General features: G+C 49.1%; 1 protein-coding gene across 1 annotated transcript; it reads left to right on the top strand.

Moving 5' to 3' along the window:
- The first annotated feature begins 23,379 nt into the window (after positions 1-23,379).
- On the top strand, positions 23,380-28,227 carry LOC126518553 (uncharacterized). The gene is made up of 2 exons (XM_072284142.1): positions 23,380-25,566; positions 28,069-28,227. The coding sequence occupies exons 1-2, from the start codon at positions 23,380-23,382 to the stop codon at positions 28,225-28,227; spliced, it is 2,346 nt and encodes a 781-aa protein (XP_072140243.1).
- Positions 28,228-72,089: the final 43,862 nt, after the last annotated feature.

Here is a 72,089-nt window from a genome sequence, read left to right as displayed (position 1 = left end):
ATGCGTAATGCGCTTCTTTGAAATTACAATTAATTTCACTCTCTTTCGATTGTTTACTTAATAATTCTTGGCATTTGGGAGTTCCATTTCTATGTGTTCTCGCATTTTGTACGTTTTCACATCCCCGCAAAATATTAGCACCTGGTATTTTAATCCGCAAAACTAAGCAATCTCGTGATGGAGAACTAAAAAAATACTTCTTTTCGACGCAATGAACTTGAATGTGAAACGGTACAAATAAAAAACTGCTAACAGTATATATCAGTGGGCCGTCTGCCATGAGCAATCACAACAGTAAATGAAATAAGCTTTTTATGTTTGACAACAACAATGACCGCAGAGGCATTGAAATTTTAAAGCTAATTATTTCGTCTCAGATTTTTCTGTTGTGAATGAATTCTGTGTGCCGATCTTGAATGTGATTCCAGCTAAAGCCTTCAATCAACCTAGGCGCAAACACTTCATTTTGCCGCTTTCATTCCTTCAGCCATATATTATGAGGACTCTGGCCCTAAGTATCCTGCTGCAAGGAGCCTTTAACTGGCATATATCCCAAGTGCCGCGTTCTATTTATTGCCACCGTCACCACCTGAGACTTTTCGACTGGAAGCCTATAGCAAATGTGCTTCCTGCAATAAATATTTGTTCCTGATTAGGCCCCTTCCGCGTGGTTACATACGGCTGTTCCCTTGGTGTTACGCTACGGCACACCACGTTCGAAGAAAGCTATGCTGGCAGAAAGCGTCAGGTAAGACAGGAAAAACACGTTAGTGGCGCGGCAACAGAGAAGAAATAATTCTAATAAGGCATTTCAGTGCTACGATCAGGGTCCTTTGACTTATGGCATGACCTTCCAACCAAATACATTGTTGTTCAGCCTTCTTAATGGTGCAAGTAAGGAAATCTTTCATTTCTAAAGTAAAATTCCAAGTAGGATCAAGCAATCTGCGGGCTCTTCCGCCCGAGGCTGATCATGGACCAAGAAGAGCAAGGCTGAACCCAACTCTGTGCACACAGTTTAGCAGCTCTTGCTGTAAAACAACTAATTCGAATTCGGAAGAACGCACAGAAAACAAAGCTGTGCTCCGTTACCTCACGCCGCCTGCAGAGTGCGGCCAAGTGCTGAGAATGTTTCGCTGCGCCAGCTCTGTGGGGAGCGCCTGACTTCAGAGCCGGGGGAACGAAGTTCGATCTCGGCCACTGCGAGGGTCGAAACGATCCAGATCCCTCTACTACGTCGACATCTCCCATAGCGTGAGTCGCTTTTGAGCATTTAACAGCATAAACTAATCCACACTAGAGCTGAGAAATTTGAAACAACGCCTGCATTTAACCGAGAACTCTGCACTGCAAACACACGCTGCTGAGTTGCCGTATGCGGAACCAACAACGCGCTGCAGTCAGTAAAACGCGACAATGCCATCTCAGCACGTCAGGGCGTTGCCAGCACACAGGTGCGCTTCCCAGCAAAGCAAGCATGGTGCGCTTCCGCGCTGTAGCAGACGACACGAAGCACCGCCTCCAGACTCCTGTGCGCCTGCGCCACTTTGTTTCGATGCGTGACCGCTCCGGATGCGCTGACGCTCCGCGGAGCGCGGCCACGCTTCGCCGTGTTCGCACATATTTTCAACGACCCTGTACATAGATATCATGTCGGACAGCGTGCGATGAAAGCGCTCTGTGAGACTATTAGTTTGAGGGTGGTAGCTGGAAGTCGTTTTATGAATGGTATTGGATGCACGGAAAACGTCGTCGAGAAGTTTAGAGAGAAAGGTCCTGCCGCGGTCACTCAAAAGGACACGTGGGGTTCCGTACCGTAAAAAGATGGCTTCCAAGAAAAAGGCTGCAACCTCCTCTGCGGATCCCGAAGATAGTGCGGCTGTTTCAGCGTACCGTGTCAAGTGGTCTACAGCTGTGACGATCCATCGTTTACCGCCAGTGGTCAAGGGTAGCCGTCCATAGAGGTCCATACCAACGACTGTGAAAAGAGCTTCAGGACACGGGACAGGTTGGAGCAGTCATGCCGGAGGTGAGGTCAGTCGTTTGCGGTGTTGGCAGAGCGAACAGGAAGCCACGTATTTCGCTACGCTGGTTGCAAGTCCAGGCCAAGAGAAGCGGCTGCGAATTCGCTCATAGGTTTTATGGAAACCAAAGTGACCGGCGATGTGATCGTCGTGAAAGGTCTCCAATATCTGGGCCCAAAGTGATCGGGGAACGACAGGAACCCAACGGTGTCTTTCGGGATGAAACACGTACCGGTATAATATCGAATTTTCGATCTTGAAGTTCTTCAACTGCCGACGGAGCCGAGCATTAGGTGGGCGAGATGATCCGCTAATACGTTCCATAACGGAGTGGCACTAGGAGTCATTACGTTGTCTAGGGGCAAACGTATGAGGATGGCTGGAAGGGAGCCGGTCGAGAGCTGCGAGCGAAGGGAATGCAGGCGACGCGCCCTGCGGTTTCCTTACGGAAGGTGGTAAGCAAGCAGCGTTTGAAGACGGGGGTAGGGGACAACGAGAGAGAGCATCGGCATCCTGGTGTTTCTTTCCAGACTTGTAGGTGACGTCGAATTCGTATTCTTTGTAAACGAACTATCCAACGGCCGAGACGTCCCGTTAAATTCTTTAGCGTCGCCAACCAGCACAAGGCGTGGTGGTCAGCAACACCGTAAAGTGGCGGCCGTGCAGATAAGGCCGAAATTTTTGGACGGACCAAACAACGGCGAATCACTCTTGCTCGGTAATCGTATAATTTTTCTCTGCAGCTGTTGGCGTGCGACTTGTGTTTGCAACCACACGTTCTTCAGAATTTTGCTGACGTTGCAGAAGAACAGCAACGGTACCGTGTCCGCTGGCGTCAGTATGTAGAAGAGTGGGTGCGGTGTTGTCGAAATGACAAAGCACAGGTTCGGACGTGAGGGCACTCTTGAGGGCGTCAAAAGCAGTTTGGCATTCGTCCGACCATACGTAGGGAGCTCCAGAAGGAAGGAGTTGATGGAGCTGCGCCGCAATGGTGGAAAAGTTACGTATGAAGCGCCGAAAATACGCAGCTAGGCCAAGGAAGCTACGGAAGTCTTTGGCGCGTTGAGGCCTGGGGAAGCGGAGGGCAGCGGTAATTTTGTCGGGGTCGGGTCGAAGGCCCTCTTTGCTGACAAGGTGTCCGAGCACTTTAATGGTTTTGCTGGCGAAGTGGCGCTTTCTTGTATTCAGCTGAAGGCCAGCAGCTGAGAGGCGTGTCAGGACTTCGTCGAGGCGCTGCAAGTGCTGATGGAAGGTCGGCGAAAATATGATGACGTCGTCAAGGTAGCATAACCAAGTCTTCCACTTTAGGCCCCGTAGTACGATGTCAATCATCCGCTCAAATGTGGCGAGAGCATTACACAGGCCGAAAGGCATTACGGCAAATTCGTAAAGTCCATCGGGTGTGGAAAAGGAGGTTTTCTCCTTGTCTGCTTCGTGCATGGAGATCTTCCAGTATCCGGAGCGTAGATCAAGGCTGGAGAAATACTCCGCGCCTTGTAATGATTCTAACGCATCATCGATTCGGGGCAGTGGATATACATCTTTGCGGGTTATTTTGTTCAAGGCACGGTAGTCTACGCAAAATCGCACGAGCCGTCTATCTTACGCACCAAAACGACAGGTGACGACCAAGGGCTTGAGGATGGGCGGATTATGCTACGTTTCAGCATGACGGCAACGTGGGTATCGATGATCTGGCGTTCAGCGGGAGAAATGCGATTTGGCCGCCGGGGCACGATGGAAGTTCCATCTGTGTGTATGCGATGAACCGTCGCAGATGTCTGTCCCAGAATAGGAGAGTGTACGTCGAAGGAGTCTTTATGCTTGGATAACAACGCCAGTAACTCCCCCTTCTGCTGTGGCGTTAAATCGGAACTGATGGTACTAGCCAGAACAGAAACATGGACCGGATTCATAGCTGTGGGTGGTTGTGAAACAGCAGTACTCGAGGTAAGCACAGAGACAGGCTGTGTGTCCAAAACGCACATGAGACCGGCGCCTTTAGAAAGCAGAACTGGCTCATTGGTTGTGTTGAGTACAGCCAACGTGGCCGTGCCGTTGGTAAAGCGAACAAGGCTGGATGTCAGAGCAATCCCTTTGGATATGCAACGGTCTGACGGTACAACTAAAACGTCACCATCGGCGATGTCAGAGTTAACTACAAGGAGTTGTTGGCGACCAGGGGGCACCATACAATCGTCAGCAGATCGTAAGCGAAGGCCTGGTTCGTGCACGTCGTCGGAATGGTCGGTCTCTGTCAAGTTAACGAGGCGTTGACGGCACGAAATGAAAGCAGACGCCGAAGAGAGAAAGTCCCACCCTAGTATAAGCATGTCAGCACAGGAAGTCAACATTGCGAACTGGATATGGTGGCGTATCCCGTCGATCGAAACTCTAACGGTGCATTGCGCCGATACCCGAATCACAACATTATTTGCACCACGAAGAAGAGCTCCACTGTAAAGTGTAATAACTTTGCGTAGACGAGCGCACAGGCCAGCGTGAATAATGGAAATAGCTGCTCCCGTATCAAGCAATGCTAGGACGGGTACAACTTTTACACACACGAATAAAGTATTGGCCGGGCACGCTGGAGGAATTGTAGTCTGTGCGAGCCATGCAGCTTTCCCTCCAAAAACTGCACCATCTAGTTTTCCGAAAGGTAGTCAGGAGTGCGGGTGGCCGGTTGCAGGGGTGATGTCGAGCGTCGGAGAGGGGAGGGCGAGCGGCGGCGACCTGGACGGTAGTTGCGAGGCGCCTCGGGAGGTGGAGAAAGTGAGCGCGGGGAGAGCCGGCGTTGGTAAGGACTCGGAGGAAGCAACGGTTCTCTTTCATAAATATCGTAGCCACGGCGTTTGTCCTGTTGTCGTCTTCGGCAAAAACACGATATGTGCCCCCGAATACCGTAATAATAACAAATGGGGCGGGGCGTAGGCCGGGTAGTATAAACTCTTTTGGCAGGCGGACGGGGTGGTTGAGTCGCCAGATGGTTGGGGCCAGTAGCAGGAGCAGAAGGCGCTGTCCGAACGAACGCAGGTTGCATAGCCGCAACCTGAGCATACTAGGTGGATGCCGAAGGAGGGCCACAGCTGGCAGTGCAGGTCATGGAGGACAGCTCCTCTTTGATGACGTCGCGCAGGCCACGATAACGAAGGCTGAGGCTGGAGAACGGGAGGACTGAGCAGGCCACACGCTTGGATCTCTTCGCGTATGAGAGTCCCAATCAGCAGACGCAGGTCGGTATCCGACGAAGGAGGTGCGTCACCGGCGACAGGTTGTAAACGGATGGCCTGCAGTTCGTCCAGGTGTTGGCAAGTCGCGATCACATCGTTTACGGTATTTGGATTCTTGATCGCCTGTGCGTTGAACGCGACATGGGCAATGCCCTTTAGGATGTGACGAACACGATCAGATTCCGTCATTGTGGTGTCAACACGGCGACAATGGGTGAGGACGTCCTCGATATAAGAGGTGTATGTTTCCCCGGGAAGTTGCGTGCGTCCATCAAGCTATTTCTTGGCGACCTCGGAGCTGACGTTGGAAGCGCCAAAAATCTGCCGAAGCTGGTGTTTGAATGCCGCCCAGTCAGGCAAGGTGCTCTCGTGGTTGAGAAACCAAGTCCTGGCAACGTCAGTGAGGTAGAATGCGACGTTGCGAAGCTTGTGCATGTCATCCCATCGGTTAGACTCACTCACGCGGTCATAATTGTCCAACCAGTCATCAACGTCGTCACTACGAAGGCCAGCAAACATGGTGGCATCGCGCTGCCGCGTGCTGACGGTCCATGAAGGAACGGCCGGTCGGGCAGAGACGGTGACGCCGGAGGCTCCTGGAGGATTTTCTTGGGGCATGCTGGCGGAAAGGCGGAGCAAGCGGCGGCCTGAACGAAGCTCCAGCGAAACTCGAAGGCGTAGAGGACCAAGAGGTCGAAAGCAGCCTCCACCACTTGCGAGACAGCTGTTAAGCCTCAACGGTTTATTTCGCAGCTCGCGCGCTGAAGTAGATTACGCTGGCCATGATGAATATATACAGATGAAGAAGATGAAGGGGTAATATAATGCTCACACGAGCTGTAAATTCAGTGCAGCAGATTCAGTTCTTCAACAACCGCCAAGCATGTTTGTTGAAATCATATACGGCGGCCGATTCCTTCAGTACTTCATGGGCGCAAGTCAAGCCAATAAAGTTTTATAAGGAAGCCTTTCATGCCTACTGGATTGTTAATTGTCACCACTGCATGACACCTGCTGCAGATGTGGGGTACCCGTTCATGTTCCAGATGCCCCCTACACGTTGTTCGAGCGTGTTGCCGTGTTCAACAACTGAGAACACTCCAAAAAAGTGAGCCACGTTTTTTTTTGTCACCCTGAAAAGCGTTGCAAGGATGTGGTTTGGATATGTGGTTTTCAGTCACATAACCAGCCCCCAAGCGAGACGGTACTTGCATTCATTGAAGAAATTCATTGAATAACACTGGGAACAACAATCACTGGGCAAGCAACATCGGTCATTACATACGCTGCTGCACCACGCAGTCCTGAGCCGTGTCGAAGTGCCCTAAGCCACCTCTAATGCCAACCTACTTCATTAGTATGCCCTCATAGCCCTCACCTCCTCTGCGTACAAGCAACGCTCTAGCTCCAGGAAGTGTGACATCTAGAGAAGCCATGACAATCTTCCGCTGCGTGTTCACTGCAGCAAACCTGGCCACATGCTGTGGCACTGCTCATACGTAAAAATGGGTCCGTGAGGTCCGTGAGCGGCCTCGTGAGGTAGAAGTTTGCCTGCATGACACCGAATACATGCCAAGCCACTCATGGAGCTCCTCGTTGCCATCTGCTGTGCACTTTGCTTCGCCACACTGCAGCTATGCAGCCGCTGTGCAAGTGAGAGCCCCTAGCTTTTCAGGTAAACTAAAGACAGTAATCTTTTGAGGTAAGGCTGCTCAGGAGTGGAATGCTGAAGATCCTCCATTGACCATACCACGTGAAGAATCCACACTCACTACAAAAACAAGTTGACCATGATGCGACCCGAGTTCAGGAGTTATGCCTTCACCCTGCAAAATTACGACGATATCCCAGCCACTATCGCAGTACCTTGAGAGGCTTTTATCAGGCCCCACGTCAACTTCCAAAGCAGCAACACGAACCACTGACCTTGAAGTAGCTGTTGACAGTCGCAGTTGACACAGGAGCAGGCCATTCTGTCATCACTGAACCGTTTGCAGCTCAGCTCAATTAGATGACCACTTCGGACGGCACACAAATCTCCACTACTGAAGGCCACTTCGTTTCACCGTCAGGACAATACATCGCAGAAGTAACGGTCAGCGGACGGACTTACCCTACGACTTTCATAGTCTTTCAGCAATGTTCCCAAGACGTGGTCTTATGCATACGTTTTGACCGAGCATCGAGTGATCATCGAGTTTCAATGTAAGTCCATCACTTTTTTGGCGAACGAAGACAAACCATAAAAGACAACACCGGAGCATTGCTTTGCTCTTAATGTGCTTGATGAAGAAGTGAGTATTCTACCCCGATCAAGCATCATTGTCCCTGTAGGTGCCAGCATTATACTTAGAACATTCGAGGGTACACCGGAGGAAATTGTGCAGTTGCTCTTCGGTCAAGGACTGGGCATCGCCAGAGTTCTTCAGTGCTTACTGGTTACGAAACTTTTATAGCACTATGGGAGAGCTTGCTCGAGGCTGCCACACTGCGGCACCAACGTCCGCAGAAGGGCATCGCCCGAGGCGCACGGCACTATCACTACTACAATGGCAAAGTATCTGGTCTCAGTAGTGTGCTTTATGAGAGAAATGTGATTTAGTAGCACTATGCGACTTGTTCAGCCTGTGCTTGGTCAGTAGATCATTTCGTGGCTGTGCTTTGTGTTTATTCCGCTGAAGGACTGCTCATTTCTGCTGTGAGAAGTTAACAATTTTTAGTGTGTGAGTGATATTGCTCTGAGGTTGATTCAAAAAATAGGATAGCAAGTACTATCATCGACAATCTATATCGTACAGGCAATTGTAATCACAGACAACAGTATGTCACAGGTACATTAGTTTCCAACATAGTCATTGTGATTCTCCACACACTTGTTTGAACACTATAAAGACTTCAGAGTTTTCCGTTGGGCGCGCTAATTGATATAGCCTACTAAATTTTGAAAACGCAGGTAAAGCCAACGGACGACCGAACTGATCGGGACAAGCGCTACGGGCAACTAGGTTCATTCGGAAGTTGCAGATGCAACCAGGAAGCAAACCAAAGCAGCTGTGTGGATACAGGTCATTTAGACGCCAGTCAAGTCATCTTACAAGGCCACGTCAAAAACACTTAATCCCCAGCCCGCGACTCAACAGCCAAGCAACTCTCCGAGCTGAAGAAAAGAAAGAGGGAGAATCAAACTGAGGAAATAAATGGGGAGTTTTTCTAACGCACACATGGATACGAGCTTCCAATCATAACTGCATGTCATGGAGTACACGAGTGAGAGCAAGCATTGACACAGGTGCAAACGTCTCCACAGTAGACGCGAAGTTCTTATGTCCTGATGGGGAGATCTACAGGATAAGTAGAATTCACAATAGTGAACATACATACGGTGCCTTCACCGAGGACAGACCCCAAACTCGAGCAGGAAATTACAGAAGCAGTAGCACTGATGACAACTGGCGCAACCCAATTTGATCTCCAGAAGCTGCGTAAAATTATGGCTGCTCACTATAGAGGATTTGCTGTTAAGCACAAGCTGGCAGTATCACCACCCACAGAGCACTTAACCGAATTGAGAGACTCCCTTCCCATGACCAAACGCCCATATCGATCATCATATGCGGACTGGAGTTCATGACGAGAATTGCTGAAGAATACATCACACAAGGAATTGCCAGACCAACTATGACATTACACTGGGTTACCACGGAGAAGTTTCTCGTGTACTGGAAAGGAAAACCACAGATCTTGGCTTGTATCACAGCGAACCTGTTACTGTGCGTGTTGTTTACATGTGATACCAGCTGATGGCGAAATCTCTCATGTGAAATGTGCTCACTGCTTCTTCGTCCATGTGTCGCTATTTCCTTTGTCTTTTTCTGCTCAGTGCATTGCCACAATGATGTATTGCACTGCCAATAAGTAATTATTGTTACAGATTTTGGCTTGTATCAGAGCACAAGCTGTTACTGTGCATGTTTACATGTGAAATCAGCTCATAGTGAAATCTGCTCTGTTGTAGAAGCCAGAAGCAATTTTGTAGTTTTTTTGGTAGCATGGAGAGGTACTTACGTTTAGTAACTTACTTTAACTATATACGCATGAACTTGAACGCATGAACTACACAAGAACTTTTTACCTGTTCTTTCCGGCACCTGTGAAATCACTGGCCTAGCCTACTGCTAAACGCATGTGTCCACGACAAGATTGTAATCCAAAGAACTGCTCATTCAATTCATCTAAGGAAAAAGAAGCAGAGAAGAAGAACTTCACGGCAATTTAATAAATTGCAGAAATCAGCCACTATGTTTAGTCCTGCTGTGTACCAGTGAATTATTTCACATGCCCATTACTCCTATCTTACCTTAGAAGTGTCCAGTTACAGTTCATGTGACACATTAGGTTTCAAGCAACTGTCAAGTCACAGAGCCCTCTCTTGTATAAAGAAACCAAAATTTAGTCGTTTAGCAAGGTGATTACAATTATGAGATAACTGCTTGACATGCCCGAAAAGCAGTGAGGGTGTGTGTCAGAACATTGATTATAACTAATACATGTACAATGCATCCTCACAGCAGTCATATAACTAGAACAGTGGTGAAGAGAAATTGAGGTCTTGGTTGGGTGCAGACGAGATTTACCGCTACGAGGCACAGGGTCCTGTGGGCACAGATGTTGGGTACACTTGGGAATTTTGTGCAGGAACTACTTTTTGTGAATGGTGAATACTCCTCAAACATGGGTGCATGGCGAGTGCTGCCAGAGGAATGACGAACAGGCAGTCAGCATCATCATTGCTCGTTTGCTTTCAAAAGCGTGGGGTGCCCTCTGTCTCAATGTCTGAACAATGTGGTGCTGATACAGTAATTGTTTCATCAGAAACCTGGAACTGTGAAGAAAGTGGACCACCTGTTTGGCTGCGGTCCTCTTCTGTTGCCACTTTCATAACCTCATCATCCAGCCCACATGCCAAACCAGAGTGGGTTGTGCAACAAAGGGACAGATTTCTCAAACTGGGCTTCTGGAGCCAAAGTTGGTGCCGTGTTCACTCACAGCAATATTCACAGTTCAATATTCAGTATTCACTCACAGCTTGGAATATTTGCGATTTGTTTCGGCTGCTGACAAGTACACATTGAAGTCAAATGGCAAACACCAAAAGAGCCACTTCCACACCTCCATTTATCTCGTCACCACTGCTCGAACTAAGACTGCTGTGAGGATGCAGCATGCATGTAATTACCCAGGGTATATTTCACCACTATCCAACCACTTTTTTTTGCATTTCTCTTTCTTTTTGTTCATGTTGGAGTGGAGTTCAGTTGTGACCATCATGAATGCAAACATGAAATAAAGTATTATTGAAGTGCTGGCATTTATTTGTGGCAAAACAGACCACTCGACTATTATTCAGGGTATCTGAATCCTGCAGAGCGTGCTGATGAAAAGCATTTCTTATGCCACTGACCACGCAGCTGGGCGATACTCTGCGATTACGACGGCCCAGCCAAATCCACATCCAGCGGACGAACTGCCTGTAGGCAGCGTAGCTGTATCTCCTATAACGAGAGACAGAAAAATAGAACAGATTAGCAAGCATCTCTGACTGAGCTAGCAAAATATCGCCACACGCAAACAGGTGTCCTCATCGCACAGTCCTTATTAAGTGCAACCTTTTGCAAATGCTGACAGCTGGTGCTGCTGGGCATAGTAGACTTTGTATAATGGCAGGATTTGTTGTGAACAGTAGGCAGCATAATATAAAGCACGTATGGCATCTCTAACACCCATTCCCAATGTATACGTATAAATTATCGGATTTGCGAATAAAAATTGTAAGGTAGATAGAAAGTAGGCTTGGAATGTGTGCATACTGGCAAGTTAAATTAACATGACTGCTAAGCGGCAAACCTTGCATCATTTTTACCGCTCACAACAACTGCAGTGGCAAACTACACAACTTTGGGTGGTCAGTCTTTGCTCTATAATTTGCCTCCCGATCACGCTGATCCCTGCCGAAATGTTCGCGTTCCAATATGTATCGGCTTTGTAACATGAAGCTCTACTGCTGTAGTGTGCACATATATAAAATGTAGTGCCACCTCTGGTGTTCTGCAGTGCATAAAACAAAAGGAAACTTGTAATTAACATACCAAGCCAAGCTGCTGCATCTTACAGCACGCACAAAACTCGCCATGCGTCCGTGATAGCTTCAGAGGCAAGTCGATTCGACACGCGCTCACGATCGTAAAAAAAGCGCATGCACTCGTACGCACGTGTGTATATCAGGTGCGTTGACAAGTGGAGGTCGGCCCTGACGTGCTTCAATGCAACGCAGGCGCGCGTTTCGGCGGTGCGTGGGGAGTACCGTAGACAGATTTTTGTGCTAGCAGTACTACGAATCGGGAGCTTAGTCTATAAATAATCGCGATTGCTATGTGCCGTCACCTCACGGCTCCGAATGGCCGTCGTTTCGTCGGTTCTGCGGTGAAATAGGGATTGGGAATTGCCGCATAGCGCCCCAAATCTTCGATTCAACCGGGTTGGCCTAGGCCACCAGTTCAAATTATCCGGTCAAATTTACGTAGGAAAATACGGAACCGCTGAAAATCTTTAACCGAGTTCGAATTAACGAGGTTTTACTGTACCTTACAGACCTCGATACAACGAAGCCGGTAAACTAAGGTAGTTTACTTCGTTATATTAAAACTGGATGTTTTGTGCAAATAAGAAGTCACCGATGGATTTTTCTTACACGAAGGGTCCACAAAATTTTGTTGATTATCGGGCGATGGATAAAGCTAACTTCAATGATGAAAAACGATTATTTTGTTGAATATAAGAGTGGGTGATGAACAATATGATTTTATGCCATGTCGATGATATCTTCACTCCAGCGGTTAGATGCAATGCTCACCTCTTCAATGCTCCCCTCTTGCATGCGTCGGACAGTGTCGGCCACGTTGGGAGAACACTACCATGAAAAACAAGAGTGAAGAGTAAATGCTTCATCTGACTCTCGCTTCAACGAATTTCCGAAACTCTAGATTGCGCAACCTGCAGCACTAAAAGAGCAAGAAGACGGGGCAGATGATGCCACATCACGGCCGCTCAATGGAAACGCACTTGGTGCGGCAGCGAGGCCAGCTGAAGCAATTGATCCGCAACGTTGATGATGGATGGCTAAGGTACCCAACAATGGAAGCAGTTTGCCTGTGTAAGCTTGTATGCACCTTCGTCACCAAGGTCATGAAGTGCTCAGACTTGAGACGAACCAGCAGACTATGCAAAACCTTGATGTCAACACTACTTCCTCATTTCACACGATGTCCGGCGCTGACTTGTGAACAAGAGGATCGCAACCACGCTGAGGACCTCTGCAGAGAATTTTTCAGCAAGCTCATAAGATCATTGTTGACGAACTGGGCTAGCAACCTGTATTCGACAGTGGAAAAATGTTTGCTTACACATGAACCTCTGTCGAGGAATGTTCTGCGCTTGTAAATCTTTGAGATTCTGTGTACATGAACATTGAAATGAAAAGAAAAACGGGACTCAACCTACTGACTTCTGGCTGTATTGTTTTCTTTCCGACCATTAATGTAGGCTAGTAGTGCCCATTTGCAAAATATTTCCCGCATGTAGCCTTGAACCGGCTGAACTATAATGCTGTACATTGCTGCACGTCCAGAAACGTAAAACAGCGTTAGTCATCGACTCTTATTGTGGACCAGACTGATCAGAGTTCGGACTTCTTAAAACGAGCATTTTTATGCTAACCAGCTAATTATACGCAACAAGTTAATATAGCGGATAACCGGCTACGTCTCTGTCGAACGCGAGTTACTGAATAGGCGAACGCTCGAAGAAGCGCACGTAACATAGGAGACTTCCGACACAAACTGTCGCTGACAACTACAGCGACGCTGACGTACTGCTATCAGTAGGAAATCCCCAGTTGGCATTACCATTCATATTTTGTGAAACGCCGCTACACAGCTCTTTATGGGAACAAATCAAGCGCTGACCGCGCGGCCACGGCGCGCGAAGAGCACAGCTCTCCCCCTCCCCCCCCCCCCCCCCCCCCGCAACTGGATGGATGGATGGATGTTATGAGCGTCCCCTTTGGAACGTGGCGGTGGGTTGCGCCGCCAAGCTCTTGCTGTCCCGGAGCAGTGGCGCTGCGGCGGTGGCGATGGGAACTAGGCGCGTCACGCCTCTCTCGGCCGACGCGACGGGCCGCACGAAGAAGTGCGTTCCATCGAGCGGCCGTGGCCAACCATTGCGCCTCACCCAGTTTTTCACACATTGCAGATTACCTCTAAACGTGGCGCGCAGCCACGGTCATAGCCATGCGCAGCCATGGCTGGGCTAGAAAAAGAGACGCGCACTAACTTTGCCCCACTCTCGCCTGCGCTTGATTGCGTTACCGCTTGCAAGTTCTCGTCCAGTAAATTTGCGCTTACTAATTTACAAGCATGGTGTTACGTGCACACGGGAAAATGTTAACGGATTTCGCTCGATGACAGTGAAGACTCGCTACCACAAAGCCGGCGAGATGAAGAGTGGAGGCACAGCAACGACCAGGTTTAAAGGAGAGCGCACTCACTCCCTTGCCCATCCTCTTCAGCCCGTGCCTGATCACATTACCACGTGCTCGAGCATCCGCCTTTCGGGTGCAGAATACGGCGCACACCGAGCTACCATCCTTCTCAACTCGCCCTCGCACGCATTCCCTCGCACCAACCGCACATGTCGCGCGATAGGATCTGTTGGACCTCGTGTGGAATGCGACGGCGAGAAAGTCTCGAGTTTACTATTAGTGCCACTACTCGTGTTTATTAGACGCTGCTCTGCTTCGGTGGTCGCTCTCTGCTGCGTTGCGCACAATAGGAGAGGCATGCGCACGAGCAGTCGCATGTAATTCAACCGTGTGACCACCTGCGCCTGCGACACTCCTCATATTATAGGGGCCGGACATATTGTCACGCGCTAAGGCAAGAATAAGCAGCAGTATCAGCAGCCAGACACGAAAATGTCAGACACAAGGAGGACGGTTCACCAGCTGGCGCAAGATCCTTGACTTCGTCGTCTTTAATCACCGTTTTTGCTGGGCACGCAACGCTGGCTCAAAACACCAGGTGGCATTATTCCCCCTCCCAATGGAGCATCAACTCGATGCTCAAACACAAAACGTACATGGAAACTAGACAAATTAGGTAAAACAAAAAAAAAGGGGGGGGGGGGGACGCGCTAGCACACATACGGAAATGCACACGGAAAAATGTGTTCTGTGGTCGGGAACAAAAAAAAAAGAACGCTTCAAAGTTCTTTGGAGGAAGACGCGACGACAGCAAAAAAAAAAAGAGAAGAAGGTTGTTTCACTAGTACACTTCACCGTGTAAAATACGGCTTGAGGCGGACCACATGTACGGTCTCTGCGCGTGGTAAACAGCGCTTGGGCGATGGCAGGTCTCCGTCTGGAATCACTTCATAGTTCACGTCGCTTACACGCCTTAGTACTGTGTATGGGCCGAAGTACTTGCTGAGGAGTTTCTCGCTGAGGCCTCGCCGTCTAATGGGTGTCCAAACCCAAACTTGGTCACCAGGCTCATAGGTCACTTGTCGATGGTGGAGATTGTACCTTATTGCATCGGTACACTGCTGCTGTCTTATGTGCACGCGGGCCAGTTGACGCGCTTCCTCGGCGCGCTGAATGTACTCCTCGACGTCAGGAGCTAACTGGTCGAGCTGGTCGGTATCTTCATATGGCATCATGGCGTGTAGCATAGTTTGGACACCTCGACCATAAACGAGGCGGAATGGCGGGAAGCGTGTAGTTTCCTGCGTGGCAGTGTTGTACGCAAACGTTACGTACGGCAGGATTTCGTCCCACGTTTTGTGCTGCACATCCACGTACATAGCGAGCATGTCTGCCAGTGTTTTGTTTAGTCTTTCTGTCAAGCCGTTAGTCTGAGGGTGGTATGCAGTGGCCTTTCGATGACTCGTGTAGCTCAGCTTGAAGATGTCATTCAGAAGCTTTGCCGTAAATGCCGTCCCTCGGTCAGTGATGATGAATGACGGTGCGCCATGCCGAAGCACAATGTGATGCATAAAAAACTGGGCAACTTCAGATGCTGTCCCGCGTGGTAGTGCCTTCGTCTCAGCGTAACGCGTCAAGTAGTCAGTTGCGACAATGATCCACTTATTGCCGGAGGAAGACAAGGGAAATGGTCCAAGAAGGTCCATTCCAACTTGATCAAACGGCGTACGCGGAGGGTCGATGGGTTGTAGAAGGCCTGCAGGCTTGAAGGGTGGTGACTTGCGGCGCTGGCATTCACGGCATCCTTTCACGTAGCGTTTGACGCAAGCAGTCAGTCTAGGCCAGTAGTACAGTTGCCGTACCCTGTCCAGAGTCCTTGAGTAGCCCAAGTGACCAGATGTTGGCTCGTCGTGGCAGGCTAATAGGATGTCGTCGCGAAGGGCTTGGGGTACTACTAGCAGATGTGGTTTGTCGCCGGAACCTGTGTTTCTTTTGTATAAGATGCCCCCTCGTAGGCAAAATGACGACAACTGTCGCGAAAGTGGGCGAGGAATGGACGCGATGCCGCCTTCTAAGTGATCGATGACGGGTCTTAACTCAGCGTCCGATCGCTGTTTAGCGAGCAGATCCGGCCCGCTGAGTGCTCCCAGAAAGGCGCTGTCGTCTTCCTCATCAGGATTCTGAGATTTAACAGGTGCCTTTGATAACGTGTCAGCATCTTCATGTTTCCTGCCTGACTTGTACACGATGGTGATGTTAAATTCCTGGAGTCGCAGACTCCAACGTGCCAATCGTCCAGAAGGGTCTCGGAGGTTGGTCAACCAGCACAAAGCGTGATGGTCGGTCACAACTTTAAATGGCCGCCCGTAGAGATACGGCCTAAACTTTGTGGTAGCCCAAATAACCGCGAGGCACTCCTTCTCTGTGGTGGAATAATTGGACTCTGCGCGTGACAGAGTGCGGCTCGCGTAGGCGATAACTCGTTCAGTCCCGTCTTGTCGTTGCACCAGGATAGCTCCGAGACCGATATTGCTGGCGTCAGTGCGTACTTCTGTGTCGGCATCCTCATCAAAATGACCGAGCACGGGAGGAGAAGACAAGCGACGTTGTAGCTCCGTAAAGGCGGTCTGTTGTGCATCAGTCCAGAGGAATGGCGTGTCGTCACGCGTAAGGCGAAATAGCGGATCTGCAATCTTTGAAAAATTTTCAATGAAGCGTCGATAATATGCACACAGGCCCAAAAATCGTCTCACACTTTTCTTGTCGGTTGGAGCGGGAAAAGCTGCCACGGCAGCAGTCTTCTCATGATCAGGCCGAACACCTGCCGCGCTTACGACGTGACCAAGGAACTTCAGTTCCTCGTAACCGAAATGGCATTTCTGTGGCTTGAGTGTAAGGTCAGCCGATCGAATGGCTTCGAGTACATTCCGAAGGCGTCGAAGGTGCTCGTCAAAAGTTTCCGAAAAGACAACGACATCATCGAGATAGACGAGGCAGCTTTTCCATTTGAGGTCAGCGAGAACGGTACCCATCATTCGCTGGAATGTGGCTGGAGCGGAACAGAGGCCGAAAGGGAGTACTCTAAATTCGTAAAGGCCGTCCGGAGTCACGAAAGCAGTTTTCTCGCGGTCACGCTCATCTACTTCAATTTGCCAGTAGCCACTTTTCAGATCGATAGAGGAGAAATACTTCGCGTGCCTCAGCCTGTCCAGAGAATCGTCGACACGAGGCAACGGGTACACGTCTTTCTTTGTGACGTTGTTTAGCTTCCGGTAGTCTACACAAAATCGAAGCGTGCCATCTTTCTTTTTAACAAGAACGACTGGCGATGACCAGGGACTGCATGAGGGCTGGATTACGCCGTCTTGAAGCATTTCCTTCACCTGCGTTTGAATAGCATGTCGTTCGGTCGGGGAAACACGGTAAGGCTGTTGCCGTATGGGGGGCACGTCGTCATAGGTGATGATACGGTGTTTCGTAATCGATGTTTGACGTACCTTCGACGACCGTGCAAAGCAAGAGTGGAACTCAAGCAACAGCTCGCGCAGGGGTTGTCTGTTCTCTTCAGGAAGCGTTGGACTAATGTCGACGTTGCGTAGAGGTGCTTCAGCAGTGCCGATTGCCTCGGAAACAAAACACTCAGTGACATCGGCGATCGGGTCGGCGTAGGCGATGACAGTACCGGGGAAAAGGTGCCGGTGTTCGTAGCTGAAGTTGGTGACAAGAACCTCACAGTGGCCATCGTGGAGATCGACAAGGCTTCTTGCTACGCAAACACCATGAGAAAGCAGGAGAGAGCGATTGCTTTCTACGACTGCTTCACCGTGTATGAGCTTGTCACATGCCACTTGAACCACGACACTTGCACGCGGTGGTAACGTGACAGCGTCGTCGATAACACGAAGAGGTGCTCGAGGGTGGATGGTGTTGGTCGTCGCTGTGGCGCTTTTCGTTGAGAAAGTGACGAGGCGTTGTCGAATGTTGATGATAGCGCCGTGCTCCCTGAGACATGCCGATGATTAGGTCTCGAGAACACTGGGGGAGAATGCTCAAACTGGCAACAAACGTAGAGCCGCGAATCTGTATTCGTGCCGTGCACATGCCGAGTGGTGTGACGATGTGCCCGCCAGCTGTACGAACTGGCGTTTGATTCCAAGGCGTGGTCACTTTCTTCAGAAGGGTGGCCAGTTTTTCGCTGATTATAGAATAATCCGCTCCAGTGTCCACTAAAGCAGTCAATTCACGACCGTCAAGCAGTACAGGAATGTCCAAGGAAATTCTTTTTCTGTAATCAGCAGGTACTGTCGTCGTCGATGTATCGTCGGTCCGCGTACGCGTCAGTAGGGGTCCTTGAGCACGTCCAGACTGAGCGGCCTCGCCCCCAAAGGTCGCTGTGGTTAGTTTTCCCGTCGTGGGCTGGGCGACCGACCCTGCACCACGCTTGAATACGTACGGCGAGTCGGAGAAAACCGCCGCGGCGAAGGGGAGCGTGACTGGTGTCGAGCTGATGGAGATCCGCGCTGCTGGGCAACGTATTCTTCAATTTCAGGAGGACGCTGGCCGAACCTAGGTCGCGGCGAGTTCGCTGAGAATCCGCGTAGTCCGAGCTCTCGATAGGAGCACTGTCGGTAGACATGCCCAGCTTCGCCACAGTGAAAGCAAAGGGGACGGCGATCAGGTGCCCGCCACACGTCTGATTTCCTCGGGGCCTGTCGGTGGTCCTGGTAATACGAGGCAGCCTGGACGGGCTCTAGCATGGCCGGGCGCGCGGCGCGAAGCGGGGAGGGAGGTGGGGCAGGTTGCCTCAAGGCTTGCGAATATGACATATGTGGGCTGTCATTTCTTAGCGGTCGAGCTTCTGTATTGAAGGGTGGTTCTTTTAGCGCATGCTGGACTTCGTCACGGAGAATGCTGGACAAGGAGCTGAGCGTCGGCTGTGAAGGTACCGACAGTTTCTGGAGTTCTTCGCGGATCATGGAACGAATGAGCTCTCGAAAGAAATCGACGTGACCCCCGAGAGCTCCGAAGAAGTCCGTAGGTGAGGCAGTGTTCACTTGACGTTCGTATGATGGTGTCCGCTGGCGAAGAGTCTGCTCCATGGTGATGGCCTCGGAAAGAAATTCTGACACAGTCTTGGGAGGACTGCGCACGAGACCACCGAACAGCTGCTCTTTTACTCCGCGCATCAGGTACCGCACCTTCTTTTCTTCCGACATGCTGGGGTCGGCTCGTCGAAAGAGACGCATCATGTCCTCGACGTACATTGCGACACCCTCGTTCGGCATTTGTATGCGGGACTGGAGATCACGCTCAGCTCGCTCTCGGCGATCAGGGCTCGCATACGTCTCAAGAATCCGCCGTTTGAATTCTGCCCATGAAGTTAAGGCATCTGCACGGTTCTCGTACCAAACACGTGCGCCATCGTTAAGGCTGAAATAGACATTTTTCAGCTTGTCTGCGTCATCCCACTTGTTGAACGCGGCGACACGTTCATAGTGCACCAGCCAATCTTCAACGTCCTCATGTATGGCACCGTGGAAGGGATTCGGCGTTCGCGGATTGAATAGCGTACAATGAATCGGCGTTGTGCCTTCCATACCGGTTGGGGTGGTCGGAGCTGCCATTTTCTCTGGGAGGAGTCCAAACTCAGGGGCTTGTCCACGGATCCTTCTGCTGGCGCGGTGTACAGGCGTAACCACCGGTACGGGGCTGGAGCTCCTGCTGCCCGGAGGGGTTTGGTGCATAGATTAGATTACCCCGCACCTCCACCAGTTTGTCACGCGCTAAGGCAAGAATAAGCAGCAGTATCAGCAGCCAGACACGAAAATGTCAGACACAAGGAGGACGGTTCACCAGCTGGCGCAAGGTCCTTGACTTCGTCGTCTTTAATAACCGTTTTTGCTGGGCACGCAACGCTGGCTCAAAACACCAGGTGGCAATATTATTGGGGCCTCTACGGACCATTGTTTTACCTGCGAGATTGAAAGAAACAACAGGTGATTTCATCGCTGGAGGATAGCTCCCCATGCATGTAACCTCAGGGTACTTTATCTTGATGTCTTCCTGGTGGAAAGTCAGCCTTGATACACTAGGTTGTTCACCAGCATCTTCTGTTCTTATGGTGTCTTCGGCCAGTAATTTGTCGTCCCAATGGAGGTTAAGCTTAGGTTCTTTCATGTCTGGGCGGGACAAAAGAAAATCATAGGCGACATTGGAAACTGGCGATATGTCACTGGTTGTAGAATTTCCTTGGAATTCAATTCACTACGCAATTCACTACCCATTCACTACGCATGGCCACTGACCCATCGTAGGCTTGGACGCGCAACATTCTACTAGGGTGCAGACGACCGGCATCCACTCGACTATTCTTGATAACTCATACAGAAGCCCCAATGTCAACGAGGGCCTTCACTTCAATGTCCTCTACCATATTGGGGCCACACAGCAGTAAGCTTGACGACACCAAATACACGGTCCCACTGTAGCTCTTCTTCTGGGCCTTGTGATCCGCAGTAGTCAGCTTATGCGGAACTAGCGTGTCGTGAACTGCGATAAGAGGTCCTTCACCATCACCGCACTCATGATCGACACTTCCCTGGGGTTTGTTTATGAAGCTATCTTCACACTCAGATGACGGCAGCGACTCTAGATGCTCACTCAACTTATGGGAATCAAGTTGTTCTGTTCTACCGTCTGGCTATCTTCCCAATGTAATTGTTGGCGCTAAGGTGTGTAGAAAGCTCAGAAAGTCATCAAACGTTCTTGGACTTTTGAGCTGGACTTGACTAGCGATCTTGATGCACAACCCTTGCGCTACCAGAGCTACAACTGCAGGAGAAAGCAGCCACAGCTCTGCAGAATACAACAGGTGACGCTTCTCAAGACAGTACTCAAGCAGAGTCATGTGCCTCTGCAGCTGTTCTATAACAGTCAAGACCAGGCTCGCCTTCCCGGCAGGCATTTCCTCGTTGAGGATGCCACGGCCCATGGGTTCCAGAACGAGTTCGCTCAGTTCTTGGAGCTGTAGATTCACTGTCATCGATCCCGTTTGCACTAGGCTTGGTGGCTGGTTGCAGCTTCTTGCAGCGCCATGTTGATTAACCCGGTGGAACTACCGTAAAAGCCCAAGTATAATACGAGGTTTTTTTCCTGTTATTAGCCTCCCAAATTTTCACCTCGTACTATATGCGGTTCCGAACGAAAATTTCAGTCAGAAATTTGGGCTAGCAGTTTTGGTTTTGTTATTGCTGCGTGGCTATGGCTTGACTTCGTTATTGCTGCGTGGTTACGGCTTGGCTTGCTTACTGCTGCGTGGCTACGGCGTGGTTTAGTTATTGCTGCGTGACTACAGCATCGTTTCTCTATTTTTTTAGTGCGCACCTTGGCAGCACACGTGCAAACAACGCTTCACAAAGTGCATCTTTTTATTCCGCATTGAACGACCAAGATGTCCGGACCACGAAAACAGTACTCGGCTGCTTTCAAGAGAAATGTTATTTTACCCACACAGGACATCGGCACCAGTGCGGCCGGGAGACGTTTGGCGTCAACGAGGGAAGCATTCGCGGATCATGTCGACAGAAGGAAGCGAAGACGCTTTTGCGGCCCGAAGAGTGGGACATTCCCATAAATCAAACTCGCCCTGACGGAGTTCGTATGCCAACAGCGAGCCACGCATCTAGCTGTGAGCATGGAGCTTATGCTGGAAAAAGCTTAAGAGCTTGCAAGAGAAAAAGGTCTACCGAGCTCCGCCTTCAAAGCGAGCAAGCACTAGACTTATCGCTACATGTGCCGTGCTGGTTTTTGCTTACGCCGCAGAACTTCGATTTCGCAAAAACTGCCCGAATCGTTCGAAGAGCTGCTTGTGAAATTGCAGCGCCACGTTGTCTCGCTGCGCAAGCCCAACAACTTTCAGCTAGGACAAATCAGCAATGCTGACCAAACGCCGGTTTATCTGGACATGTCATCGCCCCTCACCGTGCACGAAAAGGACTCTAAACAAGTTTATGTCCGATCCACTGACAACGAGAAAACGCGAGTTACCGTCATGTTCACGGCAGACGGGCGCAAGCTTCCGCCCTACATTGTCTTCAAGTTCAAGACAGTGCTTAAGGGTGAGGAGTTGCCAAAAAGTGTGGTTGTGAGATGCCATGGGAAAGGCAGGATGAACGAGAATCATGTGCTTGGCTGGATACAGTCCGTCTGGTGTAGGTGGCCCGGCGCACCTTGGTCATTCCCGACCATCCTCGTGCTGGACGCATTGTGTTGCCATTTGGCCGACTCACTGAAGAGGCTGTTGCGTGAATCCGGCCCTGAACTCTTCGTTATCCCGGGTGGGATGACGTCTCAGCTGATGCGCTTAGATCTTTGCGTGAACAAGCCGTTCAAGGACGCGGTCAAGCGGTGTTACGCAGATTGGATGCGCTTACGTGAGCCTGCAGTGACGCCGACCGGGCGGCTGAAGCGGGCTTCGCCAGCCGCGCTATGCACGTGGATTATGAAAACATGGGCCAGAATACCAGATTACCTTGTATGTCGCGCATTCAAGAAGTCCGGCATCACGAATGCGCTCGATGGCACAGAGGATGAGCACCTCTGGGAAGATATCTCCGACAATGAACTATCCCAAGAAAGCGCAGATGAGGAAGACAGTGATTGAATTGCGGAGGGCAATTTAAATAAATGATTTCCTAGAGTTTTCCAACTCGTATTATACAAAAATAAAATTTTTTTTTCCATTTCGCGTCCCGAAAATTTCACCTCCTACTATATGCTGGTTGGTATTATACGCGGTTTCTTACGGTAACTTCGCATTGAAGGTCCGCGCTGACGCACCGTGCACTTGGTATTGGGTGGAAACAACAGACTACGATGATGCCTGGTCGTCGAACGTCACCCACATGTCTGAGCTTTAAAACCTCTCGTCTGCACTAAAATGGAGCGTTCCTAACTAGAACGGCTGTAGAAAACGCATGAACTCGGTGACACGGGTGTCGTCCACCATTTAATCTAAATTCTTCACCTTCCCTTCTTCCCCTCGCCAACTTCTCTGTTGTTGAGAATTGGTAGCGACCGTCGCGCGTTTCGTGCAACCGTGGTTGGGGGCCCGGCGACGCACCAAGAGGGAGCCGGCGAACGGACGAGGCGGCGCCCCGCTGGGCTGGTGTCCCGACCGGCGCCTCGACCCGCAACCTGATCCGTGCCCCGTGTTTTCGGCGGACCGCCTGCTGGGCGCGAATGGCCGGCGCTTCCGAGAAGGACGAAGGCGTCGGTGCGGCCAACGGACAACTCGTATTTTGTATTTTCTTTTCTCTTCCTTTTCTAGTCACTGCGATGTCTTTTGTAAAATAAACGTTCAGTCTTGAAGCGAACCCCGACGAGTGAGAATCGTTCCTTCGAGGCTCCTGCGTGCGCGGCCGCTGTATACGCCGCCGCCCGAAAGAGTCTCACGCAGCAGCAGTTTTGTTGTAGTCGCACTCGCGAAGTGACCTCCACAGAGCGTTGGTCATAGCCTTTAATTATTCTACAATTTTCTGGTGCCGAAACCCGGGAGTGCTACATCTGGAATAACTTCGCCTGCATCATGGAGCGACTACAAAGGAAGCAAGCGGCCCTGCGACAAGCCATCGACACTACCATCGCAGCGGCCAGCACCTTACTTCAAGCGACAGAAGCACCAACCGGTGAGCTCGAAGAACATTTGGACATCCTTCTTGAGCAAGCTGAAGAGCTTAAAGCAGTCAACGACGCCATAGAAAAGAAAGTTGACCTACTGGAGCTCGACACCGTATTAACAGAGTGCGCTGCGTACAACTTGAGAATTTGCACCTTGAAAACAAGGATAAAAAGGGCACTGAGAGGTGGAGCCGCGAGCGAAACGAGGTCAAGTACACCATCAGAAACAGGAAATAACTCTGACCACGTCGCACAATCAGGTTCCGTCCAGCATGCAGTTACGACGACTCTTCAGCTACCGTCGACAACGACAAGACTTCCGAAGCTAGAGATCGCCAAATTCGACGGAAACCTGCGCTCATGGCACATATTCTGGAATCAGTTCGAGTCTACCATCCACAAGAATCCAGCTCTACATCCAATTGACAAGTTTCAGTACTTGACGAGCTATCTTACCGGCAAAGCAGCAGCCGCTATCGACGGGCTACCACTCAGTGACCGAAATTATGAAATTGCAGTGAAGACATTAGTCGAAAGATTCGGAAAGGACGACGTTATCATTGAAGAACATATGTCGAGGTTGCTCAACATCCGACCTGTCCATAACATCCTCGACACCGAGAGGCTGCAGACCCTTTATGACGAGGTACAAACGGGGGTTCGAAGTCTCGAGGCATTGGGTGTGGCGTCGAGCACTTATGGAGTGCTTTTATTGACAGTCCTACGGAAGAACATCCCGAATGAGCTTTGCCTCGGTTACTTCAGACAAAAGACAACATCTGCAGTGGCGCCAGGAGATGATCTTCAAAATTTCCTCAGTTTCCTCAAGACCGAAGTAGAAAGTCGCGAGAGAGCCGAATGTGGAACCCGTCAACAGCTGAGCACCGACAGGCTGAGTCGCCCGATCCGCAAGGATATTCCGGAACAGAAGGCGTCCGCGTCGGTTTTAACTGCCGTCATGAAAGCTGAAACACTGTGCAAATTTTGCGAAGCGAGCAGCCACTTAACCGCCGACTGTGATGTTGATTTGACTGCGGATCAGAAGAGGACAATTGTGCAGCGGGAAAGACTCTGCTTTAGGTGCGCCAAGGCAGGTCATCGAGCATACGAATGCCGCACCTCAAGATGGCTTAAATGTAAGAGATGTTCCGGCCGGCACGTTGCAGCCCTGTGTAACCTGAATCGACGACCAGTGACAGGAAAGTCGGAAGAGAAGACTGTACTCACTGAGACAATCGTACAGTCTTCGCTGCAAGTCGAAGGCACCAAGAAGAGAACCCGTGTCCTTCTGCAGACGGCTCAAGCGTGGTTTCAGGGTAGGGAGAAGCGAGCGATGGTCAGGCTGATGATTGACGGCGGAAGTCAGCGTACCTTTGTCAAGAAAGAGGTTTCACAGAAGATGGGACTGCCTGTGATGGGAGAGGAGACCCTGAAAATAATGACATTTGGAAACGACAAGCCGTCTTCAGGAATGAAGTGCCGCCGAGTGGAGTTATGGCTGTGCAGTCGACACAACGAAAGAAAGATCCGCGTTGAAGCGCTCGAGATCCCACAAATCTGCTGCGACATCGTGCCAGCACCTGAAGCGTCCACCGTCAACTACCTCGAAGAGCAAGGCCTCGAACTCGCCGACAGTACGCAAGATGGAGCAGAGATAGGGCTGCTGCTGGGATCCGATTTCTACTGGGAGGTCACAACCGGTAGTGTCAGGCGCCTGGACAGCGGTCTCGTAGCCGTGGAGACCATTTTTGGCTGGACCCTGCAGGGGACAACGCACACCACAGAATCAACAGCAACGTACGTGTCCACTGTGGGAGTGTTGCGCGTGGCTGTCATCGGCGAGGAAAACCAAGACGACACTGCTGCTCAACTGAAATCGTTTTGGCAGCTCGAGCACATTGGCATTGTCGACGAAGGAGAGGCGGACGTGGAAGACAACCAAGTTTTGCGGGAATTTAGGGAGAACGTCTCCAGGAACAACTGCCGATATCAAGTTTCCCTTCCCTGGAAAGAGAATGCTGGCGATTCGGCAGACAACAAAGCCACGGCTTTCAGTAGGTTCCGGTCGTTGACAACAAAATTTGTGAGCAACAGAGTACAGGAGATACAAGCACTAACTGATCCCGCTGTTTGGAAACATTGCCCGGGGAGAGAAAATCCAGCAGATCTGTTGACACGGGGCATGCTGCCCTCCCCTTTGGTTATCAGCGAGAGCTGGTGGACGGGACCGAAATGGCTAAAAGGTGTTCAAACGTACGACGCGATGCCTTCACACGTCCCTGAAGCTGAATGTAGCACCGAAGAGCTCCGTAAAGTTCACGTGCTGAACACCGTGACGCTGGTAGACAAAATGCCTCTCATGGATCTTGAACACAAGAGCTCAATGACACGGGTACTCCGTGTCACCGCATGGGTTGTGCGCTTTCTTCATAACACACGGAACGCGTCAGAGAAGCGAAGGGGAAGCCTGTCAGCGGAAGAGTTAGCACAGGCCGAGAGTTACTGGCTGAAAGTATCACAAAGAGAAACCTTTGGGAAAGACATCCATTCTGTAATCTCTACCGGGACACTTAATCGTAAGTCCACCATCGCGGGTCTGACTCCATTCATTGACAGCGACGGCCTATTGAGAGTTGGAGGCAGGCTACAGAATAGCGCGCATAAAGAAGAGACGCGGCACCCAGTCATTTTGTCCGCTGTGCATCCGTTTACACGCTTATTGGTGGCCTGGGAGCATAGGCGGCTTTTACACGCTGGAGTAAGGGACACTCTGACTCAACTTCGCGAAAGATATTGGATCCTGCAAGCAAGACAGGCCGTGAAGAAAATCATTCGTCGTTGTGTTCCGTGTCAAAGACAAAGCAGCCGCCCCGCGGATGAGCCGTTTGCACCGCTCCCATACGACCGTATCCGTGAATCAGAGCCATTTGAAATTACTGGAGTGGACTTCGCAGGGCCGATATTTTATACCGAGCTTGGAAATTCCTACAAGGCCTATATAGCCCTCTTCACATGTGCCACCACGCGAGCTGTGCATTTGGAACTCGTCAGGGACTTGACAACACAATCTTTCCTTATGTCTTTCAAGAGGTTCGCGGCCCGGCGGGGAATGCCCAAGAAAATTTATTCAGACAACGCTCTAACGTTCAAGCGAGCGTCGAGAGACTTGGAAAAGCTCTTCTACGCTATAAAGGGAGGCGAGATGCAGGCTTACTTGGGCGACAACCGCATAGCCTGGAAGTTCATCGTAGAAAGAGCACCGTGGTGGGGCGGTTTTGGGGAACGCATGGTGCGAACAGTTAAGACAGCGCTGCCAAAGGTCCTCGGAAGAAGTGCCTTACCTTATGACAGCTTGGCTATCGTCCTCACTCAGATCGAGGCGGTTGTGAACTCCCGCCCGCTCACGTTCCTTCACTCGGACGCGGGGGAGCTTCTGCCCCTAACGCCATCGCATTTCTTAATAGGGCACCGAATGACAAGTTTGCCTAGCACTAGAGAAACGGTCTCCAGCGAATCTACGAAGGCTGCGCTCACAAAACGTTGGCAACACCGTATGACACTTGTCGATTCATTCTGGAGACGATGGAGGCAGGAATACCTACTAGAGCTTCGCTCTGCTTATGTTACCGCTCAGCGCAAAGAGAGAAGCATAAAGGAAGGGGACATTGTCCTACTCGGGGAAGAGAAGGTCCCGCGACAGATGTGGAAGCTGTGCCGGGTTGTCGAGACGTTTCCTGGAAGGGACGGCCGAGTTCGAGCATGCAAGATTTCTCTGCCGGACCGAAAGCTGCTGAGACGACCGGTCCAAGCCCTCTACCCGCTTGAACTAGGGGAGGAATGAGCCGACGCTCATTGCGGGGGAGGTTGTTGAGAATTGGTAGCGACCGTCGCGCGTTTCGTGCAACCGTGGTTGGGGGCCCGGCGACGCACCAAGAGGGAGCCGGCGAACGGACGAGGCGGCGCCCCGCTGGGCTGGTGTCCCGACCGGCGCCTCGACCCGCAACCTGATCCGTGCCCCGTGTTTTCGGCGGACCGCCTGCTGGGCGCGAATGGCCGGCGCTTCCGAGAAGGACGAAGGCGTCGGTGCGGCCAACGGACAACTCGTATTTTGTATTTTCTTTTCTCTTCCTTTTCTAGTCACTGCGATGTCTTTTGTAAAATAAACGTTCAGTCTTGAAGCGAACCCCGACGAGTGAGAATCGTTCCTTCGAGGCTCCTGCGTGCGCGGCCGCTGTGTACGCCGCCGCCCGAAAGAGACTCACGCAGCAGTTTTGTTGTAGTCGCACTCGCGAAGTGACCTCCACAGAGCGTTGGTCGTAGCCTTTAATTATTCTACATCTGTCTTGTTTCATGCATCCAGCACAGCCCGTTTATATAGATATGTATGGTTTAACTAGCTACGGTCGCAACCTGTTCAAAAAGATGCAGAGTTCTCTAAGATTCCACGGTCCGTAAATTCCTGCAGTCGACCATACATGTTATGCAGCACCACTTACGCAGCAATCTAGCAGCGTAGGAAAGCAACATATTAATTTAGTTCGGGTAAGTAAAAGTAAGTTGATTTGCAAATCTAACTGAAGTATACCTTCTTTTCCAGCTCAAGGGACGCGTGGGGCACACCACGGAGCACATCACGGGCCAGAATACCCAGTCACAGGTGCTCCAGCCGGACAGTCTCCGGGAGGCCTTGGAGTGTCCCGCGCAGGCGCAAAAGTTAACTGCGACTGTGCTCTCCAACCCCCGGACGCCAACGTAGTGTTCAACATGGCAAGCAATGTCTGTCCTCTTCGTACAGTCTAGCCTCATTATAACGAAGTCCTATTAGACAAAAAAAAAAAAAACTTTGTTGTATCCGATATTCGTTATGAGAATATATTACTTACATGCTGAAAGCAGTGCGACATTTTAAATTTGCCTCGTTATACCTGGTAATTCGTTACATTCGTGTTTGGCATGTTGAGCTTCGGCTGTATCTAACTCTATATACACGACTTGTCCTATCATCTGGGCTGTTTGCCGAGCTCGTCGTAAACCGACTAGACCAGCTTATAACTCCTAGCATGGTGTATTTAATTCCTCTTATGTGTATGTGGGTGTGCGTGCATGTTTTCTTCTGTAGTATCTATGTTCTTCCTTGCCAGGCAGGCATTCTTATTTTTGCTAATTACCTTCTTTTAAGTGGGTACACCCAAGGTCTCGTATGTAACACGGTGTATTTAGATTTCCAGTATTCTTTCCTATAATTTTATTTAATCAAGGCAATCATCTTCTACTTCTTTACCGTGCCACACTACTTCAAGTGCATTCAGCAAGCACATATGCCTCTACGTTTGTGTACATGCATTGCCCAGCAATACTGCATTTTGTATTTGAAGCGGTAAGCACATGTGGTATTTTGCGTGTTTGACGAGTAGTTACGTCATTTTACCATTTTTATGCTTTGTTGATTTGAACGCAGTGTTTCAAGAGAGTACAGTCATACAATCTTGCTACGATATGATGTCAGGACAGGAGATCCTTATGTCAACCACAAACGTACGATTTGTGCCATTTCACTCTGCCTGAGCACAAATTCCTAACTTATTATTGCAGGTGTTTCCCCACAGGTTGTTGCTGTTCGTGTCATTGTACGGTTTCAGATATGGCTGTGCGCACAATTTTGTATGTGTAATAATGTCTGTCGTGATATTCCTTACGACTAGCCTTTTTTTAGGCAGGCACGCGAACCACAGTGCAAACTTTGTCGAGTGTCTTCTAGTCAGCAACATTTTTTCGTATGTAATATTTACTGGTGTTGAAATGTTTTAGGACTGCCTAAATTAAATGAATCTGAGCCATTGAAATTTACATACCGTATTTACTTGTGTAATGAACACACTTTTCTTTCACAAAATCCAGCTCGAAGTTTGGGGTGCGTTCATTACGAGGGGTAAAATTTTCGGCTCACATGCTGTCGCACTAAATTTGAACGTATGTCAAGAGTATGGCCACTCTGACATTTACCAATAAATGCAGTAGCAAAAATGGACCGACAATTACGATACTCCCTAATGCGAAATTTGAGAGCAGCGCTATACGTGTTTCCATTTCACAATATGTTGGATGGCAGGGACAGTCTGTCTCGTGCGGCAGGTTGCAAATGGAGTAAATTGTTTCAAATCAAGTAATACTCAGACACGACGATACCGGCGAGAAGAGTCGGCGATCGGCAAAAATCTGACGTGCGGGTCAAGCACGTCAGCTTTTCTATGACTTGTCGAAGGTTCCCGTGTAATTGTAATTGCGTGGCTTCCAGAAAGTACTACACAATTCGTATCACGCATGCAATCAGATATACAGATAGTATGACGCCATCACCTAGTCTTGTGTGGAACTGGGCTTTTCTCCTCACCCTTTCGCCATACTCTCCTCCTCCACTTTCTGCCTCATGCTTTCACTGCATCCTTCTCCTCCGCTTTCCTCCTTGCTCTCTCGTCTTTCATCTCCCGCTGCGCTCTGCGTTCACTTTGATCTCGCACTGTGCTCGTTCGCTCGGTTACGCCAAAGAACGATGCTGAGGCATGCCAACGCTCAATGCAGGAACGGGCTCCTAAGAGCTGTGCTCAAAAATAAAGCCAAAAGCTACCTACACACCTTTTTAATGAATGGGCGAAAAACATCAACTGTACACACATACACAAAAATTTATTGACAGAGATGCCGTGCACGCTCCTCTCTTCCCCCTATTTAGAATCAGTGAGCATGCACTCATTATCGCTGAGTGCGGAATAATTTCCTTTGTCTGAATTCCATAACATGTCATCTTCGCTTGCATCTGGTGCGTTAGATATTTCAGTCTTCTTGAAGCTTTTCCTGACGACGTCGACGGAAACCACTTGCTACGCTTCAGAAATCCAACCGCAATACATTCCTACCGTCGGCCTGTGGAGTGAGTGCATTCTGACCTACAGCCAAAAATAAGAAAGGGGCTGACGGATGGAATAGCACACTGTGGTATGAAGTTTGTAAGCAGGGATAAGGTGCCTCAGAAAGGCTGGCCAACGTTTCGATAGGAGGACCCATCTTCGTCAAAGGCGGCCTCGTATTCCTCGGCGTGTTAGGTTTAAAGGGTTAGTGCAGTGACTTCACGTGGGAGTGTTCTCGCTGGCGGCTGGTTTTAGAGAGACTTCAGAGGAAACGAGCGCTGTCGTCCGACGTCTGTGAGCTTTGTTCCCAAGACGAGGGCACAAGAGCGGGAGAGTGTGAAGGCGGGGAGAAAAGAAAAGAAAGAAAAGCAGAGAAAAGAAGGAAGAAAAAAAAAGGGGGGGGGGCAAGCCAGGGCGACACCAAGACAGAAAAAAAGGGGGGAGGGAGAAAGAACAAGAAAGATAAAAACAAAATTTTAAGAAAGACGGGGGGGCTTGGGAGCGTGTTGGGAATACGAGAGGTTAGGAAGCATTCAGGGGTGTCGTTGGCGGCATGTTTTTCTGGCATTAGAAGAGCCGGTGAGGTGGTCAGTGCGCGAGTAACACAAAAGACAAAAAAATAAAAAATAAAACACACAAAAAAAAACATGAGTTGAAAGAGTGACTTGAGTAGCATAGCAGCAATACGTCGATTAATCTTGAAATAGTTAAGATGGCGACGAGGATTCTGCGGTGCAATGTATGGGGTGACTGAAAGGCAGCAGCATGGTCTTTCAAGGGGCATTGCCCCAGTCGCTCAACGTAGCTGCCGTTACGGCGGAATCCAGAAATGGCGATACTCTGGGTTGAGGCGCCGAAAAAGGCATATTGACTTCGGAATGTGTTGATGAGGGGGCTTCAAAAAAATATATACATAAAAAAAGGAAGGGAAAAAGAAGGGAAGGGGGGACCGAAACCGGAATACCATAGAGGAGGGTGACTTGCGCAGAGGCGGGCGGGGGCAAGTGTACATGGAAGGGGGTCGTACAGTTGATATAGACGTAAAAACCTGAAAGAGTATATTAAATTGAGTAGTAGGCAGGAAACAATTTTTCCAAATGGAAGAGTAGGTGAGGTTAAGAATTAAGGTTAGCTGGTGGCATAATGTGTTTTGTGTCTTGGTTGATGATATGAGAATTTCAGATTTAAGTTACCGCTTTTAAATATTCTAAGTTGCCGCGTGCCAAATTAATTCCTGTCGGGTGTAGGCAATTAAACTTGTGTATGAGGTATGATTCCGTATACTTCCTTTCGCGAGGAGAACGGAAATTTGTTTGTAGTATATAGACCCTTGCTTTGGCAAATATATGACCATGTTCATTAAAGTGGCTGGCTGCTGCTTTGGGTAAATTGTGTTTTGTGTCCGCTCGGTGACCGTTGAGTCTTGTATGAATTTGTTTTCCAGTCTCACCTATGTATTGTTTGCTACAAGCGGCGCATTCTAGACAGTAGACTACATTGCTTGACGTGCAGGTGAAAGCCGAAGTTACGTTGTGTGCGTACTTAGACGCTGTACGTTTTACTGTAGTAGTAGATTGAATATGTTTGCATGTAGAGAACCGGGGGCGGCCACAGGGTTTGGTTCCCAACTTCCTCTTTGTCTGTAGTTTGGCGTGCACAAGAACATCTTTAAAATTAGTGTTGCGTCTGGTGGGCTAATCTGGGAGGGTCGGGAAAAATCTTATTCAGTTTCTGGTTGCTGGTGAGAATTGGGCAGTATTTGGATGTTAGTCCAAAGGATGTTATTCACGTTTGGGAGTGCGTTTGAGAATTTAGTAGTAAGAAGAGGCGTTGTTATTTTTGTGATCCTCGGGCGGGGCTTTAGGACCTCGGCTCGATCAAGTTTGGTTGCAGCGATGTAGGCTGTTTGAAGGTCACTGTTTGGGTGGTTCCTGTTTGATAGGGTTTTTTTAAGGTGATCGACTCTATCTATGTAGTCTTGGTTTTCAACGCAAATGCGACGTAGTCGTGTGGCTTGGCCTTTAAAGATGCCTTTTTTGCAATGTCTGGGATGGTGGCTGGTATATTCTAGGTACTGTTGTTTGTCGAAAGGTTTCCTATACAGCGTTGTCTTTAGCTCACCATTGTCAATGTATATTGTGTCCAGAAAGTTTATGCGCTCAGTTGAGGATTCTGATGTGAATTTGATTGTTGGGTGAACAGAGTTTAGAAATGCTACATATTTATCTAGACTGTCTTGACCATGTCCCCATATTATGAGTATGTCGTCTATGTACCGTAGGTATGTGTGGGGCTTGGTAGTGCAGTGCGATAGGAAATCTGTTTCTGGAATCCCCATTAATGTGTTCGCGTAGGTTGGTGCGAAAGGCGTACCCATGCTTGTACCATGTATCTGTAGGTAGTAACTCTCCTCAAATTCGAAGTAGTTATGTGTTAGAACTAATTCAATTAGAGACAAGTAGACTTCAGTAGTGTTGTGCATTGTGTTTAGACAGCGTTTGTTTTATCGAAGATGAACCATCAGGGATCGGAATGTTGGTGTACAGCGCCGTGACGCCTAGTGTTGCGAGAATTGTGTTGTGGGGTAGTGTGCCATTAGTATTAATGTACTTTATAATTCTCAGCAGGTGAGGCGTATCTTGTACAAATGACGGAAGTGCTTTTGGCAAGTCACCAAGACAGTGGATAAGGAATATGGAGATGATCTCTGTCGGGGTGTTGTTTGATACTATCGGACGGCCTGGGATAATAGCAGTGTATAGTTCAGCGGATGGAATTTTATGAAGTTTTGGAAGGAGGTAAAAACGCCCGGCAGTTTTGTTGCTTGGCTTAAGAAATTTGTATTCTGACGGTGTTATCAATTCATCAGCCAAAAGTGATTTCAGCCTGTTCGTAATTGTCACTGTGTAGGACAATGTCGGATCGTTATCTAGTTTGCGGTAATGTTCTGGGTTGTTTAGTTGTCTGTAAGCCTCGTGCTTGTATTTTTCTACTGGCCAAATAACTATACTTCCACCCTTATCTGCTTCCTTAATAACAATGTCATTCCGGCAACTAAGATTTGAAATGATATGACCCGCCCGACGCAGTTAAGTTTTTAGGTCGCTTAGATGTCTTGAATTGGCTTATAATTTCTATAGTGACAGTTTTAAGGTACATGTCAAGTTCTATGGCTTGTTCTGGTTCGGGAGTCCAAATGGATTGGACTCTAAGTGGTGTCGTCCCGGCGTGTGGTGTGTCTGCGAAAAAGTGTTGGATACGCATTCGTCGGGAGAATTCTGAGAGGTCCTTGTGAAGCTCGAATTCATTTATTGTGTTGTTCGTGGGACAAAAGTTTGGGCCCTTGCTGAGTACGTCTATTTCTTTTTTACTTAATGTTTTTGAAATGTCTATAACATTGGAGCGGTTTAGTTCTGTGGAAGTTTCCTTCACGTCTGGTACTTCCAAACTCGAGGTCCATCTTGTCGGCGTGTGGTGGCTGTTTGGCTGGAAGGTTGTTTTTTTATTAAAGTTTGCTTTTTCCCGTTGTTTTTGAACCAATTTTCTAGACTGTTTTTCGTCGTAATGTTCTAAATCCTTTTTCTCATCTGGTGTCAGGGTTATGTTCCGAAGTCTGTGGCTAAAAGTTTCGATTTGTTCTTCGCAGTGTTCCTTGAGGATATTCAAAAGTGAAAGTGAGGCATTGTGCAATGTTGTTTGCCAGTTTGGTTTATGGTGTGGTGGGAGTGTTCCTAGAGCTGGTACAGCCTTCAATGTTAGACCTTTAGGAATTATATTTTTCTCTGTGCAGATTGTGTAGGTTTTGAGATGGGAGGTGTAGCTCACATGTTTTTTGGTAAGTTTTCTAGCCTTTAGGAATTCGGTGCTTCGTGGCAGTGAAGAGTTATTGATTTGCGATGTCTGTCATTTACTTGTCTTTTTGCGGGTAGATTTGCGTGGGGTGTTTTTCTGTTCGGCCGGTTTATTAACGTAGGCCTGGCTTAATTCGATCTCGGTTTCTGTTTGAGAAACCAAGATCCAATGTCCCTTAAAGATAGCTGGAGCTATTAAGGAATTTTCGGGCTTGCCCTGCTCAGATACGACTTCGCGCACCGATCGCTTTTCATGGAACAAGTAATTGCGGACATGGTTTGCCAGTCTCCTAGAGGATCACAGCTGATGGTTCTGGAGGCGTTCCCTAATATATCAGTATTCTTGATTTGTCTCTTAGTCTGTCCCTTCAGACTTGATGATTACACTCGTATAAAAAATGACTTCGAAAGTTGCAGCGGCCACTAATTACAGCAGCATAAGATCGAACTTATTCCGCTATGCGAGTCTCCAAACATGTTTGTAGTGCAAATATTATATCACAAACCACAGCTACAAACTAATGCTTATCATGTCTGCGACCATCTCATAGAAGTGAATTCGAGTCACTTAGAAGAAATTTCACTGCACGGTGACTTTCATTCCATGCTGAATTCCAACAGTGAACATGGAATAGGGTCAAAAGAGACAAAACAAATTTATTCAAAACTAAGTCAGCTTTCTTCCCTGTCCTTGTTTCTTCCTTCTTTTTTCGCACTGCATATACCTTTATATCAAGCCCATTGACTCATCTCACAGTCTCGAGACTTCTTGATAGTTGTTTTTGAACCAGCTTTAAAAGCCCATTGCAGAGCAAAGGTCAGAGTGAGTTCCTCAAAAGTATCTCGGGAAGTTTCTTGGAATGCTCTGGCTCGTTCGTTTCGCACATTAACGCGGGACATAGGGTGAAGTGCGCCAGCAGTGCTGAGAGGGGCAACGTGCATGGCTTTCCACTCCTTATGACATCCACCGACTCCATTACTCTGTTGAAATTGCATGTCAGTTTGCAGATGCTGACTTGTTCTGGTGTCCGGTATTTCAGGTGCCCGCTGTCCAGGTTCTTCATCAACCCGTAAACTCCCTCTGTCGGGTTCGATACTCGCAGCAGCATCACGCATTGCTGGCATAGCAGCTGTCAAATTCAAGGAAATTAAGATTAATCAAAACAGCAATGTGTGGCACTAGCTACGTTTGCAAAACTGAGCCATGAGGCATGGATCTGCTTTTTTCTAGAACCGCAAATAATGTTTCTGTTTTGCCTAACGAATGTGTCTAACGATAAAAATAAAAGCTAGGGAGGCTGAATGCAGCTCACGTAATTGAACAAACCAGTTCTTTCACATTACGTGACCTTTAAAACATTCGAGTTCATACCGTTTCATCACAGGCATGGGCGAAGTAGCCGGCAGAAAAAGTGATTGGAACAATTTCAAGCTCATCTTGCATCTGTGAGCAGTAATTCACGTACTCAAGCTCGCTTGAAAGCTGCCTGGTGGCAGATTCGACTGCAACTGGACAATCGGGAACATCATTGTCTTTGACTGGCAGGCTGACAACAGCATTGGACTCGTATCTGGACGGTGCTATGCCTGTCCTAGCCGCATGCAGGATCCGGACCTACAAAAAGAGGTGCAAACAAAATTATGCTTTGCTAATATTTAGAACATTTCGCACCTTTAAAGCTTCTCCTCGGAGAAGACAGCTGCCCGAGCATCGACTTTGTCATTGCCACCATTAAATTGCCTGAGACATCAGAAGAACGACTCCACGAGGTCGCTGTTGAATCCCCAAGTCAGAACATACCGGAATCTGGGAAGAGTCGGCCCGGCAGAAGTATCAAATCATAACTGCACCATGAAAAATTTGAATGCCGATGCGGGGAGAATTTACTTCGCATGATCCAGGAGGTACTCTATTACTGCCACTGTGGACATAGTTGTCAGCAACGTCGCCTCGTAAGTCTCATTTCTGATCTTCTGGTTTGATCGGCTACCAGAAAGGTGTAAATCCTCAATATAGGTGATAAACTGCACTTCCATCCATGACATCCTTTTTTTGTTTATAACGTAGAAGGGCTCCTCCTCTTCGCTGCGCAGCTTTCAACCTCCAATGTCGTGGATGACGTACCATTTAGCTACCGCTTATATAAAAAAATGGTTGCGAGGCAGTTCTAAAGTTCTCCAGCGTCAGGATGGGACTTTGGGTTTTCTTGGAGGAATTTTAACGTGGCTATAACAACTTCCGAGAAGACTTGCTTCACACTTAGCACTTTCTATTTTTCAAGTTATTTGGCTCAACATGTGCACGGGTGAGGAATCTTACTGGCTTCACCAGCAGCTGAGACTATATTTAAAACACATTTTCATGTAGATGGCGCCTTCGATCAGCTGACTCCCGTCTAACAGCACTCTTTCCAAAAAATTGTTGCAGGGATTCTTGATCAGATGGTTCTGATCAAAAGAAAAGAAAGGCGGATCACCTACATGCACCGGGTGAGGTACCACGTGGGAAAGCGTGCTGTCGTTAGAAAGGCTATTAAATAGCGAGACATTTGTTCGGTGGTTGTTCGTCACAACCTGGAAACCCACTTCCTCGATGAATTTCATCACCTCTGCAGTCATGCTAGTGAGTTTATTTATTTATTTATTTATTTATTTATTTATTTATTTATTTATTTATTTATTTATGTCACATACTTTCAAGGCTCGAAGGCGTGAAAGGAGTGGAGTCAAAAGAAGTAATGCAGTAAAAGTACAAGAAAAAGTATTAACAAAAATATTAACAAAAGGCATTCTGAACAGTGGTCTTCAAGTTGGTAGAGTCGGTGATGAGTGCGATTGATGCGGCAAGGCGATTCCAGTCCGTGCTTGTCCTAGGGATGAATGAGTCACTGTACCGGTTTGTACGGGCACAATGGCACCCCGATTTTAAGGCTGTGGTCAGTGCGGGCCGAAATATAAGACGGAGGGGCAAGGTGGGTTTCTTTTAAAAGGGGGTTCAAGTGAAATACTTTGTTAAAAAGGGAGAGACAGGAATATTTGCGGCGTGAAGAAAGATCAGGTAAGTTAAGAGTTCGTTTCATTGAAGAGATACTTGCATAGCGAGAATAATTATATAAGACAAAGCGTGCACAGCGGTTTTGAATACTTTCAAGAGTGGAAACTAATGAAGAATGAGTCGGATCCCAAATGGCTGAAGCATACTCCAATTTGGAGCGAACTAAAGTTTCGTAAAGAGTTAGCTTCAGGGAAGAAAGGGCAGAGCTAAAATTACGGCGCAAGTAACCAAGCATGCGGTTAGCGTTTTTAGTAACATAGTCAATATGCGAGTGCCAAGAAAGGTTATTTGATATGTGAAGGCCGAGATACTTGTAAGAGGTAACTGACGTCACAGGTGCACCGTTAATAAAATACGTGTGCGTGGCAGTGTTACGAGATATACGCATGGCCTTGCATTTATTTGAATTTAGTTGCATGCGCCAATTAGAACACCACTCAGTTACGGGGTTAAGGTCGTCCTGCAGCTCTTGGGAATCTGAAGGATTAGTAATTTTACGGTAAAGAACACAGTCATCCGCGAAAAGCTTTATGGAAGAGGAAAGAACGCAGTTCGGAAGATCGTTAATATAGATTAGAAAGAAAAGTGTACCCAGGACTGAGCCTTGAGGAACACCTGCTGGTACATTAGAAAACAGAGAATTACAGTTATTAGCGTTTACAAACTGCGTCCTGTTAGAAATAATTTTTTTATCCACTCGAGTACACTTACGTCCAAGTTAAGTTCAGTCAGCTTAAGCAGAAGTAAATCATGGGTCACAGAGTCAAAGGTGTCGGCAAAGTCAAGCAATACGCAGTCAATGCCGGTACCTAGATCAGAAATTGCAAAGAGATCGTTAGTAAATGATAAGTGCTGTGTTTCACAGGAAACCATGTTGACAGGAGTTGCAAAAGGAGTTTGATTCTAAAAACTCAGACAAATGTGAATATATTATATGCTCGAGAATTTTGCATGAAATGCCTGTTAGTGAGATAGGCCTGTAATTGCTGCGTGTTACCTGATTTGTGAACTGGAATCACCTTTCCCACGCACCAGTTGTGTGGAAGAACAGACTGCTGTAATGACCGAGTGAAAATGTGCGACATAATAACAGCAGAAAATAGATTAGTGCACTTCAAAATTTTTGAATTCAGGCAGTCTGGGCCGGCAGAGCAGGACGTTTTTTTATTGTTAATTAGGCAGCTAACACCAACACAGTCAATGGAGATTCAATCAATGGGCGAAAAACCAGAATTGGATACAAGCGGTAATCTATGTGACATCGCGGTAACATGGGAAGAAAACACATCATTAAATATATTACAGCATTCTTCAGGAGCAACAGGTTCATCATTGTGGTATGTTAATTGGACTATTTTGCTTGGAGTACGGTTAACTATGGTCCAGAATTTTCGAGGATTATTTTGCAAGATAGATGGAAGTGTAACAGAATAAAAATGCTGTTTCGCACTAGCGGCGGCTGTGTTGTAGTCACTTTCAGTGCGGTAGTAAGCGGACCAAGTAGCGTCTCTGCGTGAAGCTTTTGCGCGACGAAACAACCGCCTTTTTTCTTTTTTTTTTTTACGTAGTCGCTTCAACAAGGGGTTGAACCAAGGGGACCCTGGCTTGCAAGTGACTGTTCTTTGCGGTACGAAACGTTCGATTAGTGACATTTCATTTTTTAAAATGCACCAGTTTTCTTCAACACAGTGCTGATCGCAATTAGCGATGTAAGAAGCTGCGAAATTTTCCATTTCAGCGGTAATTGCAGCCAAGTCGGCTTTGCTGTAATCGCGGATCACCTTCGCTGTTTCCCGAACAGGAGCCCGTGTGTTGATATCAAAAGTGAGTGCAAGGTCATCACTTAAGCCTTTTAAGTAAAGAATTGGGGAAACTGTGTCAGGGTTCATAGTGAGAATCAGGTCTAGCATGTTAGATGAAGAGGCAGACACGCGCGTTGGTTTCGGTACAAGCTGGGTGAAGTGGAAGTCCAAACAAGTGTTTATAAACTGGGTACTCTGAGAAGACTGAGACGTTGCCGTGTCGTTGTGCCAAATGATATCGGAAAGTTGAAGTCACCAAGAAGAAAAAGGGGCGCGTTAGGGTATCTGACAACTAATTTGTTCAATTAGTGATGAAGGTCATCGCAAAAGGATGTCGAAGCAGTTGGAGGGCGATAATATGTGCAAAATATGACATCTCTGTTGTCGAGTACAACACGCACGCAAACAAGTTCAAGTGGTGTTTCTATGGAAACTGAGTTCGAAGTGAGCGTTTCAGTAACTGCAATCAAGACACCTCCACCTGATCGCACACCACGATCGCAGCGATAGCATGAATACACTTTCTCACAATAAAAAATTTCGCAATTTTTTATCCGAGCAGAGAGCCATGTTTCGGTGAGACATACAATGTCAGCAGCGCATGTATTAATCAGTGCAGCACGTTTATTTAGTAGACTTCGCACGTTAGTGAACAAAAAACTGATATGCTGTTATTACATTGCGCATGCGCTAGCTATGTCGAACCGTTTCCTTCGATAGCTTGACGCGACCGAACTGAAGAGCGTGTGGCACGTGGCATGTCGACTTCACATACAAAAATTAAATCTACCGACTATAAAAGGACAATTTTATTTGGGGCAGCCAATTTTTCTACAAACGTTTGCCGAAAATTTGACCTGAAGAAATTTACACAAAGTTTAGAAATCTGTAGCTCTGCAACAATGATATTATATCTATATATATATATATATATATATATATATATATATATATATATATATATATATATGTCACAGTTCTGTAAACTGCACTTGTTAGAGCATCTCAAGCACACAAATTTTAGTGTAAGTTTACAGCTGACATGGGAATTGTTACAATATGTATACAACAGTTTTAAAGAAGTTCTGCTCGCAAATTAGTGATATATAAATAACTTTGAGCCACTTTAGATATCTGAAGAGGTGCAGTTGTAAACTTGATTCAGCTTTTTTTAGTGATTTTTTAGTTTCTTAGTAAAAAGATGGTCTTAAGAAACATACTCTCCGAGTACAGTGGATAGACCTTTCACATTTACCGGATCCAAATTCGTGCTGCAGATGCTGACAAAAAGGATTTCTTCATTCCCAAGTATTTAGAAAAATGTTCCTAAGGTCAAGCTGCTTAACGTTGTTTCTCTTGACGTCCTTGTGGCACCTTAGAAATACAGTACTTCAAACGTTTCATGACATAACTCATACAGTCGGCTTCAGTTAAATAGAGCCTTGCAGGACCGCACAATTCAGTCAAATTCTCTGAAATGTCAATCTGAGAAATGGGGGCAAGATGAATTAATATAAATAGTTTTTATTGCTTTAAGTAGTCTGTAATGTATTTTTATTTTTTGCTCTCGAAGTGCAACTCAACCAGCACGAAGTGGAGATAGCAGTTGTGTTTAAAAGCCACTTCAGTATGACACGTCAAACAAGCGGGAATGAATGTCTTCACGTGTGGAATGAACATCGGCAACTAAAAGATAAAAATTTATTTAGAGAAAACAGATTCACACCTAGGGAACCAGTAAGCACTGTCTGCTGAATTTATCATGTTTTGAAGCCTCTAGTAAATGCTGCATTTGAAGAGGCACTGGTGTGGTTCGAATTAACCGAACTTATATGCTTTCGAGTTCGAACTAAACGAGATTTCTTTCCATAGCAATGCATACCTTTTCTCCAGAACTTTCCTGTTGGTTCGAATCACAGTGTACGAATATACTGAGGTGTTGACACTGCACCCGCCGGCGCGTCTTTAGTATGTTCGGCTGTGGCGTGGCGCGCCCTGTAGTTCTACTGCGAGACGACAGATGGCACTGGGACCAGCGGGCCCAGTGCCAGCGAAATATGAGGAGGAAGAAGCATGTGCTTGCTGCGGTAAAGCTAGGGTAACTATGGAGCATGGTTTATTAGAATGTGAAGACGTCTGCCCGGCGGTCGATTTAGGCACCACTTGAATCCCTTGGGTTCAGCGAGAGCAGTGGAAAAAATATGCCCGCAATCGGGATTAGTAAGAGGCGATTGGAGGATTGGTGGAAGTAGGGAAACGACAAAAAACGGAGACGTAAAAAAGCACAGTTCGCAATATGGGATCAGAAGATTTGGTTGTGGGAATTAATAGTGTTTTTTTCTTGTTTAACCTAGGTAGGACACTAGGCAGTATAATAATGTCAATAGCAAGAGCTTGGTGGCACAACCAAGTGCCCCGTTCCAAAGGGGACGCTCATAACATCCATCCATCCATCTAGTGCCACGATGGGAAGATTGGTGGAAGCAGGGGAACGACAGCAAAGAGACATTCCATATAGGGGGTCAGAAAATGTGGTTGTGAGAGTTCATAGCGTTTTTTTTTTTTTCTTTCTTAACTTGGGTATGACATTAGGCAGTGTAATAGCAAGAGCTTGGTGGCGCAACCCACCGCCCCGTTCCAAAGAGGACGCTAATAACATACAGCCATCCATCCATCCATCCAGATCAGTGGGCTGGCCCCTCGAGTTCCCGCTGCCTTCGCTCAATTTTTGCGTTTAGTAGCATGAGTACAAATGAAAGAGCTAATAATATGCTTTACTTGTAATAAAATCATGAGTGTACCAGGCTTAATACTTTACTGATACGAAGGTATCTGGTGAAGAGCAGTTAATGATGTCATACAGATCCCGCAGCACTCAAAGCCCATTACCGTTCCAAAGAGGAGGTGTGGCTTGTTGCCTGTGTCAGGTCGTGGGAACGGCCGAGCAAGCATAGCGACTCCCCATCTAAATTCTGTAGCGCAGCAGCGTGGCAGCAACTGAAGTACAGGGGGTTTGGTTGGTTTGGTCTCCTCGAAAACACTCTGGGCATGTCCGGCGCCGCGGGCACCGGCTGGAAACAGTGGCGTGGCTCGCTACTGTCGAATCGGCTCCTAACGGATGCGGGTAATGGCTTTATCGCCCCGTCCTGTTGTGCCCCGAACGGCCGCCTTTTCTTCCAGTTCCGATGGTCCGTTGGTGTTCTAGACATCCCTCTCCGGGAAGAATTCCTCCGTGCGACGAAGCTTGGGAAGCCCCCGTAGGTTGTTTCTCGGCGTGGCACGGCGCTTTTCTTCACTTTTTGGCATCGGTGGGCCACATAGTGGGTCGCCAGCTGGAGGATCATAACAACACACAGTGAGCTGGAAAAATTCATTGCAAGATAACATATTTGGAGGCAGATGTGGCACATACGCATGCACATACCCTGCATGAGAGATGCACATAAACTACATGAAGATTGTGGCTATGATGTGCAAAGCTGAGCCACTTTGTTTTTACTTGAGCCTTCTTTTTCCTACCCATGTTGACATGCCTGCCGTGGTGCCTCATTCGCCTGCTAACATAGCAATGCAGCAACTGAGGTACGGTTTGTTCCTTATGCTCCTCGCAGGGGCATGTAGTCATGTATGTGTGCAGGACACCATAAATTGTGTCCCAGTCTACAATGTGGGCGTCTGCGTATACTACAAACAAACATTCTGTTTGTTTAAGTAAATTATAGAGGTGTATGTTCGGATGTACTATCAGCGTCAAATGAAAGTTGAACAGCGGAGCGCGTGGCCCAAGCATAAGTGAAGATATAGTGCGCACCGTCCAGTCATCACCATTGACAGGCGCGCGCATCCGGTTTGGGCGCACTGCTCGATCCCCCTCTAGTGAAATAATCTCGCTTGTGTTCTGGTCCTTACATTTGAAAGGGAGAAAATGAAAAATAAAAATGAACCAAAAATATTGCAGTTTACGGCGAGTCCTGTCGCACAGATCGCCGAAACCACAAGTGCTGTCGGCGCGAACAGCGGTGCCCGTGGTGCACTTTGCACCGTCATCGCAAGGTAGATTCGCCAGCGCGGACCGTGCAGGCGAATCTACCTTGCGATGACGGCGCAAACTGCACCACGCGCACCGTTATTCCCGCAGACAGCACTTGAGAAGACTCGCCGTAAACTGCAATACTTAAGCTTCATTTTTATTTTTCATTTTCTCCCTTTCAAATGTAAGAACCAGAACAGAAGCGAAATTATCTCACTAGAGGGGGATCGCGCAGTGCGGCCAAACCGGATGCGCGCGCCTGTCAATGGTGATGACTGGACGGTGCGCACTATATCTTCACTTATGCTTGGGCCACGCGCTCCGCTGTTCAACTTTCATTTGACGCTGATAGTACAAGATCTCATTTTCGCTTGCGTGCGTGCTGCTTCAGCCAAAGTGCTCTTTTCCATACTAAACGCTTACTTGTATGTAGGGCAGCTGGTGAAGTTTTTCATTTTCCTACAAATGAATTCTGCTAAATAATAAACTATTCAGTCTTCAACTTCAGTTTCTGCTCCACCCTTTGTTTGACAGATGACATAATCACATTCCCAGTCCTCTACACAGATCAGGTTGTCGAGTTTCTCCTTCACCTCATCTACAAAGTCATATGCTGATGTGGCATTGTTCGGGTTTATAAGGGCCCTGAAATCGGGTATGTCAAGTAGTGGCTTCTCTCCCTCAACCACTCTGCAGTTGCCAAATTTAAGAGGCCTCAGGAGCGGGTAAATGGATGTCTGGCACAGCTGCAAGAAAGTAGGCATTTACGGGCGGTCATTCTGGCTTCCAGCCAATCTTACCTTTCCAAGGAAACATTCATTGGATCTTGATTCATCTTGCTTGTCAAGACATGTTTAAAATTGCAATCGTGCAGGAGAGCATTGCTAACTTCTCTTGTGGATTTTAATGTGACCTGAAGGCCTTCAGATGTGCTCTTGGTGAGGAACATGTCTTTTCTTATCAAGTCAGACTGAGGTTCCTTCTCCCAGCTGTCAAGCCATTGAATACCGCGGCTGATAACTCCAAGGTCTGAACTCTGCTTTCGTATGCCTTCTGCAGGAAAACAACGGTTTAATGCATCGAAGGGATAGTTGAAAATAATTCCTCAATCGTTTCACTGCCACCAAGCCGCGGTACACCTTGTTCTCTGTAAAATTTATTGCCTGATGCCATGGAGCGCCTGAAGACTTGCGTCACCAATTTCACACGCATTCTTTCGCATATGGTTGGGTAGATGTGACTATATGTAATCTTTGGACAAACCCACAGGCCTCCAGCTTTGTTCTGATCCTCCTTGTAAACTGCAGAATAGTCTTCCCATCTTATCCTTTGTTATGTACTGCTGCTGCTTCAATCGATTTCTTATGCATTTGAGGAAATGTGGCACGTTTGAAAATGCAAACACCTTTCTTGTAGGATCACATGGGAGGGTGAAGGAGTTGCAGCAGTCCTGAAGGCTCCGACATAGCACCAATGTGCTCCACATATTCTGTTTGTTGATGCCCCATCACACACAAAGCCGTGAATATTGGCGCCACCTTCTTGAAGTAGAACAAGTGCTTGAAGTAGCAACTGCACAAGAACGGTGCCTTTTGTTGCACATTTGGCCGCAAAAAACTCACATTTGGTTGGGCATAGCTTTCGCCAAAAGGGCAAAACATAAAAACCAGAGCATGGTCAGTAAGCTCACCTGAGTCTCCTGTCTCTGATCTCAGTCCTACATATGTCACAGTATTTGAGTTGACGCACTTACTCTTGCTGACTTGCATTTCACCAAGCATTAGCATACCCTGCCTTTGGAAGCTGTCCTTCTTTGCAAACTTCTTTTTTAGAGCAGCAAACAACATTTTCCAAAAGCCGGAGTTCAAGCCGAATGTTGCCATATAACGGCGTATTGTTCTGATTGATGGCAATACAACAATGCCATTTTACATTAGAAACCTCTACCCTGCAGGTGATCTAATATGTAGGAGCAGGCATAGTAGTACCCAGTTGTCTGAACATCTTCGACCCTTCTTTGACTGCGCTTTTCCGGCGGCTACACACTCTTTGAAAACGACCTGCTGAGCATCGGGAAAGTTCACCTCCTTAAAATGACCTTCAATGGATTCCTCATTTAGTTCTCTTAACCTTGCTTTGCATTTAGCAAGTTCTGCTTCCACTTCCTTCTTCCCCTTGAAAACCCGTACCTTAGATTTATAAAAGGCAATTCTCCATTTTGCGTATTGTTTCATCTTGGGTCTTTTTATGATGGGCTTGCTATCAGCCTAACAAGCTTCACTTTGTTCTTTTTCCTTCGCCTAGTATAATGAATACAGAGCACATATTTCAGTCGGTCACAAGCCTTGGATATTTTTTCATGAGTAAGCAGTGTGCATTTTTTATGACGCCACATTCCACAGGCATCGACATATGCAAACTCGGAATGTATATCATTGAAGTTTTTTTTAGAGGGGTACTGGATCTTGCCGTTGAGTGCGGGAGTTCGCCGGCGTTGAGGGGGATCTTGAGATGAAAAAGGAGGTTTCCTTACATTATTTACAGTAACGACACAAACTAGTCAACAGTAATGAAGTCATTGACGGCGGGCAGCAAATCAGACCATGCGGCCCGTGGCATGAAGAACGAAAAAAATGAATGAATGAAGGAATGCTTCTCTCTGCTCCCTGTCTCTCGCTTTTAAACCCTTCGTTGTCTCGGGGTCACGTCATTTTCGGCCAATCGTCAAGCCCACTCAGGTATCGTCATTTTCCTCCAATGGTAGGCGCCCAGGCATGTGTCGTCACCTTGGGCCAATGGTGTCGCTCCTAGGGCTCCACTGTTCGAGGGATGACTTGCCACCGGTGTTGCCTCCTAACCTCCAACTGCCGTCACAATCGGCTCAGGGGGGGTCACTGCAAGGGCTCCATTGTCCGAGGGGTGACTTGCCACGGCGTTGCCTCCGGGTTTGCAAGCACTCAGCGGGGGGAGACGGGTTGTTTTTGAGCGACCTTTCAGAGCTGCAAAGCAGCTCCACTCGGGACCAAGATTACCTGTAACCGTGCCAGGCTCCCGTTGCACTTTCGGGAAGAATCAAGCAGGGGGCAGGGGGCAATAGCTCCAAGTGCGGCGCACGAGGTGGGGTCGCCAACTTGTCTGACAGGTCCGGGAACGTGTTAGACGCGCTTCTGCGCACCTTAATTGGGTGCGATGGCGATCCTAAGTGGTCTGGTGAACTCGAATGATGCCAGGAAAAGGGTCCGTATCTAACAGCTCCTCCTCGCCCCGGAATGGCCGGTGAACATAGTTCGCTGGCCATGAGGAACGCTGAAAGGACATGTAGGCTACTGGTGGCCAGCCTCGTGCGACGAATTTCGGGATCCCGGGTCCTGAAGAACGTACGTAAAACAAATGAAAAAACATAGCGCTGCACCACGTTCAAGCGCAGGCTTCCACCCCTGACTCGCCAGGCTATTACTATGTCCAAATGAACGCTGTTTTTTCCCCCAATTTTGATAAACAAGTTCCAACCACCATTCTAAACGGCTTTTCATATCTCCCCGAATGCCGACAAGGCCAGAGTGATATTGTCGTTGCAAACGAAACGGGGGAAAGCTAAACAATTAAGGAAAGCAACCGAACATAACTTAAGCGGCCCAACTTTACGAACAGCCTGTTCTTGCCCTATGGCAGTGGCGTACTTATCGCACGTACTGGTGCCACTGAACAGTCTGATGAAATCCACAGGTACGTAACCACAATCGCGCTAGCTCTGTGGTCCCTATTCAGAACGCTTATTTGCGTCGTAAGCAAACGTTTCATAACGCCTACTCACGTTTCTTCCTTTAGTCCACACAGGACACGTAACTTAACAACAAAACATGTGTATCTTACGCACTCTGCAGAACCCTTAAAAATGCGTCTTCTAATAACTAGTTCCACGCACGCTTACTAAAGAAGTCAGAACGCGGCCGTCCTCATCACACACGAGCGACCCAGTCATAAACATTCTGCTTCCTTCCGTCCGCACAGGACACGCGCTAATGAAAATAAGAACGCTTCTCAGTTCAAATTATGCACTTACTGAAAACCTACGCGCTTAACCTTAGAAAATTCGAATACACTTCTAAAAATAGAAAAGGTTAACTAATACGCACCCACGTTACCCCAGGCCTCTCAACGCTAACCTTGACGGTTCAGGTTACTCAGAAAAAAGAAGCCAATCTACACATTAACACCTCGCGAAACTTAAGGTTTATATAAACAGCATCTTTCAAATCGCAGAGCTTCTCAAACGAAAACATTAACAAGGCTCATACCTTACATATTAAAAGAAACTTTAGTCTTAAATCGCGAAAATTTTCATATGCTCAAAGAAAGAAAACAAAACAACACGATTCACTTCTACGGAAGCTGTCTTGGTCTCCCGTTCCAAACGTTTACGTCGGATTCATACTTTTGAGCCGTACTCGAGGTGCTCGCGGTTCGAAACCTATTGTGGCTACCCAGGAACAACAAAAGACCGATACCCCATGAGCTCCTTCAAGTCATTGTGTTGTCTTGCCAATTTGCGTCCTGGCGCAAGGCTTTCATCAGGAACTCGACTGACCGCGACGCGACTTCCTACCACCTCGTCTCGTCTTGCCGCCTTGCGCTCCTTCGCACTACATGCCGCACCCCGAAAAGAACGACGGAACGACGCGGAACATAACTGCCCCGTGCCCTTTGTCCGCGCAGAACGTGCTTCTCGGTCTCTTTTTGACCGGTGGCTCGAACTTGCTTGATGCGCACACGTCGTCAACGACGATCGCACCTTTCTTTTCTTCGCGCCCTGCCTTTTTTCGTCTGTCACCGTCTTTGGATGCGCTACATTATTCACCCCATTCCGATGTTTAGGGCGCTTCTTTCTACGGCGCTTTTTCCTCGAACTCCCTTTCATGCCGCCTTCTCGCTCCTCAAGCTGGCCGGTACGAATATCGTCGGCCCGGATCGCTCTCCTACCAGCACAGTCTGAGTGATTTTCGTTTAAATCCACTCTCTCTTTGCCTCGACTGGAGGACAGCTCAACCGACTCTGGAACAATGCAGCAGTCTTTACACTAGCTATGCAACTCGCACTCTTGCGAACTGTCCTCTACTGCATCGCCCAGCTCACTCTGTGCATCAGCACCCAGCTCGCCGGTCTTTATCGCTGTCTCACTCACACAGTCCAAATGACTCATAACTAGATCATCTCTCTCCTGGCTACCTAGACTGGCGGACAGTTGCACCGATCCCTGAACCATGCAGTTTTCTGCCCTTGAGCTACGCAGCTCGCAATCCTGCGAAATGCCCTCAACTGCATCGTCCAGCTGGCGCTTCCCTTCGGCACGCAGATCTGACTCGATATGGTTGCTCGCGTCAGTCGGGTCAGCAGTACTCTGTATTCCGTTAACAACCTCATTAACGTTACCTGCGACGCAGACGCGCGGTGACTGTGCCAATTCATTCACAGCTGGTCTAGCTCTCTCTACAGTTCTCTGTTAGCACAGCACCTCGTCGCTTTCACTGCGGCCTTTAACGGCCTCTCTTGCCACTAAGCCATCGTTGGCAGCTAGCCCTTTCCGTTCACCTATGAATGTGCTCCTATCTCAGAGCCAATACTTCTTTCGTCGGCTTTTGGCGAAAATCGGCTAGATACTTCCTGATTCTTTTGCTCTGTACTACCTACAGAATTTTCAGACAGCCGTTGCATTTGTGCCTTTAACTGCCGAAAATCTTGTACCGTTTTTTTTCATGCTGCCACCTCTTTCTCGTGACTTTGCTCACGCTCACGTTCTTGACGCTCCCACTCACTCCCAAGGTCTCGACGCTCACGCGCGTGTTCATTCTCACGTTCTTGACGCTCACGCTTCCGTGTTTCTTGTATCACCTCCCAAGCAATCTTAATGCTTTCATAATTATTGCCACTATCTTGAATTGTCTTTATGATGGCTGGCTTTTTCATCTCTTCGGCCGTCTCCACTCCCAACTCGTCGCACAATAACAAGTCTGACTTCGTCAACCTTCTAAGATCCATGGCAGCTGCCCCGACTGGTGGTTAGAACTGTTTTCCTAAATAATTTCTGCAAACACAGAATATGCAACAAATTCCCCATTCCTAGAACTCTCAAAATAAACACGCAACATTTGATGTCTGGCGAATCAAAAGGAAAAAAACCACGCGCTCACTTACGGATATAGCACCGCACCATATGGTTCATCAGTCCGCTGTCCCCGGTTCCTCAGGACTCCCTGGGTCGAAGGATCGTTCTTCTTCGCTGTTCCCAGTTCCTCAGGACTTCTTTGGACGAAGGTTCATCCTTATCACTGTTCCGGGTTCCTCAGGACTCCCTGGGTCGAAAGCTTTCTTCGCTGTTCCCAGTTCCTAAGGACTTCTTTGGACGAAGGCTCTTTCTTCTTCGCTGTTCCCTGTTCCTCTGGATTTCTTTGGACGAAGGTTCATCCCTATCGCTGCCACCAGTTATTGAATCTTGCCGTTGAGTGCCGGACTTCGCCGGCGTTGAGGATTTTGAGATGAAATAGGAGGTTTATTTACATTATTTACAGTGACAACACAAAGCAGTGAACAGTAATAAAGTAATTGACGGCCGGCAGCAAATCAGACGCTGGGGCCCGCGGTAAGAACGACAAAAATGAATGAATGAAGGAATGCTTCTCTCTGCTCCCTGTCTCTCGCTTTTAACCCCTTCGGTGTCTCGGGGTCGCGTCATTTTCGGCGAATCGTTGAGCCCGCTCATGTGCCCTAATTTTCTCCAATGGTAGGCGCCAGTCACCTTCGGCCAATGGTGTCGCTCCAAGGGCTCCACTGTTCGAGGGATGACTTGCCACCTGTGTTGCCTCCTAGCCTGCAAATGCCGTCACAATCGGTTCAGGGGGGTCGCTCCAAGGGCTCCATTGTCCGAGGGGTGACTTGCCATGGCGTTGCCTCCGGGTTTGCAAGCGCTCAGCGTGGGGAGACGGGTTGTTTTCGAGCGACCTTTCAGAGCTGCAAAACAGCTTCGCTCGGGACCAAGATTAGCTGGAACCGCGCCAGGCTCCCCCGTTGCACTTTCGGGACGAGTCAAGCAGGGGGACGGTAGCTTCACCTGCGGCGCACAAGGCGTGGGTCGCCAATTTGTCTGACAGGTACGGGAACGTGTTAGGCGCGCTTCCGCGCACCTTAATTGGGTGCGACGGCGATCAGATGTGGTCTGGTGAACTAGAGTGATGCCAGGAAAAGGGTCCGTACCTAACAGGGGACACCAATGCAGACAGGCATATCATGAAACCTCTCAAGAGCATATTCTACTGCACTTATAGAATGCAGACTTCCCTCACTGCCTAGACTGTCGATGGGTACAGAATGCCCATGAACAAACGTCCTCACTGACAGAGATTCGTCACTCGAAGGTGTTATCTCTAGTGTTTTACGAAGATAAGGTGGGCGATTACATTCAAGACTTGCCGAAGGCAGCTCAGAAAAAAACACAGCATGCAGTCCAAAGTTCCAAACTACTTGCGCTGCCCATGCTTTGCTTGGGAGTTGTAGACTTGATGCATGTTTAGAAAGTGAAAATCAGTTTCTCCTTCCTGACGAGGGTGCAAGAAGTGGCGCTATGCGTCTCCTCGTCTTTGCTTTGTCCTGTGTATCCTTTGGGATGAACGGACATCCTGTTCATGCTGCTGAATTAACAAGAACTGGCTGCTATGCTGTCATCTCCAGAGGTGTCATTCTGGACAAAAAGCATTGTACAGTGGAAGTTGAAAGAAAGTTCTGATATATGCAGCACAGCTACAATATTGAGATCAGCAAGTAACTTGCAGTAGCAATATACGCTGAATGAAACCCTGACAACTTCACTCTGAAAACAAATTGGTTTGAAATACAGTAAAACCTCCTTAATTCGAAGTCATCGGACCGCAAAAAAAATCTTTGAATTAGGCGGGTTTTCAAATTAACCAAACACAAAAAAATGAAACCCAGGCAAATAATTTCACTGCAGGAATGCGCTACCTTTATTCGGCGATCTTTGGATTACTTAAAGTAATCAGAGATGCTGGTTTGCCGCGTCCTGTAGTCCGAGGCTCCAAGGGTCATGCTTTTTAGTTTGCCAACTACGTGCAGCATTTCAGAATTTCCACCGTGGTACTCAACAGAACTGCGGACAACGTTGAGCGATCCGATAACTTCCCCGAGAGCGGGTGCTCGGTAGGGCTCGCTAGCGTCGTCGCTGTCATCGCACATGCTCGCACCAGCGGCAGCTTCACTCTCCAAGTCTCAGTAGCACGTTTTTTGATCATTTGCAAAGTTCAGATACTGGGCGAAGCCGACTGCACCGGATTCGCTATCCTCTGCGCAGAGTGCATTGATGCGGTCGCAATATTCGGCTCCTTGTTCATCATGTGCGCATGAATAGTCAGCATCAGCATCGACGGTGCTTTCCTTCGAGAAGCCAGCGTGTTCAGAACACCACATGATCAAAGAGGGTTCCACGTGCGTCCATGCATACCAAACAAGACATATGACCCCGAGGAGGTCGATGTAGTACTCCTTGGCGTTGTTTTAGCAAAGGAGCATACGCTTCAGCAGGTGATTAATGACGCCTTGGTCATAAAGAGATTCAACAAGAGCGGACACTCCCATAGAGCCCAGCGGCCCAATTCACTGTAGCACACCAAGCGGATGGGATTAACACCTTCCGGTTTCGGTTTTGGGCGGGCGCGTTTTGAACGCCAGCTGGTGCACGCCACGCCGGCTCCGCTGATCGGCATTTTTCTTTTCGCTTCTACTGCAGAACCATGCGCGGCGTTGGCGCGGAATCGCTTTATTATTTAGTAAAAATGATTGCCAACGATCTTGACAAGCCTCCACCGTATCTGTGTCACGTGCAATTTCATAAAGAAAACGCAAGACGTCTTCTGAACTGATGAAATGTTTATTTTGCTATATATATATGCTCGTTCCGGAATTCTTGAGCATTTATCCAAAGTTGTGGCACCAGGTAAGCAGCAGTAGTTGCCGTACGAAGCACCACCGAAGGCCATCGGCTGAAAAATAAGTAAATTACAAGCATGTATCATTTTGGTATATTGACCTAACAGGAATATTGCGCGTAGAGGCGAAACGTGCGTAAGTGGTGAATGAGCGGCATTACAGATCAATGCACTTTTACATACATTTCGTAGCAAATAGTGTCCTCCCAAACAATGGAATAAAATTTGAAAACATGCGATTTTCAAGCATCCCTCCCTTAACGCGCTTTATTTCCTGCACTTTAAAAGCACAAATACACGGTTGACGGCGCGTTCCCAAAACAACTTGACCTCAGTCAACACGATGGTTCACAGAGGTGGCTACAATACAGGCTCTCAGCCAGACTATATTACACGCTCGCAGAATGCCTTCTAGTCGCACTCAACACAGATTCGTGGGTGCAAAGCCCGTTTTCAGTCACTCAGAAGACAGAAATGTCAAGTTCTTGAGCTCCTCAGCGTTATCTTTTAAGCGTCCTAGAGGCGCAAGCAACACACGCTCGTGTTATCACTCTTGGCAATCGTTCGTCACGTTTTAGACAAGCGTGAGTACCGAAATAAGGTATATGTTGTTGCAGGAGCATAAAAATGGTCACAAACTTGTCCCACTAAAATTTAGTACATGCAAAACTATCTCTCCACGGCCGGCTGGCTTTTTTGCCAACAGCTTCACAACCCCAGGTGCGGCGAGCATGCCTCAAAAGTATCCCAAAAAGTTACGAAATGAATTGCAAAAATTTGTGCGGTCAGAGAATGCGTCACGAACTTCTCCCAGTAAGATTCAGTACATGCGAAACTGCGGCACACAGCCGAGCTGCTTTTCTCTAACTGCGCCACTGCGCCGAGGGCGGCCACTGTGCTTGAAAAATACCCCAAAAAGTAGCGAAATTAGTTACAATGTCTGGAGTCAGAGAAAGCGCCAAAACTTGTCTCGATAAGATTCAGTACCCGCGAAACTGCGTCACACGGCCAAGTTACGTTTCGTCAGAAAGCCAGGTGCGGCGAGCGTGCCCAAAAACTACCGAAATAAGTTATAATTATGCTTGGACTCATATAAATCGTCGCAAACATCTCCCAGTACGAGTAATTACCTCAAATTGACTAGGCTTGGACGGTGGAGCTGTTTCTCGATAACTGCGTCACTATATAGGTTCAGTTTTGTGCAGTAAGCCTAAATGTACACTCGCTCACAAAATATTGCGGGGTGCGCGAGCGCGTGGCGAAACGACCCTCCTCCCCCGCTAGCGGGGAACCCCTGGTGTCGAGACCAACGCAATAACGCATGCGCGTCCCTCCGAGACTGCAAGTGTGCATGTTTCCGCGGTTCCTCCTTGCGCACCGGCGGTATCCGAATGCAGCCGCGAGGTGCCCCTCTTGCGATTGGCGCTGTGGTGGCTTCGACGGGCAAAACTTCGTTTATACAATAGAAATCAAGAGTTCATTTTCGTCTTGCCTGTCTCCTTCTATAGAGCGCCTTTTCTGCCACGCTCTTCTGCGGGAGAGCGCCCCGTTCGTATAAAGAAAGAAACAACGAAGATTGGCAACGAAAAGGTGCAGCGCAGAAAGAAAAATACTTGCGTTCACCCCTGTGCCCTATGCGTCAGCGCTCGTGACTCGACAAAAAGCGGCCGCAGCGGCGCGCGCAAGCTTCTAAACAGGCTTCGCATAGTTGTGCCCGTCGAAGCCGCCACGTATAGCGCCAATCGCAAGAGGGGAAGCTCGCGGCTGCATTCGGATATCGCCGGCGCGCAAGCAGGAAGCGCGGATGCATGCACGCTTGCAGTCTCGGAGGGACGCGCGTGCGTGCAGGCGCCGGTCTCGACACCAGGGGTTCCCCGCTAGCGGAGGAGGAGGGTCGTTTCGCCACGCGCTCGTGCGCCCCGCAATATTTTGTGGGCGAGTGTACTTGAAGTGCGTCGCAGGCTGTCAAACAAAATTCCTCACCTTGCTGTAGTCCAGTAGTGCCGTGTCGAAATGCAGAATGAACACAAAAGAACGCCGGGAGCCCGAAAAACGGGCTACATCCAAAGGAGACGGGTCGCCGAGCACGCGAGCTTCACATGCGCGGCCGGCCTCGCTCACTCCTGCTACTCGTCTGGCGCATGACGTATGCGCGCGCGTCCGGCAAGGTAAATATACCTGGTAGCGAAGCTTCCATAGGAGCCCATACGTTCAAAACATGGCGGTCCATCGGCGGTCCATGGGCCTTAGCGCCATCTGTATGTGGTGGGAACACTTCCGGCGGAAGAAAAAATAATGTGACGCCATGTCCGTTAAAAGCAGAAGTGACGTCATTTTGTTATCGAGGCGCGAAATTTGTTTTGTTGTCCTTCCTTTGGAGCTATATATTCAAATGCCCCGCCATTCGACTTGATGGGCGGTTCGAGCTTTCAGCGTGGAAAGCGATGCAGGAAAAGTCCAGCCGTACGGTTGTCGAAATCGCATCCCTACACAGAACATACTTTCTTTGGAGGCCGACGAAAACTTTAGGTGTAGAGTGCTGATCCTATTGTCGGTTGCCAAGCCCGTCGGCCAGCGCAGTCGCACGAAAACAACTACACAATTATCTGGCGGTTGTAACTCACTACTTTTGACTGAACAGATTAAGAAGCGATAAAGCTGCCCGTGTCACCAAATTCAGACAAACTTCGCCAAGCAAAAAGGCACAAACTGTGAGGGGGGCGTATTTCATCAGGTGAACTTTGTGCCCATTTCAAGACGTGCATTGCATTGCGAGTGGTAGTGGCGTCAACGCCCCCTGTAGCGATGGGCGCTGAAAAGATGCATTTATTACTAGTAATAAAATTAAACTTGTATTTTCTTGACTCGTCACGAATATGTGAAATTGACTAGGAATTTTATTTTCGTTTAATGAATCTAACTGTGTCTCGTTTGAATTAAAAAACGCTTTTTTCTTTCCCAATGTTTGTTCCCGCCAAACATAGTCGCGCTTCAATCGCTGCTCCCATAACCCCCCATGCTGAAGTCGGTGACAATCTGTACTGAACCGCTTTTCGCCCGAAGCTTCGCGACCTATTTGAATCGACCTTGCGTCCGGCGTGCCGCTAGCTTGTTGCTAGGCAACGCAAGAAAAATAAGTCGCAAAGTATACGTTCATTTATACGCAAAACATTTTAGTTTTTTAGTTTTAGTGACGATTGATACCATGGAATACCAACTAGCTCGTACCCAAACCTTGCTTCAGTATATTTTAGTTTTAACGGGAAAGGATACAAAAAATAAAACGTCTGTAAGTTCATTTCACATTCTTTTTTTATGATGCTCGAGTCAACTAACGGATGGGGTTGACACTAGGCGTGACGTGTTTCCTGTTGCCAGTTTTCGCCGAGTGTCTCCTCTTGTTGAATTTCTTCCTCTATGCCTTGGTCCATTGGCTGCGAGATCGACATGGTGTTCGGAGGAAGAAATATCATCCTGATAGCTTTCAGGTGTGGGATGTCACCATGCGCCGGGCAATTCCAACGTACTCTTCAAATATTGCACCTGTGACTCAGGCTTTCTTGTTCTGCTGGTAGATAAGTTCATCCCTTGGCGGCAGTCGTGCATTTTTAAAACAGCGAGGCTTAATCCCACTCTTTCCAACTACCAGTAGCTGCAGCTTCTGTTTACCGGACATGTACGCGCCGAACGGGAATCCTTTCCTTGCCGTGCTTTCGACCTTTGACCGCGGTCTCCTTCGCTGCGAACGTTTTCGTGGGCAGTATCTTGTAAATAAGGGCTGCCTCGTCACGGTTGTACAGGGTCGTCCTTTATGAAAGGGAACACGCGAGCGCGTGGCCTGCACTCTGCGGAGTCTGCTTAGAGCGCTAGCATGTGGCAGCAAGGAGAAGCACGTCTGCTTGTGGCGTCATCTGTTGGCGGCCAGAATAACCAGGCATTGCCGATAGGCAAGCGCCTGCTAGAATTAGCTTGAATCCCCCCTCCCCGTCCTCCTATGATTGTTGCGCAAGGAGCCGGGCTTGCAGCGCAACGCCTGCTGCTATCAAACTGCGTTGGATACGCAAGTGCACTGGAAACGTGGAAGGGTCAATATACGCCCGCTAGTTATTAGGTACTCCTGGCGTACCTATATTAATGCGTAAGCATTTTAGGGCTCCTTCCCTCGGAACTTTCTCCGTCCGTCCGTCCGTCCAGTTTTTCTGTCTGTACCGCGTGACACGATCCACTGCACACATAGGTATGAGTTCCTATGGAGCTGCATATGAGAATGCCTATAACTATGCATGACTAATGAGATTTATGATTTTGACTACATATAATGAATACTGAGAGGTATAAGTGCAAGTAAGGTTAATAAAGACATGAAATTAGTTACGATAATCTTAGTTAAGTGTAACGGCGATTAATAGAGGGTGATTAGGAATACTGAGGCTAATTAAAATCAATTTATGTTAAATTAGACTAATCAAAATTTACTAAGGTTACATCAACCGAGCCTAATCAAGAATTAAGGGCACCTTGAGATTACCTAGACCTAATTAAGCAATCTTAATTATTAATTACATAGACGTCGTAGTCATAATTTTGGCTAAGGTTAATTAATTAAGCAAACGTCGTCACTATCAAAATAACTAAGCCCGAATAATAAATAAAAAGATAATTACGCTTATTTACCTAAGCTTACGTTTCACTTGAGTGCACATCTAAACCGCACCAAATCATATGACGTTTATTCATGCTATGGCGGGAGGGGGTAACCAGGGCTCCGTACTGCAAAAATGCATGCAGAAACTGTACTGGATTTGTCAAAGTGTGCATAAGCCTACCCCCAAATTTAAGTCGGGCCACCCTCAAATTTCAACTTGGCCCACTACCAAATTTGAGTTGGCCCACAGTCAAATTTCAAGTTGGCCCACCTGCAAGTTTCTCCAAATTTCAAATTGGTCCACCCCCAACATTTCAAGTTGGTCCACTTCCAAAATTTTAAGTTGGTCCACTCCCAAAATTTCAAGATGGTCCACCCCCGAAATTCTAAGCTGACCCACTCCCAATATTTTAAGCTAGCTCACTGAGAAATTTATGTTGGCCCACCCCCAAATATATGTTGGCCCACGCCCAAATTTCAAGTTGGCCACCCTAAAATTTCAAGTTGGCCCACCCGCAAATTTCAACTTGGTCCACTCCCAAAACTTCAAGTTGGCCCACCCCCGAAATTCTAAGCTGGCCCACTCCCAAAATTTTAAGCTCGCTCACCGAGAAGTTTATGTTGGCCCACCCCCAAATTTCGATTTCGCCAGCCTAAAATTTCAACTTGGCCCACTACCAAATTTAACTTTGCCCACCCTCAAAGTTCAGTTGGCCCAGCCCCAACTTTCAAGTTGGCCCACCTCCAAGGTTCAAGTTGGTCCATCCCTAAATTTAAATTGACCCACTCCCAAATGTCAAGTTGGCCCACCCCCACATTGCCACTTGACCCACTACCAAATTTTAAGTTGGCCCATCCTAAAATTTCAACTTGGCCCACCCCCAAAGTTCAAGTTGGTCCACCCCTAAATTGAAATTGACCCACTCCCAAATTTATGTTGGCCTACACGCAAATTTCAATTTGGCCCACCCCTATTGTAGGCTTCCCCTTGGATTTTCTGTGAACCCTAGTATCTGTATTGTTATTCTCTCTAATCAATCTTCTTTTCAACTGTTCCTCATCGCTGACAAAGCTACCAATCATCTACATTTTAACCATTAAAATTATTAAATGTCGTAACTATACTAGACATTACACTTTTCGCGTTACCACTTACAGATCTTGGGGTACTCGCCGAAGAATGTTTACACATTAAAATACGCTGGGAGTGCTTATTAACTAGCGGGCATATGTTGTTCCTTCCACGTTTCCAATGTGCTGGCATACCTAGTGCGGTTTGCTAGCGGTAGACGCTGCGTTGCAGGCTCCGCCTGTTGCGCATCCACCTGGCGTGGGAGGCAGGCCACAGCCGCTCGCCGCCAGTAGATGGCGCTACAAGAGGAAGTGCTTCCCTTTGCTGCCTCTTGCTGGCGCTCTAAGCAGCCTCCGCAGAGCACAGGCCACGCCTTTCATAAACGACCACCCTGTACATATCGTCTACAGAATATACTCGCTAAGCAACAGAGCCAACGTGTGTTTCTTCCAGTCGTCGACGATGCTCTCGTTTGCGCTGCTGTTCTCGCTACAGAGGGTTACAAAGGTCAAATGATTGCGCTCTTTAAAATGGCTGAACCATCCATTGCTACAGTTGAACTCTGCGTGCCCAAGTTGTAAAACCAGGTCGTTTGGCGTTCTCCCACAGTATCGTTCCATTGACAGGAAGGTGGGCTGCGTTTGCTTTCTGCAGCCAGCGAATAAAGCTGATTCCACATCTTAGTACAAGAGAGGCCTTACTCGCGACCGCTTCGAAGCATGCGTCCGGCTGTAGGCCTCCAATACCTTCGACTTGTTCTTCAATATTGTGGACAACGTCGACAGGGGCACGCCGTGCCTTCCCGCCAACTCGGTCTGGAACACGTGTTTCAACGCGACAGCATTAACGAGCTCGTGTCGCAAAAAAGCCGGTGTCGTCGGCGTCAGCGGCGTTGGCCGTGAGTGATAAATACCAGAAGGCACTTCATAAATGCAAAACATCTTGCAAGATCGGCTGGTGGGAATCGAACCAGGGTCTCCGGAGGGTGAAATGGGGACGCTACCACTCAGCCACGACTTCGCTCCTTCAAAACGGGACAAATTCGCCTCTAGTGAATGCGGTGTTGCCTTAGAAACGTGCCGTAGAAAGTTACACTGCGGTATATATTGGTAATTATGACCATGTAACTTAGAGACGTCGCAGTTTCACGAGTAGCGAAGTACGTTTCCCCTACATTTCTTCTGCGCTCTGCGCACACGCAGAGCCATCCTGCGGCAAATACAGAAGACCGCCTCCTCGCAATGTACGGCGCTGCCCCGACACGTGGCGCGCCACTCGCCCCACGATCGCGTCCGCCTTCATGGCGCGTCGGGGCCCAGCTATCTGTGCCGATCGCGACGTTTGGCGTTCCACTCTTGAAGGCGAAGCTTAAGCGTCCTCCAAATTTTTTACCCGCTTCTTGGATCAAGCGGAACTTCTGCTGCACCATTAAAGTCATACTTTAGCATCTTCGGTTACTGGCACTTCTGCACAGGTCAAAAAAAAAAAAAAGAACACCACACTAGCTGCAACACCCCTAACCACCGCACACAAAGAAGCGGCGCAGACCGGTGTAGCGCGCACACAGGTCGCCACAGAAGCGGAGAGAATGGCCGAACGGCAGTCAGTGGCAGCGGCACGGAACACCCGGTGACGCCATGCTGACGCTGCGGCCGCTGCGACTGCGAGGAGCGTGCGGATTGGCGGACGAGAGCACGTGACAAAAAAACCGGCGTGCCCACTGCATTGCAGTGAAGCACGTCTTCTCCTCTGCAGGCGTGCGTTTCGGTGGTGCGCGGGGATACCGTGGACTGATTTTTGTGCTAGCACTACTACAGGTCTGGCGGTTCGGTCTACAAATAATCGCGATTGTTACGTGGCGTCACCTCGCGGCTCCGAATGGCCGTCGTTTCGTCGGGCTTCCGCTGAAATGGTGACCGGGAATTGCCGCATACCACCCCAAATCTTCGAATCAACCGGGTTGGCCTAGGCCGCCGGTTCGAAGTATCCGGTCAAATTTACAATAGAAAATAGAAGGAAACCTTCGAATTCTCCGGGATTTCGTATTAACGGAGATCACATTTACGATGCTTTACTGTACTACTAATGCAGGTTGATGAAAGAGTTAGTGTAGTAATGTAATATGACAACATAGTCGCAGCGGGCAAAGAAGCTTGCGATGCTACGTTGCAGCCTTTTCGCGACTTTCGGCCGACGTCGTTGGATGCTCGCGCAGGACGTTCTGTCTTAAGAGGCAGCTTTCGAAGTCTGTTTGGCATCATGAGGTACTTTGGGCAGTTTGGAAATAATGTGGGAACTGCGTCTTAGTACAGGCCTCTATTCCGCGTTAAGCAGCACTATTCCATTGAGCTCCGTGTGATATGCCCGAGATATCACGTCATCTAAAAATGCTTGGCACAGACATGGTCGGTAGGTGTCAAAGGCCGGTCTGTCCCCGGAATCGCACGGCACCGCGGCTCTAGACGAACCTTGTCGGACGCAGCTTTGAATAGAGGCACACGCTCCGCGGAAGTCCGGTAGCCCGAATTGCAGTTTGGGACGAAACACTTCCTTTCCATTGAAAACACGTGCCCCCCTCCCAAAAAAAGAAAAAGCGCTGTTACTTTCGTCAGCGCAGTGCCCAGCAGAAGTGGGTCTCTGTGGTGACGAAAGCTAAACACAAGGCTATCAAACACGGGAATTAAAAAAAACTCGTTCAAAATACCAAGAAAATACCTCACTTCAAAACTAGTCCAGCCCATATCACCCAGGAGGTGCAGCACGCTGGACCGAGCCGCCGATTTGGATGGATGGATGGATGGATGGATGGATGGATGGATGGTGTTGCATCTGGGTCGCAAGCCCCAAGGGTAGCGTTGGCCTGGCAGCCTGGGGCACAACTGCAAGCATCCGAAGGTGCTGGCAAAGGATGAGTCGACTGCTAACAGAACAACTTGCTTATTCTAGCATCGCAAAAGAGCGGCCGGTCAGATCAATCGAAGTGGAGAGACGGGAGAGCACGTTACTCAACGGAAGAAATCGGAGCCTCCCTCTTGGCGTCCGGGCGCAGCTGCTTTTATACTCTCGGAGTTGAGGGCAAGGAGGAACGGCTCTGGATGGGGCGCACGTGACGGTGCCGCTCGGGCACGTTGAGACGAGTAGGTGACGCATTCGCCGGGCCGGCGCCGGTCAGACCTCCTCGCTTCACAGTTGGGAGAGCTCCTCTCCCCGGCTGCCGCGCTTTGACAAGCGTGGGCACCAACATGCACACACACACACGCACACACGAAGACACGTGGCATTGAAACATGCCTGGACGCGCTTGGCGGGGAGGCGTTCCGGCAGCGCTGAACGGGCCAAAATGTCCGCCGCTTTGAACGAAGCCCAGGCGTCCGTTGCATCCGCGCCGGCTATACCGCGCGTCGTAGGCGAAACGTAACAGACCGCCCCTCCAGGAGAAGGAGATCCCGATGGTCAGGGGACTGCATCCGCTGTCCGGAGGGATGTCGCTCAATGATGCTCATAACCGAAGTCGGTCGTCTTTCGGCGTTTCTTGAGCGCAGCGCACAGAGAAGGCCTCGTTCTCACGTTCAGGTTCACACAGGACACTGCAAAGTGACTTCGGGAGAGTTGCCATTTTTGTTTCTCGTTCCCAGCAAGCGTTAGAGCTACGCCGAAACTCAACCGCTCAGTCAGCAAGCACGGCACAACCCTCACTAAGTCATGCCAGGCTCTTTCCCCTTTTATACTACTGCCTAGTTCCTTACAGTAGTTTAGCAGCACTCAGAACGCGTCCACAAATGGGAAAATTGCACTAGAAAGCACGTCATGACTTTGAAACACTAAACAAAAGCAATATGTTAAACATCCTGCCTCAGGAAGAAAAACATCAGTAACAAATAACTTTGAGGTTGATTCCTACGTTAGGGGACTCGACTTAAGCCATCGGCGTTGCCGTTGAGACTCCCCTTTTTGTAACGCACCTCAAAGGAATATTGCTGCAAAGCGAGGCTCCAGCGCAGGTGGCGGCCATTTTTGGGAGAGATGGTCTGCAGCCATTGGAGAGGGCAGTGATCCGTCTCAATGATAAACCTCGAGCCGGCTAGGTAGCATGGCAATTTCTGAACGGCCCATACGAAACACGCACACTCTTTCTCGGTGGCGCTGTACGCCTGCTCACGACTGGTCAGCTTACGACTAGCATACAGGACGGGGTGCTCCACTTCTCCATTTTCCCGTTGGCATAGTACAACGCCCATGCCTCACTCACTAGCATCGCACTGAACAACGAACCCTTTTGTGTAGTCTGGCGATCGTAGCACAGGCTGGCTTGTTAGGGCGCTCTTTAGGGCGCTAAAAGCTCTTTCCCTTGTCTCGTCCCAGACGACTGTTTAGGGCTCTGTTTTTCTTAGAGCATCCGACAGGGGAGCCGCGATATCAGAGTACCTGGGGATGTACCTCTGATAATAGCCGGCGACACCTAAGAACGACCGAATATCGGTCTTTGTGCGCGGTAGCGGGAAGTCTCGCACAGCGGCCACCTTTATTTCAGAGGGGCGGCGACGACCCCGTCCAATCACGTGACCGAGGTAGACAACCTCGGCCTGTGCTAACTGGCACTTAGGAGCCTTGACTGTCAAGCCCGCTTCGCGCAGGCGGGTTAGCACTGCCCGCAAGTGTGCCATATGCTCAGACCAGGATGCGGGGAATATCGCTACGTCGTCTAAATACGGTAAAGCGAATTCTTGCTGTCCCCGCAACACTTTATCCATGAGGCTTGAAAAGCAGTATGGCGCGTTCTTCAAACCAAAACTCAACACTTTAGGACGGAATGTTTCCATTGGTGAAATGAACGCCGCATACCTACTAGCCTCTTATGTAAGTGGAACCTGCCAATAACCCCTGAAAAGATCTAGGGTGGAAATAAACTGAGCGCTACTAACTTTCTCAAGGCGCTCCTCGATGTTAGGGATCGGATAAATTTGATCCTTAGTGATCGAATTAAGCCTGCGGTAGTCGACGCACGGACGAGGTTCCTTGCCCGGTACCTCAACTAAAATCAAAAAGGAGGTATAATCACTCTCACCCGCCTCAATAACACCGAGCTGTAGCATTTTCTTTACCTCAGCCTCCATAATATCGCGCTGGCGGGGTGACACCCGGTACGCCTTGGATCGTACTAGCTCTGGGGAGGTAAGTTCTATTTCATGAGTAAGAACAGAAGTCCTACCAGGCCTCTCAGAGAACTGACCTTGATACTTTTGTAAGAGCTGGTGTAGTTCGGTTTTCTGCTCAGGCGACAGCGGTGCTTTACTGATTAGGTCACTAATGACTTGATCGGTGTCTTTCCTGTTCGTCACTGAGCCTAGTCCCGGAAGCTCGACCGGATGCTCTTCGGGAACGTTTACCATCATGCTCACCACGGCTTCCCGTTGTCTATAGGGTTTGAGCAGATTACAGTGGTAAACTTGCTGTGCTTTCCGCTTTCCTGGCAGACTCACCACGCAGTTAACGTCCGACAGTTTTTGAACAACCCGTGCTGGGCCCTCCCACTGCACGTAGAGTTTGTTTTTTAGCGATGTGCGCAATATCATTACCTCATCGCCCACCTCAAAACGACGGGCCCTGGCTGTCCGATCATAATAAACCTTGGCCCTCTGCTGGGCCTTTGCCATTGCTTCACCTGACAACTCCTGTGCCCTTCTTAAGCGTTCGAGGAGCCTAAGCACGTACTCCACCACGGCTGGGTCGTTGCCTCTGCCTTCCCACGAGTCTCGAAGCATGCGAAGCGGAGACCGCAGCGAGCGACCGTACACCAGCTCAGCTGGCGAAAACCCTGTAGCCACATGCGGCGCGGTCCTTAATGCAAACATCACCCCAGGCAGACCCAGCTCCCAGTCAGTTTGTTGTTCAAAACACAATGCTCTCAACACGCGCTTCATGACGGAGTGGAGCTTCTCAACGGAATTCGACTGTGGGTGGTACACTGAGCTGTGTAACAGCTTTACCCCACACCTTTCGAGAAAGGCTGTCGTCAAAGCGCTAGTAAACACTGTGCCCTGATCTGACTGGATTTCCGCAGGAAAACCAACACGCGCAAATATGGACAGTAGTGCACTGACTATCTCAACTGAGCTGAGTTCTTTAAGAGGCACTGCTTCAGGGAACTTTGTCGCTGGGCAGATCACAGTCAAAATGTGTCTGTACCCCGTGGCTGTTACCGGCAGAGGTCCCACTGTATCAATAACGAGCCGTCTAAAAGGCTCCGTAATGATAGGTACCAACTTCAACGGCGCCCTCGATTTGTCCCCTGGTTTGCCCACCCGCTCACAGGTGTCACATGTCCTCACAAAGTGGTCTGCGTCCCGAAAACACCCTGGCCAATACTACTCTTGCAAGAGACGGTCCTTAGTTTTCTTAACTCCTAGGTGTCCGGACCACGAACCCCCATGCGACAAGCGCAACAGATCCTGACGGTAGCACTGAGGCACGATCAGCTGATCGAACTCCACTCCCATGCGGTCTAGATACTTCCGGTACAGGACCCCACCTCTTTCCACAAAACGAGCATTTTTCTTGGCGATACCTTCCTTGACATTGCAGCGCATGTTTTCTAGGCTGGCATCCTTTTTTTGCTCGGCTATCAAAGCCGACCGGTTGACTTTTAGCAACCTATTGAGTCCATCTGACGTAGGCGCAATGAGCAAATCTGCAGATAGCTCTTCTAACTTTCCCGTGTCGGGCATTTCCTCTCCAGTATCTGGTGCCTTCAACGCTACAGGCTCAAGTTTATTCAGTTCGGGCGTGTTCTGAATATCAGCTTCCTGCGCCTCCGACCCTTTCTCATTGTTCGACAACGTCGGCCCCGCAACTACCGCCTTTGCAGCGAGCTCCCGAACTCTCGATCTGGTTAAGGCCTGAACGCTAGCCTCACCAAACAAAAGCCCCTTCTCGCGCAGGAGGTGATCGGACCTGTTCGAAAATAGGTACGGGTACTGGGGTGGCAGCATAGATGACACTGCGGCCTCCGTCTCAAGTGCTCCGAAAGGTCCTCCAATAAGCACGTTTGCTACGGGCAGACACACGCTATGAGCTTCCACGGCTTGCTTGATCCATGCGCACTCGCCCGTGAACATATCGGGTTTTACGTAAGAGGGGTGAACTACATCCATTGTAGCTGCGGAATCGCTAAGCACTCGGCACTCTTTCCCGTTCACGAGGAGGTCTCGCATGTAAGGCTCGAGAAGCTTCATGTTCTCGTCAGTGCTGCATAATGACAAAAACACGACTTTAGTTTTCGTTTCTGGACACTGCGCCGAAAAGTGACCCGGCTTCTGGCACGTATAACAAACGCGCGCTTGCCTCGTCTCGAACCGCTTTCTGCGTTCGGCTTCGGCTGCCGCCGTCTCCTTACGTTCGGTCGGACTGCTTTCACTCGCATCCGCACTACGTGTGTCGCCCCTTGCTCTCATGGGTGTGAACTTCGGCCTCTCAAACTTGGAGCCAAATTCACCCTTTTGACCGTCCTTAGCTCCGCGAGCCCGAGGCGTCACAAGCTCCTCGGTTAGCTCGGCGGCTTTGGCCACCGTACTAACGTCTGGCCTATCCAAGACCCAGAACCGCACGTTTTCAGGGAACCGACTATAAAACTGTTCCAGCCCGAAACACTGCAGAACTTTCTCGTGGTCACCAAACGCTTTCTCTTCTTTGAGCCACTTCTGCATGTTTGACATAAGCGTGTAGGCAAACTCTGTATATGACTCACTTCTGCCTTTCTCATTTTCCCGAAACTTCCGACGGAACGCCTCCGCTGACAGCCTGTACTTTTTTAGCAGACTCGATTTCACTTTGTCGAAATCCTCTGCGTCCTCTCTCTTCTAGCGAGCGACTACGTCGGCCGCCTCGCCGGGTAACAAAGTGAGCAAGCGCTGTGGCCACGTTTCCCGAGAGAATCCCTGCTTCTCGCACGTTCGCTCAAAGTTAACCAGGAACAAACCAATGTCCTCTCCAAGCTTAAACGGCCGCATCAGGTGAGTCATTTTGAACAATACTCGTTCTCCTGCACCGTGTGCCTGACTTCCATTACGAGCGCGTTCCATCTCTACCTCGAGACGCTTCATTTCCAAAGCGTGTTGACGGTCGCGCTCTTTTTCTTGTTGCTCTCGCTCTTTCTGTTCTTTACGTTCGCGCTCATCTTTCTCTTTTTACTCTTTAAGTTCGCGCTCATCTTTCTCTTTTTGCTCTTTAAGTTCGCGCTCCTGTCTTTTTACCCCCTCCTCAATGGTCTCAAGGCATTACAACAGCTCGTCATCCTCAGCTTCTTACTCAAGAATAGCCCTTAGCAGTTCTGGTTTTCTGAGTTTGTCTGAGACATCCAGACCCAACTCTCTTGCAAGCTCCAGCAATTTCGGTTTACGCAACGACTTCTAATCCATGGCTGCTCTGAATGCTGCTTTCTCTACTGCCTAGTATTGTCTTGCCGCAAACTAACCCGGCAGCAACGACAACCACAATTACCAGCACTGTTTCTGACACTAACAAAAGCCTGGCAAAACTCAGAAGAAGAAAGTCCCGCACTCACCAAACCTCGCAGCCAAGAATTCAGCGCAGTCGTTCCGCTGCAGGCAACCAGTCATCACACAGGGCTCGTTGCACTGCTCCCGTATGGTCGTTGTGCTGCTCAGCATACAGTCGACCGCATATCTTCGCTGCTGGCCTCCGTTGTCGCGATCTCACCGCTGACAACCAGTTGTTGCAATGTCACCGCTGGCACCAGTTGTTGCAATCTCACCGCTGGCACCAGTTGTTGCATCTGTGTCGCAAGCCCCAAGGGTAGCGTTGGCCTGGCGGCCTGGGGCACAACTGGAAGCATCCGAAGGTGCTGGCAAAGGATGAGTCGACTGCTAACAGAACTTGTTTATTCTAGCATCGCAAAAGAGCGGCCGGTCAGATCGACCGAAGTGGAGAGACGGGAGAGCACGTTACTCAACGGAAGAAATCGGAGCCTCCCTCTTGGCGTCCGGGCGCAGCTGCTTTTATACTCTCGGAGTTGAGGGCAAGGAGGAACGGCTCTGGATGGGGCGCACGTGACGGTGCCGCTCGGGCACGTTGAGACGAGTAGGTGACGCATTCGCCGGGCCGGCGCCGGTCAGACCTCCTCGCTTCACAGTTGGGAGAGCTCCTCTCCCCGGCTGCCGCGCTTTGACAAGCGTGGGCACCAACATGCACACACACACACGCACACACGAAGACACGTGGCATTGAAACATGCCTGGACGCGCTTGGCGGGGAGGCGTTCCGGCAGCGCTGAACGGGCCAAAATGTCCGCCGCTTTGAACGAAGCCCAGGCGTCCGTTGCATCCGCGCCGGCTATACCGCGCGTCGTAGGCGAAACGTAACAGACCGCCCCTCCAGGAGAAGGAGATCCCGATGGTCAGGGGACTGCATCCGCTGTCCGGAGGGATGTCGCTCAATGATGCTCATAACCGAAGTCGGTCGTCTTTCGGCGTTTCTTGAGCGCAGCGCACAGAGAAGGCCTCGTTCTCACGTTCAGGTTCACACAGGACACTGCAAAGTGACTTCGGGAGAGTTGCCATTTTTGTTTCTCGTTCCCAGCAAGCGTTAGAGCTACGCCGAAACTCAACCGCTCAGTCAGCAAGCACGGCACAACCCTCACTAAGTCATGCCAGGCTCTTTCCCCTTTTATACTACTGCCTAGTTCCTTACAGTAGTTTAGCAGCACTCAGAACGCGTCCACAAATGGGAAAATTGCACTAGAAAGCACGTCATGACTTTGAAACACTAAACAAAAGCAATATGTTAAACATCCTGCCTCAGGAAGAAAAACATCAGTAACAAATAACTTTGAGGTTGATTCCTACGTTAGGGGACTCGACTTAAGCCATCGGCGTTGCCGTTGAGACTCCCCTTTTTGTAACGCACCTCAAAGGAATATTGCTGCAAAGCGAGGCTCCAGCGCAGGTGGCGGCCATTTTTGGGAGAGATGGTCTGCAGCCATTGGAGAGGGCAGTGATCCGTCTCAATGATAAACCTCGAGCCGGCTAGGTAGCATGGCAATTTCTGAACGGCCCATACGAAACACGCACACTCTTTCTCGGTGGCGCTGTACGCCTGCTCACGACTGGTCAGCTTACGACTAGCATACAGGACGGGGTGTTCCACTTCTCCATTTTCCCGTTGGCATAGTACAACGCCCATGCCTCACTCACTAGCATCGCACTGAACAACGAACCCTTTTGTGTAGTCTGGCGATCGTAGCACAGGCTGGCTTGTTAGGGCGCTCTTTAGGGCGCTAAAAGCTCTTTCCCTTGTCTCGTCCCAGACGACTGTTTAGGGCTCTGTTTTTCTTAGAGCATCCGACAGGGGAGCCGCGATATCAGAGTACCTGGGGATGTACCTCTGATAATAGCCGGCGACACCTAAGAACGACCGAATATCGGTCTTTGTGCGCGGTAGCGGGAAGTCTCGCACAGCGGCCACCTTTATTTCAGAGGGGCGGCGACGACCCCGTCCAATCACGTGACCGAGGTAGACAACCTCGGCCTGTGCTAACTGGCACTTAGGAGCCTTGACTGTCAAGCCCGCTTCGCGCAGGCGGGTTAGCACTGCCCGCAAGTGTGCCATATGCTCAGACCAGGATGCGGGGAATATCGCTACGTCGTCTAAATACGGTAAAGCGAATTCTTGCTGTCCCCGCAACACTTTATCCATGAGGCTTGAAAAGCAGTATGGCGCGTTCTTCAAACCAAAACTCAACACTTTAGGACGGAATGTTTCCATTGGTGAAATGAACGCCGCATACCTACTAGCCTCTTATGTAAGTGGAACCTGCCAATAACCCCTGAAAAGATCTAGGGTGGAAATAAACTGAGCGCTACTAACTTTCTCAAGGCGCTCCTCGATGTTAGGGATCGGATAAATTTGATCCTTAGTGATCGAATTAAGCCTGCGGTAGTCGACGCACGGACGAGGTTCCTTGCCCGGTACCTCAACTAAAATCAAAAAGGAGGTATAATCACTCTCACCCGCCTCAATAACACCGAGCTGTAGCATTTTCTTTACCTCAGCCTCCATAATATCGCGCTGGCGGGGTGACACCCGGTACGCCTTGGATCGTACTAGCTCTGGGGAGGTAAGTTCTATTTCATGAGTAAGAACAGAAGTCCTACCAGGCCTCTCAGAGAACTGACCTTGATACTTTTGTAAGAGCTGGTGTAGTTCGGTTTTCTGCTCAGGCGACAGCGGTGCTTTACTGATTAGGTCACTAATGACTTGATCGGTGTCTTTCCTGTTCGTCACTGAGCCTAGTCCCGGAAGCTCGACCGGATGCTCTTCGGGAACGTTTACCATCATGCTCACCACGGCTTCCCGTTGTCTATAGGGTTTGAGCAGATTACAGTGGTAAACTTGCTGTGCTTTCCGCTTTCCTGGCAGACTCACCACGCAGTTAACGTCCGACAGTTTTTGAACAACCCGTGCTGGGCCCTCCCACTGCACGTAGAGTTTGTTTTTTAGCGATGTGCGCAATATCATTACCTCATCGCCCACCTCAAAACGACGGGCCCTGGCTGTCCGATCATAATAAACCTTGGCCCTCTGCTGGGCCTTTGCCATTGCTTCACCTGACAACTCCTGTGCCCTTCTTAAGCGTTCGAGGAGCCTAAGCACGTACTCCACCACGGCTGGGTCGTTGCCTCTGCCTTCCCACGAGTCTCGAAGCATGCGAAGCGGAGACCGCAGCGAGCGACCGTACACCAGCTCAGCTGGCGAAAACCCTGTAGCCACATGCGGCGCGGTCCTTAATGCAAACATCACCCCAGGCAGACCCAGCTCCCAGTCAGTTTGTTGTTCAAAACACAATGCTCTCAACACGCGCTTCATGACGGAGTGGAGCTTCTCAACGGAATTCGACTGTGGGTGGTACACTGAGCTGTGTAACAGCTTTACCCCACACCTTTCGAGAAAGGCTGTCGTCAAAGCGCTAGTAAACACTGTGCCCTGATCTGACTGGATTTCCGCAGGAAAACCAACACGCGCAAATATGGACAGTAGTGCACTGACTATCTCAACTGAGCTGAGTTCTTTAAGAGGCACTGCTTCAGGGAACTTTGTCGCTGGGCAGATCACAGTCAAAATGTGTCTGTACCCCGTGGCTGTTACCGGCAGAGGTCCCACTGTATCAATAACGAGCCGTCTAAAAGGCTCCGTAATGATAGGTACCAACTTCAACGGCGCCCTCGATTTGTCCCCTGGTTTGCCCACCCGCTCACAGGTGTCACATGTCCTCACAAAGTGGTCTGCGTCCCGAAAACACCCTGGCCAATACTACTCTTGCAAGAGACGGTCCTTAGTTTTCTTAACTCCTAGGTGTCCGGACCACGAACCCCCATGCGACAAGCGCAACAGATCCTGACGGTAGCACTGAGGCACGATCAGCTGATCGAACTCCACTCCCATGCGGTCTAGATACTTCCGGTACAGGACCCCACCTCTTTCCACAAAACGAGCATTTTTCTTGGCGATACCTTCCTTGACATTGCAGCGCATGTTTTCTAGGCTGGCATCCTTTTTTTGCTCGGCTATCAAAGCCGACCGGTTGACTTTTAGCAACCTATTGAGTCCATCTGACGTAGGCGCAATGAGCAAATCTGCAGATAGCTCTTCTAACTTTCCCGTGTCGGGCATTTCCTCTCCAGTATCTGGTGCCTTCAACGCTACAGGCTCAAGTTTATTCAGTTCGGGCGTGTTCTGAATATCAGCTTCCTGCGCCTCCGACCCTTTCTCATTGTTCGACAACGTCGGCCCCGCAACTACCGCCTTTGCAGCGAGCTCCCGAACTCTCGATCTGGTTAAGGCCTGAACGCTAGCCTCACCAAACAAAAGCCCCTTCTCGCGCAGGAGGTGATCGGACCTGTTCGAAAATAGGTACGGGTACTGGGGTGGCAGCATAGATGACACTGCGGCCTCCGTCTCAAGTGCTCCGAAAGGTCCTCCAATAAGCACGTTTGCTACGGGCAGACACACGCTATGAGCTTCCACGGCTTGCTTGATCCATGCGCACTCGCCCGTGAACATATCGGGTTTTACGTAAGAGGGGTGAACTACATCCATTGTAGCTGCGGAATCGCTAAGCACTCGGCACTCTTTCCCGTTCACGAGGAGGTCTCGCATGTAAGGCTCGAGAAGCTTCATGTTCTCGTCAGTGCTGCATAATGACAAAAACACGACTTTAGTTTTCGTTTCTGGACACTGCGCCGAAAAGTGACCCGGCTTCTGGCACGTATAACAAACGCGCGCTTGCCTCGTCTCGAACCGCTTTCTGCGTTCGGCTTCGGCTGCCGCCGTCTCCTTACGTTCGGTCGGACTGCTTTCACTCGCATCCGCACTACGTGTGTCGCCCCTTGCTCTCATGGGTGTGAACTTCGGCCTCTCAAACTTGGAGCCAAATTCACCCTTTTGACCGTCCTTAGCTCCGCGAGCCCGAGGCGTCACAAGCTCCTCGGTTAGCTCGGCGGCTTTGGCCACCGTACTAACGTCTGGCCTATCCAAGACCCAGAACCGCACGTTTTCAGGGAACCGACTATAAAACTGTTCCAGCCCGAAACACTGCAGAACTTTCTCGTGGTCACCAAACGCTTTCTCTTCTTTGAGCCACTTCTGCATGTTTGACATAAGCGTGTAGGCAAACTCTGTATATGACTCACTTCTGCCTTTCTCATTTTCCCGAAACTTCCGACGGAACGCCTCCGCTGACAGCCTGTACTTTTTTAGCAGACTCGATTTCACTTTGTCGAAATCCTCTGCGTCCTCTCTCTTCTAGCGAGCGACTACGTCGGCCGCCTCGCCGGGTAACAAAGTGAGCAAGCGCTGTGGCCACGTTTCCCGAGAGAATCCCTGCTTCTCGCACGTTCGCTCAAAGTTAACCAGGAACAAACCAATGTCCTCTCCAAGCTTAAACGGCCGCATCAGGTGAGTCATTTTGAACAATACTCGTTCTCCTGCACCGTGTGCCTGACTTCCATTACGAGCGCGTTCCATCTCTACCTCGAGACGCTTCATTTCCAAAGCGTGTTGACGGTCGCGCTCTTTTTCTTGTTGCTCTCGCTCTTTCTGTTCTTTACGTTCGCGCTCATCTTTCTCTTTTTACTCTTTAAGTTCGCGCTCATCTTTCTCTTTTTGCTCTTTAAGTTCGCGCTCCTGTCTTTTTACCCCCTCCTCAATGGTCTCAAGGCATTACAACAGCTCGTCATCCTCAGCTTCTTACTC

This window comes from Dermacentor andersoni, chromosome 1 (genome assembly GCF_023375885.2).
Source record: "Dermacentor andersoni chromosome 1, qqDerAnde1_hic_scaffold, whole genome shotgun sequence".
Taxonomy (NCBI): Eukaryota; Metazoa; Arthropoda; class Arachnida; order Ixodida; family Ixodidae; genus Dermacentor; species Dermacentor andersoni.
This window is presented reverse-complemented; position numbering and strand designations above follow the sequence as displayed.

Excerpts from the sequence above, each read along its gene's own strand:
- LOC126518553 (XM_072284142.1), top strand. The coding sequence starts at position 23,380 with ATGGAGCGACTACAAAGGAAGCAAGCGGCCCTGCGACAAGCCATCGAC. Across the intron at positions 25,567-28,068 it reads CAAAATTTGTGAGCAACAGA|CTCAAGGGACGCGTGGGGCA; the intron begins GTACAGGAGATA and ends CTTCTTTTCCAG.